At 39.7% G+C, this 72,089-nt stretch overlaps 2 protein-coding genes across 5 annotated transcripts; both read right to left on the bottom strand.

Moving 5' to 3' along the window:
• Positions 1–17,814: 17,814 nt before the first annotated feature.
• Positions 17,815–44,738, bottom strand: TOM1 (target of myb1 membrane trafficking protein). 2 transcript variants are annotated; one of them, XM_081957892.1, is made up of 16 exons: positions 44,486–44,738; positions 36,743–36,827; positions 36,103–36,181; positions 35,440–35,589; positions 34,565–34,699; positions 33,735–33,881; positions 32,767–32,883; positions 32,401–32,534; positions 32,258–32,291; positions 30,895–31,009; positions 30,439–30,559; positions 24,469–24,544; positions 23,216–23,278; positions 20,869–20,928; positions 20,368–20,407; positions 17,815–18,910 (listed from the first exon to the last, which is right to left on the bottom strand). In XM_081957892.1, exons 1-16 carry the CDS (start codon positions 44,535–44,537, stop codon positions 18,756–18,758), a joined length of 1,563 nt encoding a protein of 520 aa, XP_081814018.1. In that variant the 5' UTR covers positions 44,538–44,738; the 3' UTR covers positions 17,815–18,755. The 2 variants fall into 2 exon arrangements, with proteins under 2 accessions (XP_081814018.1, XP_081814019.1); XM_081957893.1 differs by lacking the exon at positions 23,216–23,278 and having other exon boundaries at positions 44,486–44,736.
• A 1,489-nt stretch (positions 44,739–46,227) lies between these two features.
• Positions 46,228–67,064, bottom strand: HMGXB4 (HMG-box containing 4). Of its 3 annotated transcripts, none has more exons than XM_081957895.1 (10): positions 66,910–67,064; positions 65,475–65,561; positions 64,816–64,947; positions 60,456–61,438; positions 59,982–60,063; positions 57,973–58,037; positions 57,623–57,728; positions 55,537–55,706; positions 53,246–53,368; positions 46,228–49,944 (listed from the first exon to the last, which is right to left on the bottom strand). In XM_081957895.1, the coding sequence occupies exons 4-10, from the start codon at positions 61,353–61,355 to the stop codon at positions 49,900–49,902; spliced, it is 1,491 nt and encodes a 496-aa protein (XP_081814021.1). In that variant the 5' UTR covers positions 61,356–61,438; positions 64,816–64,947; positions 65,475–65,561; positions 66,910–67,064; the 3' UTR covers positions 46,228–49,899. The 3 variants fall into 3 exon arrangements, with proteins under 3 accessions (XP_081814021.1, XP_081814022.1, XP_081814020.1); XM_081957896.1 differs by lacking the exon at positions 65,475–65,561 and having other exon boundaries at positions 60,456–60,523; positions 60,791–61,438; XM_081957894.1 differs by lacking the exon at positions 65,475–65,561.
• Between the last annotated feature and the right edge of the window lie 5,025 nt (positions 67,065–72,089).

Below are 72,089 nucleotides of genomic sequence, written 5' to 3'. Positions count from 1 at the left end.
ACAGAAAGCTAACTTGATATCATTTTAGCTTCCCCTCATGGTTCAACTCACATTTGTTTCTTTTACTCTGTTTTCCCTATATTTTTCTTGTAATGGCAGCAGAACAGGTGTTCTGACCACTTCTTTGAGAATGTCATGGTGACTTTTTTTAAAAGAAAAGTGTCACAGCTCCTTCTTATGTTGATTATAAACCCCCCTCCCCAGGAAAAACAGAATTGTAGCACATAAGACGTCCATATATCAATCTAGTTCAGGGGTGTCCAAACTTGGGAACTTTAAGACTTGTGGACTTCAACTCCCAGAATTCCCTAGCCAGCCATGCTGGCTGGGGAATTCTGGGAGTTGAAGTCCACAAGTCTTAAAAGTTCCCAAGTTTGGACACCCCTGGTCTAGTTAGTAGCAACCAGGTTGGAATAAATAAACTGTACTGTTGAGAAATCAATTACCTAATGAGTATTACCAAAACCCCACATCCCAATCCATAGCTTTCTTTAATAAATATGTACATGTTTATTAATAACAGTTCACAGTCTGCTGCAAAGAAATGGTTACTATTTTTATTGCTTTGCAATATTTGCCTTTTATACACTTAACACGGTGGCAAGATTTTTTCCAGAAAGATTATTTTCTTTCTGCAGAGAATGAATTGCAAAATGGCGAAACAATATAAGGCAAAGATCAAACCAAAGAAAAACCAAACTAAACCAAACAAAAGGATCTGTAACTGATAGTTCGGTGTAGCCTTTTAAAGTTCAGTATGTTATGGATTTCTTTCTTTTCCCTTCATTAGCTGTTAGTTGGGCCAGAAACTGTTAAATGAACTTGAACCCCATTGCTTATGAGAAAATTGCTTGCAGTTCATCCAAAGAGCTGTTTTTCCCAACCAGGATGTGAGCCAAATCAAACAGCTGCAATCTCAGAACAGCTAACAGGAAAACACATGCATCTGTGACTCAGCAAAAATAGAGATTGAAACCTTTACTCAGCAATGTCAAGACGCAAACAAGTTCTACCATGACACAGCAGAATTAGAAAAAGGCATATGGCTTGGGACCCCCACCCCCACGATTAGTCAGCACTATTCAAACAAAGGGCTTTTTTGTGCAAGTGAAAGGGCTCATTGGTGATTGGAAAGAAACCAAAACTCAGAAAAGATTGCTAAAGACAAATGAACACACACAACCTTTACATTATTCATTGTAAATTGTATATTTCATGATAGTAATAATAAGTGTGTAATTAGTGAGATAGAAAATAAATATGTTTAATTTCTAACCAGGATTAAAAATATATGATTTCTGATTTAAAATAAAAACAGTTCCCAGAAATGGATATTGTTGAATGTATTTTTAGTAATCTTTGAGAATGCAAGGTCTTACTTGTGTATATCTTAGTATAAGGTGACCAGACGTCCCGCTTTTGGTGGGACAGTTCCGATTTTTAATAATTTGTCCCGCGTCCCGCGTCATTTTAAAGAAGTCCCGATTTTTGGTAAGGAGCGCGGCTGCGCACGTGGCAAGAAAACACCACATAGCAGTTTGCAACTGCCGCGCAGTGATTTCTACTGTCACAGGCTCCGGAAGCTGGGGAAGTTCTTTGCAGGCGGCTAGAACTGGCCGCCCGCAAAGGACCTCCCCGGACTTGTTTTGATGAGCGCGAGGCGACTGACGGTAGTTTGTGCCGGCCGCGCCCTCTGAAACTATTGTCAGTCGCCCCGTGTTCAGCAAAGCAAGCCTGGTGAGGTCCTTTGTGGGCAGCCAGTCCTAGCTGCTTGCGCCTGGTGCTGTGGCTGAAGTGAACCCCCAAAGCCCCCGCCGCCACTAGAATAACTACCTCTGCCTCCTGCTCCTGCTCCTCCTCCTCCTCCAACAGCACCACCACATTTTCTGCCTGGCGCTGCAGCTGAAGTGAAGCCGCCAAAGCTCCTGCTGGTGCCCCTGCCCATGGCAGCAGCACCTCCCCCTCCGCTTGGAGCACCTGAGCTGGGCCCCACATCACCCATGCCCCCCCTCCTCCGCCGTGCTTTTGAGGAGACACGAGGCTGCGGGAGCCAGTAGGAAGGCAGCGGAGGGGGCAGGAGCAGGAAAAAACGCCTCAGGGCTTCTCAAAAGCACGGCGGAGGAGGAGGAGGAGGCAGGGGTAACGCGGGGCCCATCTCAGGTGCTCCGAGCGGAGGGGGTGGCACTGCCATCACTGCCACAGGCAGGGGCGTCAGCAGGAACGTTGGCAGCTTTACCTCAGCCGCAGCGCCGGGCAGCAAATGTGGTGGTGCTGTTGGAGGAGGAGGAGGAGGAGGCGGCAGCAGCAGTTATTCTGGTGGCGGCGGGGGCTCATCGGCATCTTCAGCGGCAGCCCTGCCCTGGGGAAAAAAACCGAAGATGGAGCAGATCCATGCAGATGATGTTGTTGCAACATGACTGGAGGAGGAATTCTGGGAGTTGAAGTCCACAAGTCTTAAAGATGTCAGGTTTGAAGATCCCTGGGGTTTTTTCCCTAAAGGGTTAGGGGTGCAAGGATATAGACCAAATTTTTAATCAAGAGCCCCCACCCACCATCAATGGTGTCACTCTTTACCAATGTTAAAATCTGGTCACCTTATCTTAGTATGGTCCTCTACCTGAAACACAAACTTGGAGCCGATTAGCTGTTGCTCAAACAACAGTACAGAAACAGTCCCATTCAATAATCTATGTTAGTGGTTCTATTGTATTTCAAATATAACCAAATATGGATGGGTATTTTTAAAACGTTTTTGATCAACCATTCTATTTAGTCTATTTTCTCTGCTACCCACAATGACAACATCAGCAAGTATTGTGGGCTCAATTGGCAAAAGAAAGCTCAGGACCATAATGGTTGGAAACATGTAGAAGAGCACTTCATCCTGCAGTGGATAGACAATGGCTGAAATGATTATACGTTTGTATGTGTATCAGTGACGTGCAGTCAGGGGAGGCAAGGGGGGGCACAGCCTCACCACTGTCATCATGAAAAGAAAAGAAAATGTAAAGGGAAAAAGGCGAGAGCTGAGGTCAGACTGAGCTAGTTGCTGCCTGAGCCTGCCTCACCGTGGATGACTGCTTAACTGTTTTAAAAAGCCTCTAAAAAACGCCCTCTACTAGGAGGCAGGAAAACTGTGCCGCTCCTATGTCAGGAATTTTTAGGCTTTTAACCCTTAAGTTAAGCAAGGGTTAAAAGCCTAAAAATTCCTGACGTAGGGGAGGCACCCAGTTTTCCTGCCTCCTAGTAGAGGGCGCTTGTTTGGGCGGGGCTTCTTCTGAGAAGCTTTGTGTGTGTGTGTGTGTGTGTGTGTGTGTGTATGTGTGTGTTTGAGAAAGAGTTGGTTTAAGTGAGAGAGGGAAGGGGGTAGGAGAGGCAGGGAGGGCAGTCCGCCTTACCCGGCCAGAGGGACATCGCCTCTGGCTCCAGTCCAGCCTGCGGTGCTTGCAGCCCCCGTCAGCTCCTCCAGGGACTCCCAGGTTCGGCGCTGGAGAGCTGCCGCAAGAGAGGCTGGCCAGGTTGCCAGGGCGGTGGCAGATGTTCCTTTGTTCTTTCCGGTGGGGGAAGTGAGGGGGAGAGGCTTCCTCCACTCTGTCTGTGCCCCACCTGCTCTGCCCTCGCCCGGCAAGCATGTCCCAGATGCCGCACAGCTCTGGTGGGCAGTGCCATGGCCGAATTCCGGGGCGGAGGGTAGCAGGGAGGCTGGGCCAGACACTTCATGGGGTGGCTGGCCTCCCCCGAGCCAGACCGGCCTTGGTTGACCCCGACCGGAGGGCTCGGGTGCCGAAAGCATGGTCGGGGGAGCCGGGCTGGCACCGCTTGGCTCTTCTCTGCGGAGCGAAAGGTGGGTGGCAGCAGGTGGACGCTCAGAGCCCTTCTGCTGAGCATGGCGCTCCCTCACAGCTCCTGTCGCCCTGTCTGTCAGGTGCCGCTGGCCCGGGAAGCAACTGGGCTGGGGAGTCCTGGCCGGCAGTTCGGCTTCCAGAGCGGGCGGTGCGGGTGCCAATGGGCTCCTCCAGGCTCCCGCCTTCCCAAAGCACGTCCCTGTTTTTGCGGAAAGCAAAAGAATGGAGAAGAAACGGGGAAGCTTCGGGTGTGAAATGGGGCCGTGGAAGAGAGTTTGCCCTTTGCTGGTGAACATGGCCTCACGTGGTGAAGCTTCCACGTTTCTTCTCCATTCTTTTGCTTTCTGCAAAAACAGGGATGCGCTTTGGGAAGGCGGGAGCCCAGAGGAGCCCACCAGCACCCGCACCGCCCGCTCTGGAAGCCGAACTTGCGCCCATCCTGGAGGGATCCTACCCCGGGCTGGCTTTCAGAGACGTTCCTCAGGCGGGCATCTTTTCCAATGAAACAGATTGAGATAGGAAGATCATTTTATTACATTTGAAGTTTCTGACTAAAACAGATTCTCTCATTCAAAGAGGGAACCCAAAGACCATCTTTCCGTCCCTTTTATCAAAGAAAATGCAAGAGAAAAGCTGATTGGAGAGGGCAAAAATAACTCCTCCTTTGAACTGTAAATCAGCTACATGGAATTAAACACTACAATCCAACTTGTGTGTGTGTGTGTGTGTGTGTTTGAGAGAGGGGAGAGGGAGGAAGGAGGGGAAGGGAGAAGAAAATGAAAGAAGGAAAACAAATGCTGTCGCTTTAAATCGGAACTGAGCATGCCTGGCTGTGGAATTCTGGGAGTTGAAGTCCACAAGTCTAAAATAATTGCTGCCTCACCAGCCATAAACCTCACCGCACGTCATTGATGTGTATGTGTGTGTAGTTTGCTTAAATATACTATATATACGTACATATACATATATACAAACAGACAGACAGACAGACAGACATATATATGATAGGTGCAACCCAGTGGTGGGTTTCAAAACATTTTAGAACCTCTTCTGTAGATGTGGCCTGCTTTGTGGGAGTGGCTTGCCAGCCATGTGACCGGGTGGGAATGGCTTGCTGGCCATGTGACCGGGTGGGAGTGGCTTGCCAGCTATGTGACTGGGTGGGCGTGGCCAACTTGTAAAATGTGGTGAAACTCACTTAACAACGCTCTTGCTTAGCAACCAAAATGTTGGCTCTGAAACTCTAGCATTTGAAGCACGCAAGTCTTAAAGCTGTCAAGTTACAAGACCCTTGCACCCCTAACCCTTTAGAAAAAAACCCCAGGGGTGTTCAAACTTGACAGCTTTAAGACTTGTGGACTTCAACTCCCAGAATTCCTCCTCCAGTCATGTTGGCTCAGGAACTCTGGCATTGAAATGTGCAAGTCTTAAAGCTGTCAAGTTACAAGACCCTTGCACCCCTAATCCTTTAGAAAAAAAACCCCAGGGGTGTTCAAACTTGACAGCTTTAAGACTTGTGGACTTCAACTCCCAGAATTCCTCCTCTTGCTCTTTATCTTGATGATGTGCGGTCGGGCGGGGGGGAGGGAGCTGGAACCGGTTCTAAACGGCACTGTAGCTTTGTGGAACCTCTTCTATAGAAGAGGTTAGCACTGGCAGGAACCCACCCCTGGTGCAACCTTCCTTTTCCTGAGCTGTGAGAAATACCACCAGATTTTAGTGGAGATATGAAACAACATATTCCTACTGATCACATCAAATCTCAAAAAAGAGGTTTATATCCCCAGATGGTATTATTTCCTTTTGTTACAGATGTACCCTCCGAACACATTTCCTTTCTGTGCTGCCTAATACAGAGGTAATAATCAGAATTCATAATCCGGCATTCAAATTTACAGAATTAACTCAGTTGCCTGAGTTTGCATCCTGTGCTGAACTGTAAACTAAGCACATTGACTGGAATTCTTACAGTTTACCAAGCCAGCAACATCTTAGCGTAGGACTCTGTTTAGAAACTACTTTCTAACACTTTGTTCCCATGGTCAAGCACTATCTGAGTGGTGCTAGCTGGTATCACTCCTTGCGTCCTTCCCCACTGGGCTTGAATTAGCAGAAAACAGAACTAGAATAATATTTGCCATAGGTCTGTTTCAGATCACTGAAATCTGCTGACTTCTGTTCAAAGTAATGGGTGATAAAGCCTAACTGATTGCCCAGACCTCAAGGATGTCCTTGAATAGTGTTGGTACTGCAAGGCAAAACATCACTTTACCATTGGTGCAATTAAGAATGGCTTAAATTTTTCTCATTTATGGGTTTGTGTGAGATGAAAATAAGGACATAGGAACATAGCAGGAAAAATATTGCCAAGTCACATTTATGCTGTGAGTTAAGCGCGGGTGGAGAATAGCCTGTTATATTAAAAACACTACCCAACAACCAACAGGTTGGGATAACCTTACTCATAACAAATTCAGAGTCACTCTTCAACAGTTCTGTGATCTAATTTATACATCACAAAAACTCAAGATAATTTGTTTGGGTTTACTTTAGCAGATTGTAATTTATGCTAGTTCATTCACATCACATGAACTCTGCCCATACTGCCTTACTAAAAGAAAAAAAGTGAAGTGAGCCTATCTTAGTTCAAGTGTGTGAAACCGCATGTGTAACCTTGGGCCACAGTACAATGATCCAATACTGCCAATGACAAGAACTATCTGATGAAAATAACTGCCCTGAAATAAGATGGAATCATTTTTGCAGTGAACAGCACTATATGAAAACGAACAGGAAAAGTCCCAATAAAAACACAAACATTTCTAATTATCAGCAATTCTTGGTCAGTTCTCATTTCACTCAGAAGTTCTCATCACTTCTCATCTGAAAGTAAAAAATAATATCCAGAATTTATGGAATAATTTACTCATGGAACAAATAAAAGGAGAGAGTGGACTGTGGGGAGTGGGAAACATGGGAGGCTGCCGTCTGAATTGAAGTTGTGTTGGACCAGCCATGTCATGACTCTACCAGGAAATGAAATGGCCGGATGCCATGATCTTAGTGTTAGTGATCTTTCTTAATGTTGAGCTTCAAGCCAACTTTTGCATTCTCCTCCTTAAGCATTCCGAAGGCTTCAGGGACCATCCGGAGGCTTCCCTGACGCCTTCGGAGTGCTTAAAACCACCCTCCCGCATTAAGAGGTTCATTAGTTCCTTTTCACTTTCTACCATTAGAGTGGTATCATCTGCATATCTGAGGTTATTGATATTTCTCCCGGAAATCTTAATTCCAATTTGTGATTCATCTAGCACAGCGATGGCAAACCTTTTTTCGCTCGCGTGCCACAAGTGGGGGGAGCGCAGGGGGGTCGGGTGCAGGCGTGCCGCACCCATAATGCAACACGCCACCCCCCAGTGTGCATGCGCGCACAACGCGCGACCCCCCCATTTTTACATGCTTTTTTCGCCCTCCCCAGGCTCAAGAGGCTTTATAGGAGCCTGGGGAGGGCGAAAAGTGACTTCCGGTTTGCTTGGAGGGTCGTTTTAAGTGCTCCGAAGGCATCAGGGAAGCCTCCGGACGGTCTCTGAAGCCTTCGGAATGCTTAAAACGACCCTGCGAGCAACCCGGAAGTCACTTCCGGTTTGCTCGGAGGGTGGTTTTAAGCACTCCGAAGGCATCAGGGAAGCCTCTGGACGGTCCCTGAAGCCTTCGGAATGCTTAAAACGACCCTCCAAGCAACCCGGAAGTCACTTCCGGTTTGCTCGGAGGGTGGTTTTAAGCATTCCGAAGGCTTCAGGGAAGCCTCCGGACGGTCCCTGAAGCCTCCGGAGGGCCTCCGCGGGGGCAGGGGAGACTCTTTTTGCCCTTCCCAGGCTCCTATAAAGCCTCTGGAGCCTGGCGAAGGCGAAAAATAGCTTTTAAAAAGGTGAACTCAGCTGGCCGGCACGCGCATGCGCGCTGGCCAGCTGACAGGACAGCGCCTTGCTTGCCCTGACAAATGGCTCCGCGTGTCACTTGTGGCACGCGTGCCATAGGTTCGCCATCACTGATCTAGCGCCACCTTTCTCATGAAGTGCTCTGCATATAAGTTAAATATTATGTAAATATAAGTTAAATTTCTTGCCTTACTACTTAGTTAAATCACTCTTTCAATAGAGACAGATTGCTTGAGAGTTAATACATCTTGGTGCCCATCAGGTTCTACATTTCACTGCCCACCCATTCCATTCTTACTCTGAGAGTCTATATTTTTGTCGCTGTCTGTCTGTGTCAACGTTTGTTATTGATCCTCTGTTTCTGAAGGAGTAACAAGGCAACATCAATATCTGCAAATTATTATTGATAATGGCTAGAATGGAAAATAGTAGCAATTACCATTGGCATACTCAGTATTTTTTCCCTGCTGAAAAGAGTGAAAGTCCATTGTAGGAAAAGAATATAATGAGATTCAAGGGCATCTCTAAGCCTCATATGGCGTTGTCATAGTTGAAATTAATTAGCTGCAACCATTTTTTCTACCTATTTTTGTCTGTCTTGTGAATAACCTCAAATATCATCCATAGTCATTTAAACAACTATTTATAGAATCATAGAATGATAGATTTGGAAGGGACCTCATAGGTCATCTAGTCCAACCCCCTTGTCAGGCAGGAAACCCTACACCCTTTCAGACAAATGGCCATCCAATCTCTTCTTAAAAACTTCCAGCGATTTAGCCCTTACAACTTCTGGTGGCAAACAGTTCCATTGGTGAATCGTCCTCCCTCTTAGGAAATTCCTCCTTAATTCCAGCTTGCTTCTCTTCTCAATTAGTTTTCATCCAACTAAATGCCCTCAAGCAAGTCATCTCTGTCTTCTGCCTAAAAGATCTCTGAAGAAGTAGCATGTTTTACAAAGGGAAAATTCTGATTTCCTAACAAAGGTGTAGAAGTCTCTTAATATCTAATGCAGAGAACAGGCAGTATAAAGACTGCCCTCTTCCTTCCTCGTCTCTGGTGTATTCTGAACACCTCCAATCAATAGTTGCACAGGCTAATAGCTTTGGCCAAATACATGCCAAAGGAAATGAAATAAGTCTTTAAAATAAGTCCTTTAGGCCACAATTCATATGGAAGATAAGTTAGAGTGAAGGCGATAGGATCAGACAGATGACACATGATCCTATAGCAAGGCAGGATAATTTGTGGCTACAATGAAAAATACATCAGCAGAGCATTCTACGTACCATGGGAAAACTTTGGGGCAAAGAAACATGTAACCAGGTTCTGGATGGGAAGCATGATAGATTAGATTAGATTAGATAGATGATAGATAGATAGATAGATAGATAGATAGATAGATAGATAGATAGATAGATAGATAGATAGATAGATAGATAGATAGATGATAGATAGATGATAGATAGATAGATAGATAGATAGATAGATAGATAGATAGATAGATAGATAGATAGAATAACTTGTCACTTAGAATGTTCACTAATCAGCATACATTAAAATGAAATTTCGTTGCATACAGCCCTCAAAGGGTCACAATCTCTAATACATACTACATAAGCAGGACAAAATAAATAAATACAAAATTATGCATCTACCCACATATATTACATGACACAGAGAAAGAACAATGGGATATTGTACTCTTTAACCTATGATGATAGTCTTGTGAAAGTTGCAGCTTTAGTCTGCCTAAACTATTTTTGAAAGATAATTTCTAGATTACTGCTTTTTTTTTTCTTTTAAAGTTAAAACAGATCATATGAATGGTTCAACCCCTATTTCAGTATACCTCTTTTTAGGAGGTAGGCATGAGAATTTCCATCAGGAAATGCTCCTATGCTTAAAAATATTAGTCTATAAAGTCACATTGGGCGCAATCTTATTAGAGTGGATTGTAGAAGGACAGTCTATTTTTAAATCCTAATCTCCCTCCACTTTCTTTACACGAATGTATATTCTTCTCCCCTGCTGTTTTATCTTTTTCTCTATGGAAAGACCTGCTATATAAGAGGAGACCGAAATAATTATTGATTGAACAAAAATAACAAACCCATCTCATCCTTTCAAATGTTGAACCATACTACGCATTGATGTTCTCCCACTGTGTAACACAAGGCAATTGCTTTTATTACCTCTCTCCCAGATCAGAGGTACTTGTGAATAACCTGATGGCATGGATCACACTCACATTTCAGCTTGCTAGAAAGACATCTTGATAAATGGCAGTTTCTAAGGAAGAGACACTATTTTTTTTTAAAAAAAAGATAGTTGACTGTTTTCTTTCTTCAATTGTTCCAAGGGTGATTATTATATGACATTTATCATATTAAATGTAAGCATAAAGATGATGACTGATATTCACATTATTTTGCAAAACATTCCTATCTTGGGATACTCCCTTGACATATTTGGGTATTAAAGCTGCAGAGATAAACTTAACCAACAAATAAGTAGCATAGAGCAGTGGTAGATTCCGAACCCTGGCACAGCTGGTACGCTGCGCACGGGAATGGGCGCCCTAGACGGGCACACGTGCTACACACGCATGCACACACACACCACTGCCCTGTGACACCCAGCTGCTTGGCGGAGGTTGCGCAGGCACTGCATGCTGTGCGCACATGCGCAATTGTCCTGGTAAGGAACGCGGGCGGGTGGGTCAAACGAACCAGGCGGTACATGTTCACATGTTCGTGCTCAGTATATGTTCATGTTGCAAATGCAAATAAGTGGAGAAGAATTTGAATAAGTACATTTGTTGTCTCGAACATTTATGGAATGATAGCTGTAGTTGTGAAATAATAAGATGTCTGCTATTTGGGAGAAAAACAATAAAAGATCTAGACAACAGATGAAAGTAGAGGCACATCACACTAAACAACAAAGATACACTTTCTCAAGGCTATTGTTTGTCCATTTGCAGCATTATGAATGGTGGATTGCCAGGAAGAGAAAGTAAAGCTGGACAAAGAAAAATGGATGACTTTTAAACTGTGGTGTTGAAGAAAATTGTTGAGAATAGTTTCGATCAGAGGCTCATAAACTTCTTGCCATCCCATCTTGCTTTAGTATTATCTTAATGTACATACCTACCTCCCCTAAAATTCCAAACATTACAATGAACACAAACAATGAAAACAATCCAATGAAAGTTTGAGAAAAGTGGATTTATTGTTACAATGTACAGCAAACATGTTCTTTGCACATCCCTTGAACTATCTGGATCTTCACAAGGGAGATACACTTCACAGTTTGGGAAAGCCTGCCTTAAACTATAAGAATTACAGTTCATATGGTATATCTAAACTGCTCAGTGGAAACTATAACAGCGAAGTTAAATTGCATATTTTAGGTACATAACATGAAGGCAGCAGTTATTGTACAAGACTGCTGCTTGGGGAAAAAAAAATAAGGCAATTGAAAAATAAGACAAGATAGCTAGGTTTTATCACTGATGGCACGCAGATAAGCATATTAGATTTAAAGAAACTGTTAAGGACAGACAACTCAAGAAAATGATGTCCATTGGATTACAAAGTCAGAGGCAATTGAATAACTGCAGAACAGCTATACACACTATTACCATTTATTCAACATTCAGTCAATTTTCTAGGCTGAACAGTTTATGAAACACTTATGCAAAGTTAAATCTTCTTTTTAGAAAATGTACGGTAGCTTATACTGAACAATTTAAGCTCCTGATCAAGTAGCTTAAGACATCCATCTTTAAAGTAAAGAAGGTGTTAAAGTAAAGCATTTTCTGTATTACAAAATGATAAATATCCTCAGAAATATGAGTCATGTCTTTCAATTGTAAAATTCCTTAATACGCTTTAAAAAAAAACCCCACACAGGCAATTTGCTTCTGCTTCCTGAAGTTCTAGCTAAGTTATATGGTTGTAAATATTAGCAATAGCAATAGCACTTAGACTTATATACCACTTCACACTGCTTTTACAGCCTTCTCTAAGCGGTTTATAGAGTCAGCATATTGCCCCCAACAATCTGGGCACTCATTTTAGCCACCTGGGAAGGATGGAAGACTGAGTCAACCTTAAGTCGGTGAGATTTGAACTGCTGAACTGCAGCTATTATTTCTTAATGCCACCTGAAAGGGAGAGGATGGTGTGTGTGTGCAGATTTCTATATGTTATGCATTTTTAAGCAAAGACATCTCCCTCACTTCTCAGCGCTATGTTGGATTAGAAACTACTTTGGATTTTGCAAAGTTTTTGTGGAGAATGATTTAAAAAAAACCAAAGATTTAAAACTGAATATGTGCAAGACTAAATTAGTCTCTGTGCATTCCCCAAATATAATGGCATTACCATTTAAACTTAGCTTGGTGGTTGCTAGGAGTCAAAAACAACATTTACCTACTTATTCAATGAACTCCTGATAATTTTATGGGTAAGTCTGTGTTGTTGTTTTCTTGAGAGCAGTGCGGAAATAGTTTATCACTGTCTTCCTCCAGGATGTGCTTTTCTCCACTCGCTAGATTAGTTTGCAGCCCTGGTGACCATGACGGGAGGACCAAGATGAAGATTAAATAACCGTTCCTGAATAAATGTTAGTCAATTTTATTTTACTCCCTTATCAGTTTCTTTTGTTTACTCTTCTGAATTTGAGAAAGTCTCATTGCTGAAACAAGGGACAAAGAACCTTCCTTGATAAAATAAGGACAAATGAAAAAAAGAAAGACAAAGGATAAGTGCTGGTACTCCAACTTTGTACAAACCATCCGATCATTCAAAAGTGGGTGACTACTTGCCCACATCTGTAAATAAAATCAAGATCTACAGCCCTGTTATTCTCTCCAGGTCTTCCTCCCAACCTGATTAGGTTCCAACTGAAAGTCAGCCTGCTGCTGACATCTACAGTCAAATAAGGTATTTACATTTATTCTTCCAAAGTGCCCAAGCTTTTTGGCTATAACAAAATAATAAAATGCAAACGTAAAAAAATGCTCTTTTCCTGAATGTTTACAAGAGAAATGCTGCTGTCTAGATGTTCAGTATTTTGACATGCTGTTGCTCTTATTTTTGAAGACTTGAATTGGCAGCCCTTGACTGAGATGCCTATAAATAGAAGATTGCGCTCTCTAAAGCAGGAGATGCCACTATCCTATTTAGACTTTCTGTAAGATAGACAGCATGGTCATCTTTGCATTGCAGCCCTTGGCTGACCTCTGCTGGTCTAGTTGTTTCTGCTCTTTTAGTGGGAGCCAGTTTGGTGTATACAGTAGTTGTAAATTTAAATTGACCAACAAAGAAATAAATGGAGACTAATATAGCTATTCTCGGTACATTTAAATTTAATGTAAAATAGTTTGTCGTGAGAGCAGCTGCCTGCGAGGATTGGGGCTGAAAGGCGAAAGCGAAGATTGGTTCGGCTGAACCAGTAGTGGTTTGGAGGCCTGGGTTGCTGGAACTGGCAGCGACCCAGGGCTGCCACTCCCCCAAACCAGTTCCCCAGGTGGCGCTGTTGGCACTGCCATCTTGTTTTTTGGTTCTGCACTTGCACAGAACAATTTCAATTGCACTGTGCATGCACGCAAAACTCGCACACAAGCAAACTGGCAGTAGTGCCTGCCGGAACCCACCCGACTTGCAGTAGTAGTAGTTTAAGGCATCAGACTAGAAACGGAGAGTTGTGAATTCTGGTCTTGCCTTAGGCAGGTAGCTAGCTGGGTAATCTTGGGCTAGTCAGTCTCTCTCAGTCCTAGGAAGCATGCAATGGTAAAATTTTTTGAGGGCTTGCATAAAACTGCAAAGACTAGTCTAAGCAGTTGTCAGAAGTCAACACTGAATACACTATTTTTTTTTAAAAAAAAACTGTCTTTTGCTAAACTTTCTTTGGTTTTACATTTGGGGTCATCTCCTTTTGGCACCAATTCACCATTTCCTACATAAAAATATACTGTATTCAATAGAGGTCCATAGTGCACGGTCAGCAACCCCAGGTATTCTAAGTCCTTTGGAAAGTCCCTAAACCCTTCTCAAGTAATGTTTAGTAGAAAAGAGAAGAAAATTATTATCTATGTGGAAGTAATAATATAAACCGCACTTCATTTAAAATGTAATTTAAAATTGATATCAAACATTGTTTTGTCCTGGTCCTGTTTCATTTTAGGAGGGAAGCCCCTGGTGCACTATCCAAAGATTGAAGGGCATTTTCCTCCTGAAGATGATTGTGCAGCCATGATGTACGGTCATTTTCAACAGAGTAAGAGCACACTGAATGCCCCCACTGTCAGGGTTCTTAATGTGGCCTGAGGGAATGGTCAAAGGCAAAGGCTGACCCAGGTCCAAGAGTTGGACTCCTGTTAGGGATGTAACCCTAGTCTTGGGTTGGCAATATATATAAGCCATGATTGAAATAATTTATCTGTCACTTTAAATGCTCAAGTAAGATGTGATTGGATGCCGTTGCTTTAATCAGCCATAAGAGGGAGTACGAACTACTACTGTTTGTTCCTGGTTGTTCCTGTATGTTCTCCGTGCTTGTTATTGGGGTTGAATGCTGTGTATTGGATGGTGGCTACTCTGTATGTTAGTTACCTGTCTACATGGTGAATCGTGGGTTGAGCATCTGTAAACCAACGTGTTGTGTCATAGACTGTGTATATAAGTCAAGACTACTTATCGCTTGTTTTGGAGAATGTTTATCCTACTTTATTTTTGTTAACGCAAGTAAAGGTATCCTTGTTTTAACTTCGGCGGATGTGATTGATAGCGTGACTATTCAGCGGCACATTCCTTGCTACCTTCTGCTACTCAACTCTAGTCTCCAAAAGGAGATATACTTAACACCCTCCTTCCCATAAAGTGAACTTTGACACAGTTCAGAAAGACCAAGAAAGGGTAGTGCTGCATTGCTTTGCATCACGGGACTCCGTGTGACCGTGTGTCTAAAAAGGGATTTGGAGCGTCAACTTGAAGACAGCTCCTGCTTCTCCAGTTTCCAAGAGGACATTTGATATCAACAAGCAGCAAGTACTAAGTAAAGCAACACCTATTTCATTTCTTGAAGGCCAAATAGTTAGGTTATAATCAGGACTGCAAGGAGGGAAGGAAAGAGGAAACAAGTACGCAAAGTCTTGCTATCTCTTTATATTGAAAGATCTGCGGTGGCGCAGTGGTTAGAATGAAGTACTGCAAGTTACTTCTGCTGACCGCCGGCTGCCTGCAATATGACAGTTCAAAATCTCACCAGGCTCAAGGTTGATTTCCAACCTTCCAAGGTCGGTAAAATGAGGACCCAGATTGTTGGGGGTCAATGTGATGACTCTGTAAACCACTTAGAAAGCACTGTGAAGCAGTATATAAGTCTAAACGCTATTGCTAGTGCTATTTACAGGGAAAGCAAATACCCATACTGTTCCACTAAGGGAAGGGAAAGGAAAACAGTTCTATGAAGTCTATTGACTCTTGTTATCTGCAGATAACATATTTTCTAGATGTAAAAGAGGATCAACACTTCAAATATTTTATAAATGTACATACATCTTTTATCTCTAGGGTGCTTATTCAGAATTAAGTCCGCTTATTTCAAGGTAGTAAACTTCTTGGATTATTTTAAGATGCAGTGTTAATTTTAGTGTAGGGATCAGGAGACTGAAGATGACTCATTTTTATAGCCCACCCCTACAAAACCCTCAGCGTGCCTTGACCACGTCATCAAAATGAAGCAGAAACCTGTCAATTTTTAGTAGCAAACCTCATCATTACCCCAACAGGCCAGGAAATAAGTCAATAAATCACAGCTTCCGGATTGGGGGAAAAAAGTGGCCTTCACATTTTCGTCAGGCTACCTAAATTAAAAAGGAACTGCACACAGATATTACTGTGTATGAGTCAGCTTCTAGACGGTATGGTTGATGGTTAAATCGAGCACCTGAAAGCCTGCAGATTGTTCTCTGTCTTAAATGTGCATTTGTCAAGCTCTCAGCGTTATGCCTCTGGTTTTAGGAACTAGTATTTTTTTCCCAAAAGATAGCAAATTATTTTGTTGTTGGGAAATGATCATTTAGCTCAGTGTTTCTCAAACTTGGCAACTTTAAGTCCTGTGGACTTCAACTCCCAGAATCCCCCAGCCAGCATAGCTGGCTGGGGAATTCTGGGAGTTGAAGTCCACAGGACTTAAAGTCGCCAAGTTTGAGAAACACTGATTTAGCTGTTTGATCTACTGTTTACATGAGAAAACACAAGTTCTTTAGGTAACCTGCTGCATAAATATCCTTCACATATTAAGAATTCTTTTTCTAATACCAAAAGTCTACACACTTCGATCAACATTTTAATAAGTTATCCTTCTCCTCCTCCTCAACAGCACGGAAAAATCTGTGTAGCACAGACATGGCCAAGGCCCCCTTTTCGGTTTCCACAGTCATCCTGCACTAGAGACCTCCTCCTCTTAAGAGTTCTGCAAAACGGAGCAGCAAAATGAAAGATGGTCCAACGTAAGATAAATGCTGGCAGAACATTCCAGATAGGTAGCAACACAATTGAAGTGCTTTTCATTAGCAGCTTGGGATGGACATAATGATGAGACTGGTTAGGATAACGGAAGCAAAAAGTTTGGCCTGGACAATGGCAGCACAGGAAATAGGCCTATACAGCCAAACCCTCATTGATACCTTTTAGTGCTGACATAAATAGCTCCCCCCCCCCCCAACACTGATTTTCTTGATTTTTCCTGAAAATCACCTATTGGGTCAGTACCGTTCCATTGAAAATAGCAGCTCTGGGCTGTAGCCCATCATCCCAATGAGGACTCCCAGGAATTGTGAAATTGACAAAAACAACTAAATCCATTTGGAAATCTATTAGCAAAATGTGCTTCTTGTGGCACATCTGGTCATAACCATCCACATCGTTTTTGAGAGTATTCTTTCGGGAATTATCTGCCTGTAACAATCTGGACATCCTTGAACAGCATGCATTTCTGTCACTTTTAGTATAAATAATTTTGTTACAGCAAGGAATTGTCTACAATGGTCCCTGTCCTTAATTAACCTGAAAATGCCAGGTTCTGCCATATTGTTTCTCTATCTGTAGCTGGTTCAGGAGTGCTATCAAAGTAGAAGTCCAGGATCTCATTCAGCAGAATGAATAGGAAGTCCAGAAATATGGCTGATACCTGACTGATCACAACTAGACGACCATTTAACATCATGAAGTTCAGAGTCTACAGCTGCCTATGTGCACTATAGCGCTTATCTGATTGGTACCTTACAAATATAGTAACTGTGATGTCCGTGGTATGCATAGGTGCAACTCTGGCATTTACCTGGGCAATTTGTGAAGCTCTTCTGAGCTGCCAAGTTTGCCTAACTCTTCTCTCACGTTTACACATCTAACTGAAATAAGTATACTTCTCTCTTTACTTGTGTTGGTCCCTCATCACCAACAACCATAGAAACATTTTTTTTTTTAAATTATCAGTTTTGGCTTCTTTATAACCTAACAGTCAAAATATACTAAATGTAGAAAATTAATCGGGGGAAAAACTTTTTAAGCTAAAAACACTACACTGAATTTCAAAAAGAAATTATGATGTGCTAAGATTTTAATATACAAGATTTCCAATTTAGGGCCATTGAAAAGAAAGACAAGTTTATCTGCATTTTCTAAAAAATTGCTGTCTTATTAATTACAGAAATTGACAGATGCTAATATTAACTGTACAGCTTATCTAGTTCAGTGCTATATACAGCTTGAGTTTTATGGGCTTGGTGTAAGAATATCCATGTTCAGTTGGATATGTACAGGTGGCATCTACTTGGCAAATGTTCACATTCTAAATTAATACAGGCAAACTTCAGTTAGGAGTTACTTCCTTGCTTTGTTTTTCTGCTAGGAACTACAAATTCTTGTTGAGAAGCCTCTTAACTGCTTCTCCTTGTACTCTTTCTCCACATTTGATTAGAAATTGTATTATACTGCAAGCCACATAGAAAACAGATATTTGTAGTGAAGTCATTTCTTTAATATGGCATATACAAAGCAAGTCTCCCAATTACATGACATAATTCAATATTGCCTTCCCCCAAAACCGTTCTTAAACCATAAACCTGGCGAATGTCATTTGCAGTTCTTTCTGAGAATGATAGTGGAATGCAACCTAAGGAAAGATTATGGTAAAAACAGAAAAGTCATGATAGTGAGTTCCATCAGATTCAACTTTTTTTTCACAAACATCTTTGCCTCCTGGACATTCTAGCTTTGCAAACTGAAAGAAGCCAGTCTTGGAAGAAATTGATACTGCTCAGAATTACGCACTATGCAGCTGGTATCTGGACTGGAGAGAGAATGTGCTTGGCTTGGGAGCAGAAATTCTTCATGCAGAAATATTGGCATGTAACCGAGTGTTTACATGTGTGTGTGTGAAAAAAGACCACAAACAGTACTCTGTTTTTTTGTCACAGCAAACTGGATGTGTAGAGGAGAAGAAAAATACAGAAAAGCCAGCTAAGGATTGAAAGAAGCTGCTCAATGTGACCATTTTGTGCAACTTCCAGTAGTATTGGGAAAAACTGACAAATCCTATTACCCATTTTTAGCACGACCTTTAAGAGTCATCATCATTGGAGAAAGATATGCACAACAAAACAATGAAGAACACACCCAAGACTGCCTAGATCTCCCTGGAGAAATCCCCATCCATCTGGCAAATACATCTGACAGCTCTGCCACCTCTTCCTACTGCTTGCTTTGCTTTAGTGTCCCCTATTGCAGCAATGATTAACCTAACCCGAAGCAGTCTGGAAAGAAGGCAGGGAGAAGGAAAAGGGAAGATTCTCTTCTCCGATCTTGTCTCCTTTGGATTCCCCTCTCTTCCCCCAAGAAGTGCAGTGCAGAACACACGGGTCCTCTTGTCACCACGGCACACCAAGCGGCAGGACGGCTCATAAAGCGAACATTGCATCTTCCTCTTTGTCCTTCTTTCGCTGAGGACCAGAGTTAGTGGATGTTGATGTGGAAGGAGCCCCTGTGGGGGTGCTGGGAAGGATAGGAAGTCGATCTGCCACCTTTGCACGTTCCTCAAGGAATCTGTCAAACTCTGGGGAAAAAAGAATTAGGGATAATTTTAAAAGAGGAAGAATTAAGCCAGGGCTGGAAGGGCACTGGGAGGAATTACAAATGAAATATCTGTGGGGGGTTCTTGGTGCTCTATGAGCTTGGTTGATTTCTTGCAGGCCTTTCATTACCCAAACAGGTAATGAAATACCACCACTGAAATCCGCTCCTTCTGACAAAAATTGAAGACACACCTGTTCCGATTGGCTGGCCTGGCATAATCATAACTGCTACCTCCTGGCAAACATATTTTTTAACTGGTTTTTTAGGGGAATTGTTTTTAAATTTAATTTTATGGGATATTTGTTGGGGTTTTAAATTATTTACTCAGCTGTACAGTTATTTAAACCTTTTTATCCTCCTTCATATCTATTTATCTATTTAATAATTTTAATTGTTTAATTTTATAGTTATCTATATGATGTATTTCTGATATGGACTGTACACCGCCCTGAGTCCCTTTCGGGAGAGGGGGCGGTCTATAAGCGCTCAGTAAATAAATAAAATAAATAAATAAACCAAGCCCAGAAAGCACCAAGGATCCCCCATTTCAAGTCTGAGTTACAAATATTCTCTTTGTTATGGCCCGCCAGTGACAAGCAGAGCTGGCAGCAGATTTGGATAGTGAGGAGATTGGAGGGGAACATGGGCCAGTCATGGAGTCTGGGGAAAGGCTCTGACGAGTACTCTGCGTAGGAGGCAGAGATGGGGCCAGGGCCATCTGACAGTTATCAGCTGCCTTTGGAATCAGACATCAGTGAGGCAGAGGAACAGCTGGAGCGTGTGCATGGGCAGAGTTGCCAGATGAAGGGAACAGCTAAGGAACAAGGGTTTAAGGTCACAGGTGGATGGTGAATGGCCCCTCCCATAGGGAACAAAAGAGGAGCGAAAGGGGAGGGGTGTTTGCAGGAGACAATTACTTCATTCCTGCATTCTTGCCAAGTATTATGGTGTCTGAAAGACTCTCCAAACCTGATAAGGTCAGTAATTGTGAACTATCTTGAAAGACTGTGGTCCAGGACTTGGCTGGAGGGGAATTCACTGTAAATTAAATAAAAGGAGTTTTATCAGGACTTGGACTCGGCTTTGTGCTGCTGGGGAAGCCTAGGTCAGAACACTCTTCCATTGGTGAAACACATATCTGGAGTTGCACAGATCATATGGCTGTGGTAATAATCAATGACAAACAGCTGTTTTCATCAGGGCATTTCTGAATGCATAGGTACAAGAGCTAACAGATCTAACAGATTCTGGTAACCCTATTAGGGGGTTACAAAAATTACAGGTATGCTAAGAAATCATGTTTGTGTGTTGTTAATATAGGATGGTTTGATTTTAGACTTTGTACACATGGGGGTCAATAGATGAAGAACATTTCAGGCCGAATAGCTGGAGAATATCAGTCATAAAGGATAGAATATATGATTGGGTATAACTTGCCTTCACTGGTGACACCCTTTGGATCCACTGTCTCGTTTTCCTGAGGAGAAAAAAAGGCAATATGGAAACCAAATAAGAGTAAATGGAAACTCGCAGGGCTCACGTGGAACAGATTTTTCCACAAATACTAAGATCTGGTATACAGTATGTTCACCACCATACCTACAGAGTAATGTGTTTCAAGGAGCAGTTGAATTTGGGACACTGATATCAAATTTCTGTTTTTAATGCTGATATGTCAGTGAAGACCGACCTGGCCACAAGAAAGGAAAAGTAGACATTTCCTTTTCATTGTCAGAAGGGACTCAAGGAGAGTAATGCAAGAGAGGAAGTCAGGCTCAGTAGTTAATACTGATCACCTCTAAGCTAGAGACAGAATGTAGGATTCCTCTCCCCCCCTCCTCCCAGGATATACCATTTAGTTATGTATGTCCCTCCCCACAAGGATGAGCAAGTAATTAACTCCTTCTTATACAGAAGCATTTCATCTTTATTACATACTCCTTCAGTGGAGATCCACTGTTCAATTTCCTCCATGAAAGCAGCCTGGGATACAGGAATCTGAGAAGGAAAGTGAGAAAAAGAAAAAGACCAAATAGTCCTTGCATATCCATGTTTGTAAAAAAATATATCCTCAACCCTCAGGGTTAAAAAGTCATGGTTTCAATCAGTCCAATTCTTGGTTCAACATTTCTTAGCGTCACTGAAAAATGGTTCAAAATCTTTCTCACACAGCTTGAGCCTTACCTTAACTGGTAGAGACTATGGATAACATCATAATGTATATGGAGAGACATCATTAATTAGAAGGCTTTGACAGATGTTTTCATTTTATTAAGCAAAGCACAGAAATCTTTTGTGTTTTTGTTTATTTTAGGTATCATTACTGTTTTTAACAAGCCTAAGGAATAACATTTTGCAAAACAAAAATCGGGTAATTTATGTCTAGCAAAAGTGCTTCTGTGGCTTCTGCTTTGCTCCCATCTTCTAATAGAAAGGCCACTTTAAGCTCTCATTACAGCCACTCTGGCACAAAAATTATACACTCCAAGTTTCACTTCTTTCCTCTACACTTTCATCTCTTTTGGCTAATTATGATGGCTTACACTAATCTTCTTCCTACTGTTGTTTTTTTGGGGTGGGTGGGTGGGAGGGACAAGTGGAGGAAAGAGTGATGTGTTAGTTGCCTGGAGTTCCTGAGTGAAAGGTGGTGAAAGGGATGTAAATCCAAGAAAAATATTTAAATAAGGTTCTCATATTTTGCCTATTTCCTGTGGTTAGCAAAATACTTTTAAAGCATACTTAAAATTGAAAGGAAATAGGGTTTCTTATATAAACAATGTATTAGGTAGCCATTTTTACTTATTGCTATTAAACATATAACCTGTGACTGTGATACAAAGGGTTTTGTTTCCATTAAACTAAAAATGAAAACTTGCCTGGGGAATTATATTGTAATTTCATCATGTAATGATGAAACTCCACTTCTTACTTCCTCACTTCTTCATTTTTAAGTTCATGTTCCTATCTTAAACCAAGTAAGCTTATCTTGATAAGCCAGAATGTGTAAAAGAAAGAATATATGTTTATTTTGGCTTTCACTATTCAAAAGCAAGCAGGTGTGATCGTAATAGAGAGATTCATATGAAAGATTAATTTAAAGTCAAAGTTAAAGCACAAATACTATTCAGGCAGAAAAAGTACTCAGCTTTTGTTTACAAAACCATTGGGAAGCAAAGAGTAAAGAACCAAATGAATAGAAGCCAACTAGCCCAAGGGAAGAAATCATACAATCAGTTCCTTTAAAGCCACTACCAGAATCTGATCTATTTTTATCTCATTCTCTTCCCTCTGCCAAGATAAAGCTCTGTTTTCTTCTTCTGTTCAAATCAAGCTGGGTTGAAAATTTGGGGAAGAGAAGCATTATTAAGAAAAATGTGGTCATAATTTATTTTATCCCCGGAAAAGCTTTCTGGAACAGATGGAAATGAGAGCTACTAAAGTAATTCAGAACAGTGTATGGGTTCAGCTTGGACAAAGCAGTACAATTCCAATCCTAGGTTGACGTTATTAATTAGTTCAATGGCATCAATGGTATATTAACCATTAAGCAGACTGAGCATGTGCTTAGGGCACCAGGTTCAAGGGGGCACCACGAAGGTGAGAAAGAAAAAAAACAACCAATGAAGATTTGTACAGTGTGTGCAAAGGAGGGGGGAATCAAGATTTGTCCGTGCTTAGGACACCAGTGAGTCTTAATCTGCCACTGAATGGCATGTATAATCTTGGAATCCCAGGATCAAAATGATAGGCAGCTGGATATTTCTAGTGCTTGTGCGTATATTTCTCCTGAAAATGGGTGCTACAGAAAAAAGTCAAAAGAAGAGGCAAAGCAGAACTTGTTACTAGATGACTGAATGTGCACTATGTGAAAAGTACAAATCCTTGCTTGATAGGGAACCTTGTAGGTGATGGTCACTTCATAATCCTTTCAGTCTTTCTCCTCACTCCCTCCTGAAATAAGGAGAACATTTCTAGTCCTTCATGAAAGAAATACTGGATTTTTCGTACATAACCTCAGGACTGCAATGCAATGCAAGTGCATTCAGAGTTATACACATCATGTTACAAAGATGGTGGGAATAAATTCAAAAGCTGTAGAAGATTCTATTTTGGCTATTGTAAAAAACTGTTCCTCTACCAGGTAGAATCTGGAATGTGGCATTTTGAAGAAGAGGTTTCTTGGCTTCAAACTGTTGTCCCCACTTAGTGTTCAATCTGTGCCACAATATGCTTAATATTCTTTAAGTGCTTTTTAAAATCTTCCCCAGCAGTGATACATTCTCACCATTCCTTGGCGCATCATCCAGTTTGAAATCGGGGCCTCATCAGTAGTACCACCTGGCTCCAGCTAGTTAAGAGAAAATTTGTTTTCAAAGAAGGTAGAAAATGTGGGTGATGAGGAAAACAGGGAGCAATGTTCTTAGTAGGGGAAGTATCCCCTCTATCTAAAAGATCATGGGGGACTTCTCTCCTGTCATTCTTTTTAATGAAATTGAAGGAACTTATGGCCCAAGTCCGTAAGAGAAGGTTGAACTATCTACAAAACAGAAAGAAACTGAATGGACAAACAGTGTCATTTGCTCTTAAGGATTGAATTAAAGGAGGATAGCTATTTAAGGGGTGTAACTCAGACTTCAAAAGCTCGATTCAGATGGACTATATTTGAAAACTATGTTACCATAAAGTGGATTCAACACAGGAAGGCGATATATTTAGAGAACTGCTCATCTTTTTGACTGTATTTACCCCAGCATGAATGCATAGGACTCATTCTCTTTTGCAGAGGGGTTTTTTTTTTTTTTAGTATTGTATTTTTGGAGCTTGATGATTGTTAATTGATTGAAGAATTTCAATGATACATATTGCATTTTTAATTAGCATTTTTTCTTATGGTTGTGGTATAATAATTCCAAGATACTGTATTGTGAGACCGAAGTATTGGGTTGATTAAAATGTTATATATTTCAGAACTTTGTGGAAATACCTTTTAAATATTTGGATTATGTTTTTCCAATTCAACTGAATTTTAATGAAGTATTAAACACAATGTAGTGAATTACTATGGATCTTTAGTTTGCATTATTGCTGAACGTATATAAGTAGTCTATTGTGATTTATTATGAACTATTGTGGAAACTATATTGTGAAAAAATTGCTTGAAAATGAATTGAAATCTGAAATCATTTTGCCTCTTCCTTACAATATTTATCGTCACTATGGATAGATGCATGTTCTCTCACTTTGGAGTAGTAGATATATTCATACACAAATTATACATGAAAACATAGAAAGCTGTATTATCAAGAGAGATAATTACTATCATTTCTCCAAATTTAGCATCCTTCAGTTATTTTGAATTTCACTTCACATTGTCTCAGCAAAATAACTGATTGTGCTGGTTGGAGGTCAGTAGTACATATGGGGAGGCCTTGAATAGGCAGGATATGATGCCTTGAATAGGCATGATATGCCTCTTCAATTATATAGTTAGGAAGTTATATATACAAGTGTCCAACAGTTTGATAGACAGCTACTCACTGCTCCTGTATTCTGTTGTCTGGCATCCAAGGCTCCAGCTAGACCTTTTGTTGCTAAAGGATCTTCATACTTCACCCTGAAAGAGGAAATCAGATTAGCCAATAGACATGGGTTTGGGCATTTTATCTAAAGCACAAATTATGTTCCATATTTCTGGGGTGAGGTTGGGAGTCCTTTATACACACACACACACACACACACACACACACACACACACCACATAGACATATCAATAATCAGGCCCAATAGAAATGTATTATATAAATTACATGTCTAATTTGTCATTTTCTTTTAAATTTTCTTATTCATTTGATGCATAACAGTTGAATGTTCTTATGTGTAAACTACGTTTTCTTTGAAGAAAAAAAAATACTGTGATTGACTTATAAGATTCTACCTATCACCCATCCATCCCATAATTTGGTAAACGCTGGCATATAGATGTACTTAGGTTGACCATAAAACAAGTTTAATAAAGAGATGTGAAAGAGAAAGAATTTGGAGAAAAATTTAATGTCAAAATTAAAAAAACTCCCCTTCAATTGTCTTTTTTATCTGGCTCATACAATATTAAAGAATTTTCAAGGAATAGATGGTGAAATCAGATATTAGATTTAATTTATTATACTGATTAGTTGTGGTCATTTGAGGATGAAATAAAACAGCAAATACAACTGCATTGTAGATTGGAAAATAGATAGTTCAGATAGTTGCATACAAAGTTGGGATTCACATTTAGAAGTAAAATAACAATCAGGAAAACCACTATTTCATTATTGGTAATCAGTAGATCTCTCAGATGAATTATTTACAATGAATGTTCAATGAAAACTGCTGAACATTCTCAGAATGGCTTCTAGCAAATGTGTGAACCTGCAGTCTCTTCTGTGTATTTATGAGGTATTGAAATATTATACCCAACCTCTATCCAAATTCCATGACAAAACTGCTTACTCCTAGAGGTTGTTATAATTCCTTAAATGTAATTATCAGTAGTTGTTGAAATACATTTGGATAGCATTAATAAGGTTGATAAGACACTGGCAGCACAGAAATTCTTGCACATTCTTTGTACTACGGGTATATCCTTTAACCACCCATCAATCCCAGGTTTGTAGAATCCTTCACACTTTAAAAAATGGCTTACTTTGTGTGTAGAGAAGGCCATGTGAAAACTGTAGAAAAGTCCTTACTCCACATTTCATCTCAGTACGATTTCCACTGTAATTGTAGTACTGCAGATATGAAATCTCCTTCTCAGCTACTTAATCTCTTTTAAGGAGGCATGTGAAAATGTTTTGCCAGACTGTAGTTATAATTGGACGGTGCTACTGGTGTGAATTATTTATTATATTTAGCGGACAATCCCTTTTAAGGAGGCATGTGAAAATGTTTTGCCAGACTGTAGTTATAATTGGACGGTGCTACTGGTGTGAATTACTTATTATATTTAGCAGACTTAGAATATTTTGTTTTTGTAGCTGATTAGAATAGCTGTGAATAATCTTAAGCACTGATGTACAAGAATAAAGTGACCAAAGAGTTAAGATGCAACAAAGATTTTAAGTCCAAGTCTTTGATAGCTAGATATTTCTCTATTGCATATTGATTTGCATGTATATATATTAGAGGAAGCAGTTGCAACTGTTTCATTCTAAAATTTAATATTCAAATATAGTTTCACTGAATATTTTCCCAATGTGATAAAGCACAGAAAGTCAGATTGCATACATGCAGAATCTGTTTTGTTTTTGACTAGAATTAAGGATTTCTGAGTTTGCACATCTGTCAAATACCAGAATTAAATGGGTTGCCTAGGCATTCTGCATAAAAATCCATTCCTAATCAGCTTGAACTTCATTTTGGTATAGTAGTTTACAGCTGATGGAGAACCAATTTGTTTGCGGAGATTTACAATAAGATTAATTATTTAAGAATAATTTTAGAAAAAGTAATTTTATTGCAAGAGTACTGAAATGAGTTGGTTGAGAACAGATGAAAGGCTGTAAGTCATCCAATGATTCTGAGTCTTCTCAGCCCGACATCTTAGGAACTAAACCTTAAAAAACCAGTTTGTTTGGGAAACCTGATCCTCTAATCAAATCTACATCTCATTTTGAGAAAAATGTAGTTTTTCAGCCTGCATACACTAAGCAAATAAAACACTCTTCTATGCTACCTTTTAGTCTGAGCTTTTACTGAAGGCATTCTGAAGTTGGTAGTTATGTAAAGGATGATAAAAGATACTAATCTGCTGTGCCCTGCCTCTAGCAATCTGTCTGTCTGCTTGCTTATTGAGATTTTTTGCAAACATTATTTTAATTATAGCTCTAAAGGGAGAGACAATAAGGTACTTTCATTTAAATATGATGTTATAGGCACTCAGTATAGAACTGCACATGCATATAGTTCTATATCTCTATTTCACCTTAATGCATGAACTTAACACACATTACATTGTCTGTTTTGCAGGTAAAATTAGACAGGCATAACTTTTCCAGATTAATGCATTCAGCTATTGCGATGCTGAATATCATCTCATAGAAACTGTTTCACACAGTTACACCCTTTTGAAAAAAATAACTCAAGTTTTGTTATTTACTCTAAAGTATATCCAAATCTGCCTTCTGTCTACACTCTTAAATTCTTTCTTACAAGGGGCCAATGCAGCCTTGGATGGTGTTGCCCAGAAATGAGCTCCCTCCGAACCATATTTCTGCCCTACCCATAATCACTGGGACGTGTTCCTTCTTGTAGCCAGGGGGTTGGGCCACCTCTGCTCGAACTTTTCAAAGAAATGCTTGTCAGTGAAGGGCCCACTGTGCACAATAGCATCGAGGATGAAGCAGAGTGCCACCACCATACCAGTGACAAGGCAGAAAGGCAGGAAAGGTTTAAGATGTTGCCAGAACTTGTTCATGATGTTTTGGAAGGACATCCAAACCCAACTCCAGTAAAGTTATCTTGATCTGACCGTCAAAGCATAGAAAAAGAAAAACACAAACATATGCAGAAGTAGAGACATGCTGCAGAATAGATAATCCTGATCTGGTTTCCGGGCAAAAAAAATTAAAATAGGAAGCAACCAGTCCAACTTGAGATAGGTGTCCCTTTATCGGAAAGATTATATTTGTCTTAATCTTAAGAGGATCAAGTAGTGCTGGAGAAAATATGCTGCCAGTTCCTATGCAATTATTCAGAGTGGGAAAAGATCAGCCAGACTGGATGTCAAGAGATTAAGTTTCAGCTGCTTCTAGTTCTCTGCTTTCTTTCCATATAGTTCCCATTTCTACTTTGTATTCCATTAAAAGCAAGCTGGCCAGGAGTAGTCTTCCTGCAGCCTGGTATATGCACGGGGCGTCCGTATTCTGCTATGATTTCCCTTCATCTTTGAACCAGGCAGAATCTCTGAAAAGGCACGCTCTGCGGCAAGCATTATAAGCTCTTCAGTGGCTACAAGAGCTGAATCAGTGGTGCCTAGAAGCGTACTGGCACGTAGCCTATTTTGCTAAGTGTTGGAGGGGGCATAAGTGCACATGGCCGTAAAAACATCTGTTTCTATTAGCACCGATGTCACTCAAAGACTTGCTTTAATTTTATGCCATCAAGTCTGAAAAATATATCAGGACACAGCTGTGTTTTTTGGGAACTACCGAATTGGACAAGACCCTCAGAATTAGCCATATATCATTGCAAGACTAAAGTCAGATAAATTCGTATCATACTTTTTTGCTATACAAAATGCCTCATGTAATTTTCATAGCCATTCTGCAGAGTGGATCAGCACTGCCATTATTCCTATTAAACAAATCTTGGGAAAAAGTGAGGGAAATTATGATTACTTTAAAGCTATTTGGTGAATGCATAGTTTTGCACCACCAGGAACGTGTCAGTAGGGTGTATCAAAATAGCCAGTCCTGTTGTAGGAAATGTCTATTGCGTTATAGAGTGAAGAGCTGTGTCAATTTTTGAGATGTTTATCTCTCAAACCACTAGGTAATTAAGAATATGTTAGAAAATTAAAATCAAAGAAGTTTCTGACAAACAGTTTCCTCAAAAAATGCTAACTTGGTCATTTGCTGTGGCAACAGCTCATGCTTTTAGTTTGCATAACAGCTTGCAGAAAGTCTGCATTACCACCTCTAGATAAATAAATAAATAAGGAGCAGCTAGTCCTCAACTGCCGACCATCTGTTAAGCAACTGTTTGAAATTACAATGGTGCTGAACCAAGGGACTTAAACATTGTACTTGACATTCTGACTGCTGTAATGACCCTGTGCCCACATGATCACAATTCAGGAACTTGACAATCTGCTCACCTCTACAACCGATCTTGGGGATGCTACAATCCTCCCCCACCCAATCCTGTCCTACCTGGGCCCTACCTTCCACTTGGCATGGTCCCTACAGACCTTGGCCTGTTCCCTGTCCCATTGAGTCCCACGCCCTTGAGGCAGCCCCGATGGGCCTTGCTCCACTTACCTCTCCCAAAGACTGCCTTTCTGAAAGAGAATCAGCCTGTGTGCTCTGCAGCTTTCCTATACAGAAACTACCTGGTGCTATGCTGGAAGCATGTACTATTTTGGAAGCAGTCACAATTCTCACAATTCAAGAATAGCAGTCATTTCCAAAATGGCGCCCACTTTCAAGATGGCACTAAGCAGCTTCTATATAGGAAGGCTGCTGCGTGGCACCCATCAGCCGACTCTCTTTTGGAAAGATCTCCAAAGATCACTTTTCCAACAGAGCGTCCAGCTGATGTGCCACACAGGCTTTTACAGAAGCCGCCTCGCGCCATTCTGGAAGTGGCTGCCATTCTTGCAATCTCTCAGAAGGACATGATTTTCCAAATGGCATGATTTGGAAAATCACTCCATTCTGAGAGATTATACAAATAATGCCCACTCCAGAACATACAAGGCTGTTTCTGCAGGAAGACTGCAACGTCGCATTGGCTGGGCACCCTTTTGGAGGTCAGAAGAAGTCAGTGGAGCAAAGGCATGACAGGGACAGAAGGCCCAGGAGTGTGGAACCCAATGCAGCAGGAAGCTGTGCAAAGAGTGTCTGGAGGTTGGGAGAGGCAATGAAAACCCATTACAGCCAGAGTGACCAGGGGAGGTGCATAACAGTAACTAAAGCATTAGTCTTAATTGACAGTTACATTGCTAGATTGCTCTAATTCATAAATCTGTTCTTCATTTTGTCCATGCTATTAACAATAAACCTTCTAATTTATTGCAGCTGCAATTCACAGAAACTACTAGAGGTTTAGGAAATGCCAAGGGGGACAGGGAGTGGAGAAGAGGAATGTGCTAATTACAGCTCAGGTTTGTCCTAGTTTTTTGGAGAACAACAAACAGTCTTTTGAAAATCTCAACAATCTAATTCCCAAATCCACACTAGCATTATTGTTGGGGCTTAATAAGACACAAAATATGTTTTGTTAGTATCACTGTATTAAAAATTTAAGGAGTCAATACCTAAAATTCAGTAGTCTATTGTCAAAAAGGAAATCTAATTCTAATGGTAATCCTCTGCTAAGGGAACCCATCATTCCCAAAGTAACACCAAAACTAAGATTTTCAATTTCACATACAACATGGCAAGACTGATGCTACGTGAGTCATGTGACATCACTTTCAAAACTTATTCTTCATAACATTGGCAGCCTTGATTTCAGTCTCTTGGTTTGCCCATTTTTTTTCTACTTACAGGACTCAAGAATTTTGGATTAACAACTTCCTTCTCTACATGAAAAATATGGAAGGGAAGATAGCTGATAGCTTTTGAAATTATGTCTAATTTAAAAAATAAATTCAACATTTTGTATAGTTTTAAATCAAAATGACACCAGTAAAATCTGAATAGAAACATACATTAATTATCAATTCATCTCTTAGTTTCAAAAGTTTGCTTTACAGTATTCGTTATTTTTGCCCATATTAGTATGGTGGGTATATTCACTTACTCTTTGCGTTGCTCAGCCAAGGAACTGCCACGGGTCAGTGCAAACATATCAAACTCTTCTTCCAGTTTGCTGGAATTATTGAGGGATTGTAAACCTGAACTGACACTGTTAGAACTGAGATCTATAAGGCAAAGGATAGAGTGTTAAAAATATATGAAGATGTAATGAATCTTTCGATTTGAAAAAGAAGAATCAAGCTCTCTTGCATGGAGGGCGCAAATTTTCCAGATGAAGAAAATATTAGAAAGTTCTATTGTGACTTCTACATGCATATGGGCAAAGGTGGCTATCAGGTTTTCAATAATTTCTCAATAAATCTGCCTATGACTGCTTGTGTTGGCCTACATTCAAACAATGTTTTGTTTTTTTTAAATAGGAGGGAAATTGTATAAAAACTAGAGAGAGCTCACAAAATGACCAGATTTCTGAGTAAGAATGGGGAAAAGAGCTACTTACCAATTCCTGCAAGTTGAGATGAAAGTGTATTGGCAGTTTCAGGAACTTTTTGTGCTGGTGTGATACTAGGTCCCATGTCAAGCATACTGTTTTCATTCTCTGTGTCATTTTGTTGCTTGGAAGGGGAAAAAAGAAAATGCATTTTGCTAATCTTGGATTACTGTGAAGGATTACAGCATTTCTTCCAAAACATGCCTTCCAATTCACTGATCAAGTGTTTTGATTTTTCGGGGAAATCCAACCAAGGATATGGAAGCCTCAGAAAAGTGTGATATGAATGAAAAGTTGCTACACAAGGCCCCTCCAACTCTGTTATTATTGCATGAAACAGTCAGTTAAAAAGGGTGTTACTGTTCTAACAAGGAAAAATAAAGAAAAGGCCACCCAATGTTCAAAGGAACTCTCACACAAGCATTTCCTGGAGCATCTTAGGACTTCAATACATGACAGACTTCATGCTTCCAATACAGGTTATACCATGGAATCAGTAAGTCTGTGGGCTCCCTAGAATTGAAGTTTATGCCATGATGTTAAAGGATGGTTATGAAAGCATGTGACAAAATGACAAGTCTAACGTACACAAATGAAGGAAAGTGTTTCTAAGATGAGATAAAAAATATTATTCATCATCTCAAACTATTCCTTACACTGACTGGCTGTTCTTGTCCATTTCTATTCTGGAAAAGCCAGAACTGAATCTAGGATCTTTGGCACAGAGTACACAAACTCTTCTCCTGAACCACAGCTATTGCCCTAGTTATGATTAGTTCAAACAACCAGGAATATTAACGAACAATCCTCATAGAATCTTTCTCTAAATCTAATCAATGCAAAACTTAGTATAGTTTTATGTATCATAAACTGACATGCTTCTTGAATCATAAACTGATATACATCTTGTATTGGAAACATTTTGGCCAACCAAGAGGAGATAAGTTCACCAGCAAAATGCCACTAGAACTTTTAACATCTTTATCACTTTTAGATGGAAAAAGCCCACCTACAAACATTTGAAGCCAGGAAGGACTATGCAAAATAAATTCAAGTATGCTGCTGCAGGCACTAGCTATTTTATATCATTCTCTAGCAATATCAATAATATGACCACATGAGATTGCTTTGAAGGAGTGACAGAGTGATTCAGTAAAATAATTGCACTAGGACTCAGGATCCCAGGATCAAGTCCAACCTCAGCCAAGGAAATTTATAAATAATTTTAGGCCACACACTCTTTAAACCCAAGCTACCTCTCTAGATGGCTTTGAGGGTACAGATTGGTTAAGGGAGTGCCATGGATCCTCCACTGAGTTTTTGGAGAAAAGGTGGGCTATAATTCAAACAATCTAAGTAAATGCTGAAATACCTTTGCAGGCTGGCCAGATCGGACCCGTTCAAACCTATGAAAATCAATGAGATAGTTTCAATGGAAAACAGCAAGGCTTTTATATTTACATATAAAAAAGAAGGGAAAGAATAAGGAAAAAGAAAAGATGATCTCAGAAATACCGTTCATGGCGCAGGAAAATATTGTTGAGGTTGTCATTGACGATGAGCAGCTCTTCAGTTAACTGTTCATTAAGGATGCGGGGAATCAGCTCCAATATACGCTGCTGCATTGCTTTACACGTCCGATTCAGTTCCTACCCACAGTAGGAAGGTACAAGTTATGAGAACAGAACCAAACAAACTAGGTTAAGAAGCAGCTGCTAATAACTAATCAGTTAAAAATCTATGTTTCCTCATCCAGGAAATGAATCCCAAAAATAGTTTTTTGGGGTTGGGTTAAGGCTCATCTCAGTGATTGCTAAGTTGAACTAAACGAAATCCTTGTATACACAGCAACAATAGATGTCACATTTCAGCACTTCCTACCTGGAGTAGTTCAAGGTCAGAAGGTTCAGTTTGTCCTGGCACTAATTCTGTTAACATCTCAGACATTACTTTTACATTTCCATTCACCACTTCCAGTTCACTGCGTAATTTTCCAATCTGAAAACAACAATAGAGGCATTTTCTAAGCATTCCATTACTGATGAACATGTTGCCTTAATTTGTCAAACCAACATTTTATCCAACGAATATAGTCTGGTTGCTCTTGCCTATAAATTTTTCTCTGTTTTGTTAGATGTGGTAATTTAAGCATAAACAAACTGCTCCCTTCCTGGATATTTTCGGGAATCTCCTCGAATTTATTTTAGATTTTGAGTTAACACCACTTACTCCTCTTCTACCTTGAATTCTTCAACTCTATGGTTAGATGGTTGCAATAGCCACAGCAGCAGAGTTTGTCCTACCAGCTAGAATAAATAACTAGAATTTTGTCCCCAGTGTTATGTCCTTATAGTCGGTATAACCTAAAGACTAACAGCTAAAAGTGGAAGCTAAGAAGCATCACTTCAAACTTTGCAGATAAGTTATGAATAGATGACAAAGGGTGTGACATATGTACTAATGGATGTGGTTTTATTTGTGAATAATACATCGGAGTCTGGCTATTCCCCTTCTCCCCTGGCTTTTGCTCAGACATAATGTTTTTATAATGAACATCTAGAATGCAAAAAAAGACAAACTATCCTTTCTGTATGACAAATGGTAATAGGCTTGCAGAGAATTTACCATCAGCCCAGGAAAGAGAGGAATCCTTATATCCTGTCTAAATCACCTGCACGATATTGTTACATGCACTGCTTGCTCTTTCAGGCAAACATGTCCTTTGACAATGGTCCATAAGTGTGTGGAGTCCTTTTTTCAGAAACTTGCCATAATGAAATAGAAAGGGGTGGCCTTCAACCAGAAAATCTCTTATATGGAGGGAAGGGAGGGGTTCGTGTTGCTCTTACCTGGTCTGGCGTAGGTGTGATAGAGGCCTCAGCTGCAATTTCTGGAACTTGTGGTAAAGATACAGGGTGCAGGATTGAATCTATCGCTTGAGGAGAATCTGCTGATGAAACAACTCCTGACTGGCACTCTGGTGGTGTGTATACAGTCTAAAGAGAAATCCATAAAGGAGATGAGTTCAGTTATTCAGTTCAGTTATTTCTATGGTATTAAAAAAAATCTGCCCAGTATATTATATGCTGTTTTTCTTACCCACAATTATGGTGTTTTCTTTTTATCTAAATAATGAGCCAGTCCTGCAGCTCAAAGTGTTTCCCATTCCCCTTAATATTTCTCTGTGGCTTCCAAAGCAGTCATTGCAGCCTGGCTTTTTCCATTTCTCTGCATGAGCAGAGAGCAGAAGATAGGATAGAAATATGTTGCTTTTCAAAGCAAAGCAAAGCAGATTTTCAATTAGATTGTGTGATTTGGGAGAAATGTGCAAAACCGCATAGGCAGTTTGTGTTCAGAAATCTCAACTATGTCTGACAGAGGTTACGAAGCCTGTTTCTTAAATTCTTTATAGTTCTTAGACTCTGATTATGATAGCAATAAATTCCCCATCGAATCCAAGGGATCGGTTTACTTTCCCTACACTTGATGTATCTTGTCATAAAGCTCTTTTATTTTTTTTCATAACATGTATCAGTTTGGGAAGGGAAAAACATGGGAACAAATCAACCTCACTGTTTCTAAATATCTCCAAGATATATTTCATATAATATTATTCATGTAATATTTTGCTCTAGTATTTGTAATGCAAATAAAGAATTATTGTGCATTAAACATTTACCCTCTGGGGTGTATGGATGGGTGATAGCATATCTAGATCTGTCATGGGAAACTCCAGGCCTTTTCTCCTCAAGTCCTCATAAACAGTCACAACTCCAGTCAGGTCCGGTGTACTACGGAAGGCATCAGCCCAGGACTATAAAGACAGAAAAATAATTACAATTTTTCATTTTTAAATTCCTGTGTGATTTTTTTTTTAAAAAAGCATGAACTTTATGATCTGTTAAGCATGCAAGAAAAACAGACTATGCATCAAAAGCAGAGAACAGTTACCAGATTTGAATATTCTGTCGTACCCTGGACATTTCAGCTATTAAAAGGTTTTTGGATGCGTGAATATAAATACTGGAATGATCTAATAAAGAGTAGATATACGATAACACTAGCAGCATGTATAGCTGTTAGAAAGCCTGATTTTAACTTTTTAAAAATGTCTAATTTATTAAACTTGTTCGCCACCCATCTTACCACATTGTTATGTTTCTAGCCTGTGACTATAGGCTTGTAAGCTATTCTAGCTGAGCTCTAAAAGAAACAGCAGGTTTCATGAGTTAAAAAGGTAGCTTCCCGTGCTGCCTGTGTTTTGCCTCTTATCATAATTATTTATACAAAATAAGTCTGATATTATTTATCATTATTTTATACAAGATAAGGCCTGATACTATGCAAATGGAATACATTTACAAGGTGCATATATGTTTCAGTTTTCACTTATCTTCAGGAAACCAAGCATGGATAGAAAGTTTACTTCTATTTAATAAGCATAGATTACATACTGGCATGAAAATAATCTGCGCTTGTGGTTTAGGCAAAGTAACTGTTCTCATACATGGAGGGCCCTCTGAAAGACAGAAAGATTGACAGGGATGCACTTACTTGGATGAGGGTCAGCACCTTATCATGTATAATAGCTGGAGGATTGTTTTTGGGAAGGATGGTTCGTACTAATACACCTTCTACAAAATCCTGGCTAGCAACCAGTATGTGAAAGCGATGGCCACAGTTTTTGACACATGTCTCAAGGACCTGCGAAGTCAAACAAGATGCATTAGAAATTACTTGCTTTTTTAGTTCCTGATCACATTACAGTTGGTGTTTTAGAAATACCTATACAGTACCAATCTCAAGTGATTCAGTTCCTTGGTTGCAAAAACTGCCCTTGGTGTTCACAGGCAAGTAGAAAGGTGTGGTCGTTTCACATTCTCCTTGTTTGGTTTCCATCCATTGTCTTGTCATTTGGTGTTTTGGAAAATAGTTTAACCTCTTCATGTTTGTAGGAACCCCTCAAATATTGGAAAATCACTTCAGAATTTTCCCCACTTTTAATTATTCTGGTTTCTTATTGCTATTTTCTCCCTAAAAAATGTCAGTTTGTTTTTCAATTGAATTGTATAGCTTATATGTTATATTAAAGGTGGGAAAAATTCTGAAATGATTTATCTTGATCTGATTTCTTTTACATTTCAAAAACTTGGCATTTTAACAGGGTGTGTAGGTTTCCTATATCCACCAAATCTAAGAAATCTGCACCATACTCACCGTCAAAGCCAGCATCACTTCATGGAAATTCTTATTTCCCACAATCCTTTTCTTTATGGCTCGAAAAGCATCTTTGGGCCTAACAATAGCAAAGGTCAGATAATAAAAGTATTAACATTACTTAAAAATAAAAGTACTAACATAAAATATATGTTTGCAATTTGTCAGACAATAAGGGTCAGAATCAGGTTTGTTCATCTTCAATTAGACCCTGGAATCTCCCAACCAAAGCACAAAAAGAGCAGCCTCTTCTTCACAATACATTAAACGACTCTCCTCCCTCCACAAGACACATTTTGTTCACATGCATTAAAAGAACCAAAACTAAACTTAACGAAGATATCTGAAAGTGAGGCACTAAAAAGCAAAAGCAGATAATTTGAATTATTTAAAAAAAGAATTAACAATTAAAATTAACAGATCTAAAGAAAAATACATTAACGAGATAGTTAAGAATATTTTTATTTTTTTCAGATTTCAGGAGAGCTGTTATGTTTTATATCAATGTTCCCTGTTATACATATCACTTTTCCTGAGCTGGGTGTGTCTTTAAGGATTTCAGAAAATGTGCAGGCTAATGCAAAATCATCAGTGAACCTATCCAGAAAATGACTATTGACTTCAGCACTTGTTTCCTTACCCTTCTTCTGTCTCATTAATGATGTCACAGATTTCCATGTTAAGAGCCCAATCTTCATTCTGTAAGGAGCCATCAGTAGCTTTCTCTGTGGAAATGGAAAAAATAGCAACCTCTAGTATTCAATTTACTAGGCTTATAATAGCCATTGCTGACTCTGAGGTTTATATATCAAATACACATAACCATGTTTGGAAAAAAAAATAGTATAACAAGTTCATTACAACTGGTAACAATATTAACAGTACACCAGGGAATAAATACAATTCAATTAAATGAATACATTCTCAAAACAAATCTACTCCTAAGGTCTGCTGATAGAGCCAGATTTTGATAGGTTTCCTGAATCTTAGCAGTCAGAGTTTAGGAAAAATGTTTCAGAGAAGGGGAGGAGCAGTTGAGAAAGTACACTTTCTCAGTCCTTTCTGATGGTATTCCCTGAGAGAGAGAAACCACATGGAGCCTACTTTTTCTGATGGTATTGTATGGACAAATACAAGTGGGAGACAGTCCTCATGACATTTATCTGTTATACAGAATCATACAGAGCTTTAAGGGTGACAACCATCATCTCAAATTGCACACAAAAGTCAACTGGTCACCAGTGCAGTTCTCAATGTACAGATACACCCATAACTATTTGAACTGCTCCATTCTGGACCAATTGCAACTTTCTAATGGTCTTCAACAACAGCACCGTGCACATGCAACAGAGCAAATGAACCAAAGTGTGAATGGCTATAGTAAGACCTTCTGTTCCAGGAAAGTTTGCAGTTGGTGCATTAATTGGAGCTGCCTACCTAGACCAGAATGGGCCAACACACCCCAGCCAATTCAAAAATTCAATTTAATTATTTAAAATAATTAAACAGTATTTTAATTTTTGTCATTCACATTACATTTTGTTCCCCCTGTTGCATTTTTTCTTTAATGATTCTATTCCACCATTTCTTTGATATTAGTGTAACTCTTGTCCTGCGGGAGTTGGCTGTGGCGAGTTGGCTATGGCAAGTTTTCCTAGACGTCATCGACACAGCTTCACTTGCTCCTCAAATTGGAGCTTCGAGTCATAAAGGAGCTGTTCAGAATAATCATGATGTTGTCCAAAATTAAAGATGGAATATCTCTTGAAAAAAAATCTCTAAATATAGGGCCCATTCTCCTTAAGACATACACCAGGGACCAAGCCAGTCAGTTACGGTGCCTAGTAATCCCTTTGTTTACTCCAGCGGTTCTCAACCTGTGGGTCGGGATCCCTTTGGGGGTCGAATGACCCTTTCAGAGGGGTCACCTAAGACCATCAGAAAACACATATTTTTGATGGTCTTAGGAACCGAGACACTGCTCCTCTATGGTTGGGGGTCACCACAACAAGAGGAACTGTATTAAAGGGTCACGGCATTGGGAAGGTTGAGAACCACTGGTTTACTCCCATGATACAGACACTATGTATTTTGCTACTAGTCTTTAGTCAAGTGGTATCTCTTTAAAAATGCTTTTAAACATAACAAAAGAAAAATCCCAAATACTATAATAAAGTGATACTACAAAAAGAAAAAGAAAAAAAGAAAATGAACAGAAAAGGTTTATGTATTAGAACAATTATATAAACAACAGAACATAAACACTTAAACAATAATTAAACCTTGACCACACACTAATAAGGCAACTGTGTTCCTCCACCCCAGTCATTAGTCATGTGGCCTGTTGCTGAAAGCCCTTTGGTAGATTTCTCCTTGTTCGCTTATCCAGCTTTTGGTTGTAATAGTCTATTCAATAGCTGCCATCTCCAGAGATGTGCAGGCTCAGGAAAAAACTTGATTTCAGAGGTGTTGTAGAGGCAGTAAGGTAAAGGAGTCAAACTCAAGGCCCAGAGCGTGACAGCTCTGGAAACAGTGAAGGATTGACCTGCAGTGCGTCTGCCAGTGAAAATGGAGCATGTGGCCCTCCTGAGTTCTATTTTCGCTGGCGGAGGTTTGCAGGAACCTGTCCCAGCAGAAAATGGAGCTTGGGAGCCTGTTTTTGCTGGCAGAGTGCTCGGGCCAACACAGGCACCCGCGGCACGAGTGACATCAAGCTGGCCACGCCCATCCTGGCCACATCCATCCCAGACCCCCAAGATCAAACACAACCCTGATATGGCCCTCAATGCAATAGAGTTTGACACCCCTGCAGTAAGGAGTTGCCAACATGTAGCTGCACTCTGCCACTACTTCTGTAGTATGTCCTGAACTCAATATTTCCTGAGCCTAAATGACTAGATTCACACTGTAGAAAAAGACATGGTGCCTACTGAATCTAAACCATCTTTGCCTATTTTAATAAAATACTGCACAATTCCAATCTATCAATGATTCTTCAGAGAAATAATGTATACAATAGTGTCTTGTACTGTAGGGAGTTCTTGTTCTCTCCACAATGTTGCTAATGCCAGGATGATGACCAACAAAGCTGTTAGTGCTAATGTTGAACCCCGCAATCAGTGCAGTCTCAATTGTTTTTGGCAAACAGATAAATTTAAGTTCAGGAAAGAGTACTGCCGGTATTAAAAAAACAAAAACACTACCACCATCACCGTCAAAAAGCAGATGTCCAGTACTAGCTGGTAATTATACGTAATTAGCTAATGGAAAAGAAGAAAAGTTATCCACAGTAATACAAGAAAGCAACAAACAGGACAAATGAAAGAAAAAGAAATTTCACTCAGAAGAGCAGATTAAAAATACCACCTATTTTTCCTGGGTGAATTTCTGTAATAAGGTGATAATAACAATCTAGCACCAGTTATTTAACAAACTGAAACACTTAGAAAGTGCCAGAGCTTCTTGGGAATTCCAAGGTATGGTTCAGTTTTTAAAACAATGAATACTATTAACTGAAAGCTGTGAAAGCAATATGTTTAAAATATGTTAGCTATATAAGAGTGATACATTGAAGATCTTTCTCCTGCCTGCTTCTGGGCAAATTACTAACATTCTGGTCCCAGGTCTTTTGAAGTCTAGAGGCCCTGAAGTCTACTTTTTAACTGATTGGCTAAGGTAATAAAACAATACTTGTAAGAAGCCACTGGTAGAAATTATTAGGGTGTTGAAACTGAGTGTCACAGATATGCTGTTACCAAGCAGCTCTGTCCCTCCATCATCACTCAGGAGGTTTAATTTATCAGGTTTAGGGTACCACTTGATTTCACAATACACATAATAGTGGGGTTAGTACCTGGATACATAGTGCTGTATAAAGATTATAAATTGAAACTGAATTCCAACACTCTGAAAATTCATGGTTAAGGAAATGAGTAGATCTCTGATTCTAGATCATCTTTTCTCACTGGGATTCTTCCATGAAACCCCAGGGTTCCGGGACAGGTTGTTTGAAAAAACAAAGAGGTTTTTTTTTTACTTCATGTTTCAAACAATACTAACTGTAGGTATAATTTTTGCGTAGGAGTTCCCTGAGATCTGCAAATCCTGCAGGATAAATAAGCTGAGGAAGACTGTTCTAGATGGACTTTCTTTGAAAAAATAAGAATACAACATACTTGTGCTCCTGTTGCTCCCTGTCAGCAGTATAAGGTAGTCCAGACTAAGAAACAGATAACATGTGTATCTAAAGCTATTTTTTTTAAAAAAAATTAAAACTGGTATCTTAAGATGGGTATCGAGACAGAATATTACAAATCTGAATGTGCTTCTCCATTTTTTCTATTAATGTGAATTAGGGGGACATCTGTCTGAGAAGTTCTCTTAACACTTCTACATCATCTGGGCTTCAGTAATGTCTCTGGACTGGAATGGCCTGTCTCTAATGGTCTCTTCATTGCTAAACTCCAATCTAGATTACAGCATAGTGTTGTGAATCTGCCCTTGAAACAAAACAAGTAAATTGCAGTTAGTGCAAGAAGAGACACTAAAGCTATTATTAAACAATTTTCAGAGATTACATAACTCTCTATTGTTACCGGTTAGATTATATGGCTTTTACAATGATGTTCAAGATCCTTGTTTAAAATATTTCAGCCATGATGTCATTATGCAACTATTTTATTTATTTATAGGTGAGCTGTAAAATTCTCAAACAATGTATGTATGTATGTATGTATGTATGTATGTACGTACGTACGTATGTATGTATGTCCTTGCCAAGCCAATATATCTTATTCTGTGTTCCTACATGCTTTATTGGAACAATATTGGCCAATTTTTATAAGACTTCTGTAAGCATAATACTGAAAATTGGTAATCACTGTATATTAAATCGTGAACCATTTTGTGGTGTTATGCTTATCAATAATACACAAAACTGGAAATAAATTAATATGATAGGACAAATTGAGCTATTTCTATAGATACAAAAATCCAGGCTGAACATCTTAAAGATATTCCAGAAGATATTTATTTCCAGGAAATGCAAAAATGGGCCAGAAATAATTAAACAAAATGGAAATACAATGTCCACCCACATAAACTCTGGGAATAAACTAACACAAAATCCACTAGGTGAATGTAAATGGTAGTGGATATAAAATAATTGAGTAAAGCCTAATATATTTTCAGTTTATAAATAAAAATTAAAGTTTCCTACAACTCAGGCTCAACTTGGAGTGACTAAGATACCAGTCTTAATTTTTAAAAAAACTTTAAAAATGACTATGAGACACACTCCCTCCCCCCTTGATTTTTCTGTCTGGCTTATGGTTTTGGAATTTCCTGCTGATCTCCTATCAAATTACTAATTGTATCTGACCACATGAGAATATAGTCAACTAGGTATTGCCATCTGCTGAAAGTTCTTTTTAATATAGTTTTGATTAAAAATATAAAAAAAACAGATAACATACTTCACTTCCAGGATTTAGCAGAACACATCTCATCTTTAAAAATTGTCATTTCCACTGTTAACACATTAGTGTCCTTTCTGAAGAGAGAACTGCCACTATAGCTTCTAGAAACAACCTCTTCCATACAAGTCAAAATGGGGTTTTCTCAATGGGGTTTTCTCAATTATCAACCAAAATGGGTTTTTCTCAATTATCCCTAAAGACATGAGGGCCAATAGCTGCTAAGTTTGTATTTGGATATATTTTGAAAGCAGCAATTTATAGGATTGGAGGAAGACAATGGAGTCCAACTCCATGCTCAAAGCAGGACTCCTCATACCATCTTGGATAAATGGTTCTACAATATTTTCTTGAAAACGTCTACCCCTATGTGGGTCCATGGAGCTCCCTTAACTGAGGAACCAAGCTTGTTTGCTCTCCAAAACTGAGAATTACAGAACATGAGATAGCAAGGCAGATTGCCCATGGCAAACTGATATCTTAGCAACTTCTTCCGTTTCCTTATGACTGTGCATTATGCTGCAAATGAAAACCACTGGCCTGATTCTATCTCATTCTATGGTTCTCATGTATGGCTGTGTTGAACATTCTGTTGAATACCTCTTTAGATTGAGACCTCATAAAAGAGCCTCATCCTACCAAATAAACACTTCCCCCTTCTCATATATCAATGAAATCGATTTTGAGTTATAATATTTCATACGTTTTTGCATTTGAAGTGGGGAAAAAACAAGGACAACTGAATGTTACTCCTTTTATGAAGCTATTCTAAGACGCAAGGCACTCAATAGTGATGTGAATAATGTAGATGCTAAATTCAGCTTCAGAAGCTGTAATTAGAAGCATCAACAACTCAAAAGTCTAACCCAGGCCACACAATTTTTATATGGAATGAACAAAGCAGTTTAAATCTCACCTGACAACAACAATTCTAGCTGGAAGACAGCAAAACTAACTGTGCCAGCAAATTTGATATTCCAAACTAGCAATAAGTGTGAGTATTGTTTGAGTTCTTACAGGCAAACTCAGCAACATATATGTTAGCCTGCTGCCAGGGTATGGAGATTCGGCATATCATTAACGTGTTAAGAATTATCGGTTATGAAGGTTTCAGATTCCAAGGACTCCGATGTCATCAAAAACTATTATCTATTTTTTATCCACTAAAGACAGAAGGGGATTTATCAGTTAATGCTATTAACATTTACAGTCTAAGCACACTTCAACATATGGAGTTTAAATTATATTTCAAACATACAATTATATTGGGTGAAAACCGAGTTGAATAAAATGAAGCAAAGCACGGAAATCAGTGGAACAGATTTATATCTTATTTGGTTTCAGTCGATTTTAATGTCACTGATCCACTCTTAAGTATAGATTTTACCCAGCATTATTAACAGCATATACGTGCATGTGAATTTAGGCAAAGAGCTTATTTGGAGAGTTTAGATTTAAATCAGAAATATGTTTTAGTTAAGTCACATGGGTTTTTTGTGAATGAAACAGATTATGATGCCAGAAGGAAAATATATACCTGTAGAATAGTGAGATGACTCTTCTGTGGTATGCTTTTTACTTACAAAACTATACGCTTACATGGTTATATAATACATATAATACACATCCACCAACCCTGGCAATGTCTCCTCTTTCCACACAATCTGACATAAGAACCCCGAGATCAAGAAGTGAATCTTGTCATGCCTTAATTTTTAAAGAGTACCTACAGCACTTTTCCTCCAGATAAAGGAAGGGAGGATTTAGGAAACAATGTCACTATTTTCTCACTCAATAGACATTCTTGACCATTGTATAGCATTCACTGCTGAAACCTGTCCTAAGATCCTTAAACTTAATTTAGAACATGTTCATAAAAATAAGGAGAAAAAAAGAGGAAAAAACACCATTAAGTGTTCGGAGTTAAACATTAACAAAGATTAAACCCAGCTACCCAGGCCCAACTAAGGACAAAGGATGCACAATAGTTTCATAAATGTTAATTTTGTGAACTCTTAAGTCAGCAACAGAAAATGTTAACTCGGCAAACATTTGAAAACTACAGTTCCCAGGAGCCCCCAGCTTGTATGACGAAAGATGAGCAAGGGTTCAAGATGCGATTCAGCAACAGCAGCAAGGCCTCGGGTTCCTTATTAGTGACTTAAATGCTGTGTCTGCTAAGAGATAGATTTTCCCTCTCCTTAGGACTGGACTTTAATTTGTTTAGTGCTCCGAACAGCCAGTTAGTGTCTCCCACTCAACGCCATCCCCATGGGACAGACTAAAAAATTCCATGCACCCAGGAGAGATGGAAGTTGTAGTCTACTTCATATGGACGGTCTCTGGTCACTGGGAAGAAAGCATTTAGGCCTCCGCCCATTCACTGTTTGCCAATTCGTGCTTTTGCGACATTGAGCTATTTCCTCAAACTCGGAAGCAACTGAAGGGCAGGCTTCCAAGATCTTTTCAAAATTATCTCAACCGTTCGCAGGCAGCCCACTCTAAGAGAGCGACCAGCCTTCCAGGGGCGTGACGTTCGCACCAGAGGCGCGTCCCCTTTAAATAAGCAAACTTTATCCCTTCTTCGAGACCCCCCTCCCGTACTCTTACCGCGACAGGATTGGCTTACAAGGCCTACCCCCAAGAACCCGCCTCCTCGATCATACCTCATTGATCAGCACGAACTGTCCATCAAAAGCATATCCTATCCCCATCGGCCCGAAAAAAAAACAATCTAAACCCCGCCTCCGTTGTTTATAAACTCCGCCCCTCCCGCGGTTAGACACTGAACTTGAGGTAAAATCCAGAGTTTAAAGCTACAGTCACGCGAGCGGTCGAAGTCGGGAAACGCGCGGGTGTGCGTGTGTGTGTTAGAGGAAGCGTAACGCAAGAATCAGGCGGCCACTTACCAATGCGCTGTCCGACCTGAGAGCTAAAAGGATTGCCGAGAAGAAACTCCATCACCGTCTAGAGTAGACGACCGCCACGGCTTAGCAGAGATCAGCTGACAGGGCCATGGGTGGGTCACGTGGCCGCTGAGCCGCAGGGGGCGTGCTTGGTTCTTCGCTCTTGCGACACACCCCGTAGCGTAAGCGCCTCCTTTGCGAGCGGAGTTGAACGCGGAAATGTGATGGAGGAAGCGGGTTGGCGGGATGTGGGCACAGCCCGCTCTTAAGCATCTTCGCCAGCAATGAGGTTTTCTAATTCCGGGGGAGGCATTTCCTTGCAAGCATGCTTGGGAGTTGTAGTCTTTTCCCCATGGGGAGTCTTTTCCTTGCTGTAGGGAAAGGTTTGTTACCTGGTGACAGCGAGCGGCGACGATTGGGTGATGCCATAATTATAGGTCGTAAATGGGACCCAAGCCGCTCGCAGTCATCGCAGTATTGGTGGCTTCCGTGGAGGGCCTGCTCGGGAGAAAGCAGCTTGAATGGACTCCATTTCGCTCTGCCGCAATCAAAGCCGTATGAAACCTATCAGTAAAAAGGCGCTTTGCTGCCACTAGGGCCGAGCTGAGGTATCTTCCGTTCCCCGATGTCTTTCGGTTCTTTTTTTAATAGCAGCGTTAGATAATTATAGATGCCAAAGTGGTCGGACTGTTTCTCCATCCAAACCCATATGTTCAGGGAGTTATTTGTAGCTTTCTACATACAATTAAATACTTGTATCAACTCAGGGCAGGAAAGAAACACTGTTGACTCAGTAAAGCATCCAGAAAGTTTTTGGATTCTCATCCTGATTCAAGTGAATTTAAGATTATAAATGTTAAAAGTACATTTGCAACCTCCAACCATATGCAAAGCTATTACTCATACTCCAAATCTACTGGAATACTGGAGTAACATGTTTGAATTTATATCAGAAAAGTTATATGTACAGTATACATACTCAAAATGCACTCAACTGAAAAAGTAATTTTAAATTTGCAATATTGGATTGCTGGTGATTTCAAAGTATTTTGCATCATGAGCAGAGTACTAATATTTCTGTATTATCTAGATGTCATTTAATGTGGAATAAAAATAATGTCTCAAAAACGAAGTATCTTTCTTGCTAATTTTAATAGCAACAATTTGCTTCATATGCTAATGCATATGGGGACAAATGTCTCCATTTTAAAACAATCAAGCTTGTATCAAAAACTATGTAAGAATATATCTACATGTTGATCTGTTACAGGCTTGGGTTGTCATATTTTAAGTAAATATAGTACAAGTAGGCCTCAACTTACAACCACAATTGAGCCCAACAAGTCTGTTAAGTGAGATTTGCTCCATTTTATGTTTCTGGCCATAGTTAAGCGAATCACTCCAGTCGTTAAGTTAGTAATATGGTTGTTAAGTGAATCTGACTTCCCCATTGATTTTACTTAGCAAAAGGTTGCAAAAGATGACCACATGATCTTGGGACATGGCAATAATCATAAGTATGAACCAGCTGCCAACCATCTGAATTTTGTTCACATGATCACAGGAATGCTTCAAAGGTCGTAAGTGAGAAACGATCAAATAATTTTTTCAGTGCCTTTGTAACTTTGAACAGTCACTAAATGAACTGTTGTAAGTTGTACTATGCTTTTCCACTTCATGACCCACTTCATGACCCAGACTGTTACAAATGCCACAAATCTCACATGAAAATTATGACAAACTCATTTACAACTAAAAAGTTTATAACAAGTTTCTGGTAGATACACTGATTGAATTTCAAACTCTAATAACCTTGAGGCAAAATTAAAAAATGGTATAGAATACAGAGTCCTACAGGACATATATAGGTGATTATCATACAAGGATAGTGTCATACGGATGGCAGAGAGAAAAAACATGTACATGAATTAATAGGAGGAAATCAAAATGAATCAAAATGAAATTTCCAGGTATAAAAACATTTATGTACAATAGCAAGGAGGTTAAATGCAGGAACTAACAAATATATATATATATATAAAACGAAAGCATAGGTTCAAAACTTTTCACTATCAAATATGACAAGTTATGTATTATACAAATGTGTACAGATATTAAATAAAGGTACATCAAGTACATTTGTATGTTTAAAAACATCAAGTCTACCACATTGCAAATGGTAAATGTGAAGCAGATCTCCTATTTAATCCAAGATGCTGGAAACTTAAGCTACATATTATGTTTGTTTATGAATTAAAGCCTTTAATTGATAAGATTATTTCAGCCACTGGAAGAAGGCAATTATTTCTGACTCCCCTGTGCTTATCTTCCGTGTTCTGTTTTTTTCTAGCTTTTGTGATATATCTGTGGGTGGGGTAACACAGGACAGAGGGACATAAATACAAATTGCCTCTTCATTTGTAGGAGAACTGTGTTAGTCTAGGCTGGCAAAAAAACAACAACAGGTGTCTGATAGCACCAACTAACAAATTGTATTAAATGGAATAAGCTTTTGTAAGATGTAGCTCATTTGATTATGCCTTTTAATTACATTTCTTAGTTGGAAAAGGGGCTAACAAACCCCCATTTAAAGACTTTCCACTCAATGCTGAAAACTCTTTGCAAAAGCAGTGATATAGTGTAAATGCAATTAAATGATTCTGCTAAATGTCCAGTTCTAAAGATTGATATTCTTTATAGTTCATATGCTGCTTATATATCTGCACAACCTTGAGTCAGTGATTCACAGCAAGTTTTTTAGAACTAGCTTGCCATTGCCAGTTTTCTAGGGCTGAGAGAAAAATGACTGGCCTAAAGGCACCAGCTGGCTTCCATGTTTTCCTGGTTTCTAGGCTGATGCCTTAATCACTATCGCAATTGGTACTTACATTGCTTGTAGCACTTTTATATTATCAAATAATATCAAATCTGAATAGGTTTTTAAAATCTCAAATCATTAGTTCTTAGCACATAGTACTTTAATCATCAGGTTTAACTAGGGGATAGGAATGGGGACAGGCGCTTCATTATTTAGAGGAAGTTTAAAATGAAATGATGGAAAACCAGTCAATTGAATAGTCTACCAATTAGAAAAAATATCCACTCTTAAGAGCCTAGGTAAGTGATGTATATTTTTGGATTCAAAATGATTTCATTTCCTGTTGTTTTAAGATTTTTAAATCCTATGTGATAAGGTTATATGACAGAATTTTAACATTTGCTTTATCCGTTTTTTTAATCACACTATAAGGACACATCGATTCACAATCACAGTTGGAACCAGAACCTCTATCACTAAGCAATGTGGTAGTTACATGAGTCACCATGTGACCACATCTAATTTTATTATCTTTTTGTTGTGATCATTAAGTGATTCTGGCTTCCCCCATTGACTTTGCTTGTCAGAAGCCAGCTGGACATATCACAAATGGTGATACATTACCCTGGGATGCTGCAATCCTCATAAATATATGAAGGTCAAAAAGCATCCAATTATGACAACTCTGTAATGGTCTTAAGAGTGAGGACTGGACATATGGCACTTTTTCACCTTGTAACTTTGAACATTTTCTAAATGAATGGTTGTAAGTCGTGGACTAACTGTATTGCTATTTTCATATGAATACTTTTTTAAAAATTCAAAATGTCCTTTTAATGAATACTTGTTATAACTTGAAGTTCAATTATGACAAGTGTGTTAGATTATAAAACCAATACAGGTTAGTCCTTGACTTACAACCATTTGTTTAATGACATTTGAAATTATAACCGCACTTAAAAAAAGTGACTTATGACCATTTTTCATGCTTATATCACCATTGCAGTAACCCTGTGGTCATGTGATCAAAATTTGGATGCTTGGCAATTGGCTCATATTTATGATCGTTGCAGCATCCCAAATTATGCGATTGCCTTTTGTGACCTTCTGACAAGGAAAGTCAATGGGGAAGCCAGATTCACTTAACGACTGCATTACTAACTTAAGAGTTAAAGTGATTCACTTAACTATGGTAGGAAAAGTCATAAAATGGGGCAAAAGTAACAACTGTCTCATTTAGCAACATAAATTTTGGTCTCAATTGTGGCCATAGGTTGAGGACTACCTATATAAGTTTTCTGAACAATAGTAGTAGATGGAAATGTTTGTGTTCTAATTAAAACTACATACAAAAATATATACCCAAAAATATAAATTCCTATATTAAAAATGCCATACTTAATCCTATGGAAGTGCTTTCCCAGAGAAGAACAGATTTAGAGTGCTAAATCCTATGCTGAGACATTAGATTTCTCTTCCTCTTATTATTAAGCCCTTCAATATCACCTTTCTAACTGCCTGTACATGAGCATTAGCACCAAAAGAGAAGAAAGATGATTTGCTGGTAATGAATGTAAATTAGAAGTTGTGTACTTGGGGGAACACTCTTGCCTTCTATGACAATATGTTTCAGAAGTCACTATCTAAATGTGAAGAATTTGGAGCTTGGAATTGTAGGCTAAAGATCTTCCTTTTGTCTCATAATCTGAACATTGTGTGAAATATTACATTTCTATACTGTAATTACTAGTGCTATATATGTTTTGAAAATGATTTGGAAGAATTGCTTCAAAACTTGAATGAACATGAATTAGCACCTCACTGCTACTTATAAAAACTTTGTCGAGAAAAATATAGCTGTTTTAAGCAGTTGCATTGAAGAAATAACCATTTTAATGATTTGATTTGATTCACTCCCAAATTTGTATGTAGCGCTGACAATGCAACATTTAACAAGAATTCCTAACATCAGAACAGTTCTTTATGGATAGGACAATCTCCCCCCCCCCCATTAATTTGCACATATCCATTATTTTTTCTCCATTCCATTGTCTCCACTTAGAGAAGTACTATTTTATAGCAATAGCAATAATATTTAGACTTATATACCACCCCATAGCTCTTTACTGCACTGTCTGGATGGCTTACAATGTTGAAGCATTATTTGCATATTGCCCCAATAGTCTAGGCCCTCATTTTACCATCCTTCGAAGGGATGGAAGGATGAGTCAACCTTGAGCCCTGTCAGGATCAAACTCCATGCTGTGGACAGAGTTTGCCTGCAACACTGCACTTTAACCACTGCACCATCAGGGCTCTGTTTTACATTTCTAATTAAAATAATTCAGTGTATCTTTTTCCTTTTATATTAAGGCTGATATATAAAAAAATACTAAACACTAGTTATATAGAAACAGACTTAAGAAAACATCTTCCAATTCTTGCAAATTTAAGTTCTGGACTTTTTTCATAAAATCAAGTTAAACAGGTATTGACGAAAATCTTTAAAATTCTGTAGGTTGAGACTTGAAGAACACAATATATATGTATACACACCAGTAGCATGGCAGTAGATTACTTTCCACACTCGCTTTTTTTGTCAAAGACCGGGCATTATGTAGGCAATATTATCTAATGTGTTTGACTGAAAAGACAGAAACATTAAATTAATTCAATATGTATGTTATAGAGTATTTATTTATTTATTTATTGAATTTATAGACCGCCCCCTCTCCCCGAAGGGACTCGGGGCGGTGTACAGACAACAACTAAAAAACCAAATACATAGTAGGAAATAGTAAATACCCCTTAAAAATAGATTAAATAAAAAGCCTGTACAATAAAATTAAAAATTAAAAAACAGCCTAAAAAGTCTACCCCGAAAATTTAAAATACCGGCCAGAAGGATTGAGGATTAAAACTACCGTTAGGCCAGGCCAGCTAAGTGGAACAGGAGGGTCTTAAGTTTCTTGCGGAAGGAGCGGAGATCGGTGGTTGTTCTGATGTCAGGGGGGAGGTCATTCCAGAGGGTCGGGCCCATCACAGAGAAGGCCCTACTCCTGGGCGTCGCCCGCTGGCATTGCCTAGTGGACGGCACCCGGAGGAGTCCCCCTCTGTGAGAGCGAATTGGTCGCAGGGATGTGTGGGGTAGGATGCGATCACGCAGATAGCTAGGTCCTGTGCCATGGAGCGCTTTGAAGATGATAGTCAGCACCTTGGAATGCACCCGAAAAGCCACAGGCAGCCAGTGCAGCCCGCGCAGGAGAGGTGTTATATGGGAGTACCTAGTACTTCCCATGATTGCCCACGCGGCTGCATTCTGGACCAGCTGCAGCCTTCGGGTGCATCTCAAGGGAAGCCCCATGTAGAGAGCATTACAATAGTCCAGACGGGACGTCACCAGCGCGTGTGTGACTGTGTGAAGGGCGTCCCGGTCCAATAGGGGACGCAATTGGCGCACCAGGCGAACCTGGTGGAACGCCCCCCTTGCCACGGCTGTCACATGGTCATCCATCGACAGCCGGGCATCCAGGAGGACGCCCAAATTGTGTGCCCGCTCCACGGGGGCCAGTTGTTCGCCCCCAATGGCCAGAGATGGAAGCAACTGGTTGAACCGGGGTGCCGGTAACCACAGCCACTCTGTCTTGGCGGGGTTGAGCCTGAGTCTGTTGCTTCCCATCCAGACCCGTACGGCCTCCAGGCACTGGGACATCACTTCGACGGCATCGTTGGGGTGGTTCGGGGTGGAGATGTACAGCTGAGTATCATCAGCGTACAGATGGTACTCAACCCCAAAACCACGAATGATCTCACCCAGCGGCTTCATATACGTGTTGAACAGGAGGGGCAAGAGGACCGACCCCTGTGGCACCCCACAAGTGAGTGGCCTCGGGGTCGACCTCTGCTCCCCTGCCAACACGCATTGCGTCCGGCCGGAGAGGTAGGAGGAGAACCACCACAAGACGGTGCCCCTCACCCCTAGCCCCTCCAGACGACGCAATAGGATACCATGGTCGATGGTATCGAAAGCCGCTGAGAGGTCTAATAGGACCAGGATGGAGGAACAACCCCCATCCCTGGCCCTCCAGAGATCATCCACCAACGTGACCAAGGCCGTCTCCGTGCTGTGACCGGGCCGGAAACCGGACTGGCGCGGGTCTAGATAATCAATTTCTTCCAAGTGGCGTGGGAACTGTTGTGCCACCACACTCTCTACAACCTTTGCCAAAAAGCAAAGGTTGGAGACAGGACGATAGTTGGTTAACATAGCTGGATCCAGGGAAGGCTTCTTGAGTAGGGGCCTCACCACCGCCTCTTTCAAGGCGGCCGGCAAGGACCTCTCTCTCAAGGAAGCGTTGACTAGCTCCTGGAGCCAGCCTCGTGTAACCTCCCAGGATGCCAGTATAAGCCAGGAGGGACACGGGTCCAGTAAACATGTAGTGGCTCGCAGTCGCCCACGTAACCTGTCCATATCATCGGCAGCAACAGAGTCAAACTCCTCCCAGAATGGTCTCTCAAGACTCACCTCCGACGTCCCTTCTGGACTACTGGGGGGGACCCACTCGCTTCGGATTTGAGTGATTTTGTCCTGCAGATATTCCCCAAATTCCTCTGCTCTACCCTGCAAGGGGGCTTCCCGCGGCCTCTGCGAAAGGAGGGAGCGGGTCACCCGAAACAGGGCGGCAGGGCGGTTGGGCGGTTATCTGCGGATGCAATAAGAGCGGCACAGTATTGGCGCTTGGCCACTCTTAATGCCACAAGGTAGATCCGTAAATAGGCTCTTACCTGTGTTCGGTCAGATTCAGAGCGTGAAGATCTCCATCTGCTCTCTAGGCGTCTCTTGTGGCGCTTCATCACCCTTAGCTCCTCGGTAAACCAAGGGGCCAGGGTGGCTCGCTGCCGCAGGAGAGGCCGCAAAGGCGCAACCCGGTCCAAGGCCCCGGTAGCCGCACTATTCCATGCAGCCACCAGGTCCTCCATCCGGGAGCGGGTCAGGGCTACAGGAAGTGGCCCAAGCTCCATCTGGAACTATCAGGATCCATCAGGCGCCTGGGGCGGAACCATCTAGGACATTCTGGTTTCGCCTCCCCGCAATGGGGGGTAGCGCCTGGGAAGTCGAGCCGGAGAAGTGAGTGATCTGACCATGACAGGGGTGCAATAACTAAATCCCCTATTCCCAGATCACTCTTCCACTGGCCAGAGACAAAAACAAGGTCCAGCGTGTGGCCTCCCTCGTGTGTGGGGCCCTGAATTATTTGGGTCAGGTCCATGGCTGTCATGGAAGCCATGAACTCCCGAGCCACCTCGGATGATTCCCCTATCGACGGCAGGTTGAAATCCCCCATAACCAGTAGCTTGGGGGTATCAACCGCCATCTCTGCGATCATCTCGAGGAGCTCTGGCAGGGCCGCTGATTCATAGCGAGGAGCCAAGTATACAATCAGCAAGCCCAACTGTCCCCCTGGGCCCCACTTCACGCACAGAGACTCACACCCGGATATCTGTGGCACAGTGAGCTCCCTCGGCTCCAGACCAAAAGTGAAACACTTTTTGCTTGAATAGAATATTTAAGGAAAGCCCCATCAAAGCCAACTTGTGGTTTCCCAGCCCCACTTCTGCACTGCCCAAATTGACAACAAATCTTCAATTTTTGGTTCAGTATAATCTTTCCCATTTGTTTACTGTATTTTAAAGCAACAATGGCTAAAATAGATGTGACAATTTCCCACTTCATATAATACTCACCTGCCTATCTCTCCCACTGTCTCTACCCTTTTGGCTGCCTGCCTACCTCCTGCCACCTGCTATCCCCATCACCCAGCCCCGTCCATTGCCACTGCATCTGCAGCACTGAATGCAACTATTGCATTGAATGGGGTCTCTGCACCCTGCACAACTGAATTTTAAGACATAATAAGACAGCTTGGTAACCAAGTGTAACTTACCAAAACATGTTTGGGGCAGCCATTTAGCTCAGGTAACTGAGATGTTAGACAAGTCAAAGGGCCCAGAGCACAAATAATTGAATCCAGGAGTACTGATAAACTTCCTGATACGGCTACCATTCCCTGGGAGGCCAAAAAGGAATGAGAAAAGTTGTTAATCTAATATTATCAGTATTAATGTATCCTTCCTATTTTAAGTCCACAATGATTTTCTCAAATTCAATAGCCCTATTCTGCTCCGTGAAAGAGTTTTATAGAGGAATCACACACAGAGAAATGAATGAACAAGAATTCTGCTGAAAGCAAGAAAGGCTACATTCTGTACCACACATATATAAGATAGCATACACAAAATGTAGCACTTCATAAAATACACAAGCAAAGTAGATTCTCAAGTATGCACTGGGTGTGCAGTTAGCAAATTGAGTGCACTGTATTTAGCAGGCTAACATTTTATTTTTAAATGGAGACCTTCGTACTTCCTTCCTCTTTAGGCAGCTTCTTAGTATTCTACAGGGTAGTTCATAAAATAGGTTAGAATATCACAGTGGGTCAGAAGTTCCTTCCTCCAGCATTTTGTTTCTTAGACAACCAGGTGCTTCTGGGATGTTCTCAATAGGAAGTGGAGAAATAGCCTACTTCCAATATTTCCCCTACCAATTCAATATTTGGAGGTTGGAGATTACCTTACATCTCCAAGGTTAACAGCTTTTGCTATATTCCAGTGATGGCGAACCTATGGCACACATGCCACAAGTGGCATGCGGAGCCATTCGTCAGGGCACGTGAGGCGCTGCCCTGTCAGCTGGCCAGCGCGCGCAACTGAGTTCACCTTTTTAAAAGCTATTTTTCGTGACTTCCGGGTTGCTCGGAGGGTCGTTTTAAGCATTCCGAAGGCTTCAGGGACCGTCCGCAGGCTTCCGTGACACCTTCGGAGCGCTTAAAACGACCCTCCGAGCAAACCGGAAGTCACTTCCGGTTTGCTCGGAGGATCCTTTTGAGCGCTCCAAAGGCTTCAGGGACCATCCGGACGGTCCCTGAAGCCTTCGGAACGCTTAAAACGACCCTCCGAGCAACCCGGAAGTCACTTCCGGTTTGCTCGGAGGGTGGTTTTAAGCGTTCCGAAGGCTTCAGGGAAGCCTCCGGATGGTCCCTGAAGCCTCTGGAGGGCCTCCGGGGGGGCGGGGGAGGCTCTTTTCGCCCTCCCCAGGCTCCTATAAAGGCTCTGGAGCCTGGGGAGGGTGAAAAAAGCATGTAAAAATGGGGGGGGTTTCCACACGTGCGCGCATGCGCAATGGGGGGTCGCGCGTTGCATTATGGGTGTGGCACACCCGCACACGACCCCCCTGCGCTCCCCCCACTTGTGGCACGCAAACGAAAAAAGGTTCGCCATCGCTGCTATATTCTGTCCTTCATTAATTTTTGTTGGTATCCATTGGTATCCAGTGTCATATCCTGTTAATGCCAGAGTTTAATTAGATGCTGTATGACAAATATTTTCTTCGGTCTGTTCTAATCCACCCTTCGCCTTTATCAGATAAGTTCAGATCTTTGGATGAGGTAATTTTTCATTCTATATGATGACAATTATTCCTTCTTTGTTTTCTTTTTAAAGTAATTTCAGTTTTAAACAATCAATGGCAACTCTGAAATATGTACTGTAGGTTAGAAACTTCATGATTTATAAGAAGCAGAAGTAGTGGATATCAACCCTAATTCAATAATGCTGAATTTTGTAGATTACAGTACAATCTTCTACAATATAGCATAATCCAGATTTTTTTCAGGATTGCAATTACCATTAACCTTAACTATTCACTACAAGAGGTGGGGCTGGAATTTTCAACTCCAATTTTTGTAGGTGAGTTAGATTTATTTCAATGGTTTATTTTTTAAAATGAAAACTCATTACAAAAAGTAGACATCTGCAATACAATCTTAGGATGCTGAAAACTAGAGCTGGGGGCCACATGTGACCTAGGGACTATCCATCCATGATCTGACTGAAGAACAATATTATCATCTCTACTAGGTAGACTATACCAAGAAATCAACTACAGAGGAAAGGTAATACTACTTTTATTAAGATTGGCTATAATAATAGAATCATGCAAGTCTGATTGTGCTTCTTCGTTAAGTCTGAATTAGGAAATACCTATCTGAACTGCTTCCAAATGTCTGTGGTGGACTTAAAATGTGTTTCAACTCACTATTGCCTGGCAAAAGATCTTTTCTTTATTTTCTACAAATATTAAAGAGGAATGAAACTGCATAATAGCTCTTGTACTTACTTCAGTCTCCTGCAGCCTGTGGCCAATAAGACTCAGAGACTCTCCCAGTAATTGCAGATGTGCAGCTACATCAATGGGATCTATCTCAGGAACCTTCACTGGTGAAGAGGATAATACCATCGTGCTAGTTGGGGACTTTTTATGGGGTGAAGGCACGCTTGTTAGAGAAGCTGAAAACAGACAATAAAAGAGTTTTAAAATTGTATACCTTATACCCATAATGGTGAACCTATGGCACGTGTGCCAGAGGTGGCACACGGAGCCCTCTTTGTGGGCCAGCACGTCGTTACCAGCTGCTCTTCTGGTTTCTGATGCACATATGCGTGCTGGCCAGCTGGTCTTCGTGGGCACCAGAGTGTGGGAAAATGGCCTCCAAAAAGCTGAAAAACGGCCAGGCTGTTTTTCAGGCCATTTTTCGCTTGTTTTCAGGCCAAAAATGGTCCAAAATACAGCTTGAAAACGGGCAGAAAAATGGCCACAACAGGCCAAAAAAATAGGCATGTGTGCGCCGGCCAGCTGGTCTTTGGGTTTCTGGCGCACTGGCACGTGCACCTGCACGCACACTCGTTCCAGTTTGGGCACTCGGTGCCGAAAAGGATCGCCTATCCAGAGAGCATAGAAGTTTAATAATAATTATCAGATTCCCTCACAACTCAGATAACTCATGCTTGCATTGGCTCTGTCCAAATAAGCTTTCTGTAAACTGTTAACTTTCCGTTATGTTGTATTTGAATTTTTACAATCTCCAGGTACTTGTGGGGCATGCAGGCTAACATACATCAGAAGGGGATAGCTCTCAAATCACTCCTCCACCAAAGTTCCCTCTCTTCATATTTGTACCTATTTCACATTGTGAATATTTTGTATTGATTGTTCAATTCATGGAGTTAAAGGTTTTGACTGAATAAGAATCTTTTGTCCTTAGGTCAAACCCTACTTAGGTGATAAAAGCAAGAATAACACAGAGTTCAAGAAAGTATAGTTAAGTCTGGATTAAAAAAAAACTTGACAACAGCAAAAGTAAATTCTCAACTTTGGTTACAATGAATTAATTTAAGTGGAGTCTCTTTGAAATATACTGTTTGGACTGTGTTGCCTCTTCTCAAATAACTCAACTCCTCAACCACTGCTTTCCTAGATCTCTCATACCTTTCCATCTATTAATTTATTTTAAAAAGGCAACTGATAATTAACTAAAAGTCAAATCAGTTTAATACACAATTATTAAAAACTCAAACAAATGTACATTTTGGTGCCTACGGTGTTTTGGTATTTAATTCATTGTTCTAATCTATGCAGACTTATTCTAGATAGTCTAATAGTAAACTATCATATTTTTCAGAGTATAAGACGCACCCCCCCCAAAAATAGAGGGTGAAAATCTGGGTGCATCTTATACACTGAATACACCATTTTTGGCCTACCGAAATCCCCCCCCCCTTGCAAAAAATGGATGTGCAGAGGGTTTGAAAGGCTTGCAAAGTGCTCCTGGGGGCCGTGGAGGGCAAAAACGAGCAAAAAACAGGCAGTTTTTGCTTATTTTTGCCCCCCAGTCGCCAGGAGCACTCTACAAGCATCTCAAGGCCTCTGCTCGCCCCCCCCTTTTTTTGCAAAAGTGCCAGTTTTTGTGAAAAATAGGCCATTTTTTGCTCATTTTTGCCCTCCCCGCTCCTAGGAGCACTCTACAAGCCTCCCAATGCTCTGCATGCCCTTCCCCTCTCCCCCCAAAAAACAACGAGGCATGCAGAGGGTTTGGGAGGCCTGCAGAGTGCAAAAGCTTTTTTTTTTTTTTAAATTTACCTCTTCAAAATCATGGTGCGTCTTATACTCCGGTGCGTAAAATATGGTAATAGCAATCCTGGCCTAAAGCAGCTTTTATGATACTTCTCAGACCTTCATATTTGAATTCTGAGCTCTGGGAGTAAACCAAAGCTCTAATATCTGTCAATTTCTCATCAGCTGTTAATGATAAAATTCATTTCTGGAATCTTGGAACAGTTTGATGAAACAGACAAATATCCCAACGTATTTAGTTACAATAATAAGAATTATCTTGGGAGAAAAACATATGAAATGTGGAAGCTACCTTTCAATTTTGGGGAACCTTCTGATGACATTGCTTTCCTCTTCACTGTTGTCGCTTCTGCTTTATTCTGCTTATGTTGCAAATACTGAGCCTTCTGCTTCCAAACCTACAAAGAATAGAGAAAGCAAAACTGGTATGAAAACTGCATTGTTTAGGCAATTGATTAGCAAAATATGCGACCACCTAGTTAAGAACACTTAGATCCCAAGCATTTCATAATTATTAAATGTGAAGAGGACTGCTATACAAAAGCTACTCTGGGGAGTAAACTAATGCAAGCACCATGGTAGCATCATCCCGGGCACAAGACAACTCAAGATATTTTTAAAAATGTCTTCTCAAATATTTACCAGCTTATCTTTCTCTGGAAGCTGTTTCCAAACCTCTGCTAGCTTTTTGCTCAGCTCACCAAAATCTAGCAGGAAATCAGAGAAGGTGAACAGTTCAGAATAAAAGCAGGTAGTTTTTAATTTTAATGAGGAATGTGATTCATGAACATTTAGTTAACCACTGAATCCATAATAAGAAACATTAACAAGACATGTAACAAAAATAGTTTTTCAATAACTATGAAATATAAAGCTATCCATGTCAGATTTTATATTACATGTAGAAAGCAAAGGCATCCCATAATGAATGACTTTATATATTTCGGCTATACAAATTACTACCATAAGACTGCAAGCAGTTCTAAAAAAATTCTGTGTGAAAGGAACTGGTGCAATCTGGCTGCTAAAAGAACAAAATTAGAGATAGATATTTAATTATCCTGAGTTTTATTAGGCAATACCAGTCCACATTTAGGAAGGGGATCAGTAAAACAAATTCTTATTGATAGGTGTGAATGCACTATTATCTATATACTCAGCAAAATTTAGTATGTTTGTTTGTCTTGATACTGAAAATTTAATTACTAACATTTGATTATAGCTATGATGGCAACCATTTTTTAAATTTATGATATAATAGTCATCAACCCTTAACTGAGTTGAGAGGAAATCAATTTAAACTTGAACCAATCTATTTAGTTTTACTAAGAATTAAAAAAGCATCTGCTGAGGTAATTATCTTACAATGATAAGTAGTAATCCTACAGTATATATCCGTGATGGAGAATCTATGGCATGCATGCTGGAAGTGGTATGCAGAGCCATCTCTGGGCACGCAAGTTGTTGCTCATTGCTCTTCTGGGTTCTGGCGTGCCGGCCAGCTTGTTGTCATGTGCATGGGAGCGCTGGAAACCAGAAGAGCAGCCGCCCGGTGCGCGTGCCAGGTGGCTGCTCTTCCGGTTTCCTGCATGTGCACCGGCCACCTGGTCTTCCAGTTTCTGGCACATATGTGTATGAAAAGACCAGCTGGCTGGTGCGCATTTACACACTAGAAAACGGAAGATAATTTTCTTGGCATGCACATGAGCACCGGGTGGCTGCTCTTCTGGTTTCCAGCACACGGGCTGTCCCGTTTTGGCACTCAGTGCCAAAAAAGTTCGCCAACACTGGTATATGCACTTACCTGAACTACGTGGTAGTGAGTACTGAATTGTCTTGTATAAAAACTTAATCATTACTGTTATTTTTTTTTCCTTATGCAAACAGTTCCCTACACTGTAAAAATATTAAAGACGGTTTCAACATTTGCACCTAGCTACACTGTCTGATTACTTGCTGAATTCAAAAACTGTGTAACAAGACAAAGGGAAATTCAGAACCTGAATTACAATTGGCCATGTTGTCTTGAGAATTAAAACACTGTTTGCCCTGTTTTATGGTTTTGTTTTAAAATATGCCAAAATATAAATTGTTGTAGTATGTTTTATGTGGCCCTACCCTGATGAGAAACTGCAATTGTTTTAAACCACAAGCACTAGGATAGAACTTGGAAATACCTTTCTATTCTTTAAGCTTAGTTCTTTATAGTTCTAACTTAAATATGTCCAGACAAGTTATTACAGTAAGTGTCAAATATTCTTCTCTGGGTTCTAATGTTATTAATAGTGAGGAAGAGACTAATTGGAAATTTAGAGATGACATCTCGAATCTGGAATCTTCCTATCAGGATGATTCATGTAATGGTAAGTTTGTATTTTTCGGCAACCAGCTAAAATGTCTTTTTAAGTTTGAATATGAAATGCAGATAGTATCACTAATAAATGTACTTTCTCACCGTGACATTTATGAGAAAGTATCTCTTCCTGAAAGTGCAGATTTTAAAAATGTATGTTTCTATAAGCGTGTGCGTAATCTCACTTGCTGCTCAAATGAGTATTTTAAACTTTATTCAAATAATTTAAAGAAAATATAATAAAGTTGGATTTTAAGCAAACAACAAAACTTCAACTCTTACAGGACTGTTATTTTACCTATTCCTGGATGTTCAGCCACAATGTTCACACGATATTCCTTACAGAATACTTGGTAGGCAGACATATTTTTCTTCTTTGGCTAATTAGAAAAAAGGGGGAAGGAGATAATATTTTACAGTATGTAAAAGTATCAATTTCTTTCTAATACCTACAGAAATATCTGAAAAACCATCTCATGGTCCACTTCTTTATACATTAGTACCTGAGCTAAAGTTTTTGTTATGGAGTATGTATATATTTTTTAACAAACCAGTTTTATAGTTGGAGGGGAAAATGCAGTATTTCTTAATGCCGTAAGTTCATGATGATAATGAAAGACAGAATCTAAAAAAATTTGCAACACAAGAACCTCTGGATTAAATACCGGTAGCAGATTATGACTTAAACTCTGAAGTTACAAAGAACATTTTGAATTTGCTATTTACAAGAATCAACCATAACTTATAGTACTCACTTGCTATGCGGTTTTACCTTTTCTTTTTCTATTTTCTCAATCTTCTCTTTTTCTTCTTTCTTCTTCTTTTTCTCATTCAGGCTATCTGTACAGAAAACAGGTGGTAGTGGTGAGGGAGAAGGAGGAGGGGCAGGTAGAGCAAACTGGATGCTAGTTGGAGAAACAGGCAGTTGTGGTGTTATTTCCACTGCTGCTGGTGATGAAGAGAGTCCAGAACTCTTCTTCAATTTAGAGTGTTTTTTCTCCTTGTGTTTCTCCTTGTCTTTCTTCTTTTTACTCTTCTTTGATTTCTTTTTCTTTTTTATCTCCCGATATGAATCATCAATGATTAGTTCTCCAGCTTCCAACTCACCTCCAGATGAAGATCCAGATTCCATTTGTGGCTCCAAGTTTGAAAGCTCAAAATCACTGCTTTGGCCTTCAGGGAAGAGGGATGTGTCTGGGCTGAAGCCCTCAGCAGGAGAAAGAGGATGGGGATCTGTAGGTGGCTTGTGCTTCTTGCGGGATTTCAAGAAGCTGTGCGTATCATGGCTTGAGTGTTGTTGCAAGCTTTGTTCATCCCGAATAGACTTCTTAGAGGTCTTTTTTGTAGCTCCAGAATGTGAAATGGGATCTTCTGTTATGGTACCCCCTTTCTCTTTTGGTGAGAGGATTAGCTTCATTTTTAAACCATCAGGCTCACGCAAGGTCAACATTTCAGAGTTTACATATGGTGGTTTTATTTTTTTGGACTTGTGGAAAGTACCATCATCCAAGGGTGGATCGCTGCTTCCACTCAGCTTCTTCCTGTGATGTTCCTTCTTACCCTCTGAATAACTGGGAGCACTGAATGAAGAATGAGATGATTTTTCCAAAGTCCTTTTAGACGATTTGGAGCCGGTAGTTAAAGGAGTGTTGATGGCTTTAAGTAAATCCATGGCAGTGTTCGCAGAGAGTGATTTTTTTTCCCTATTCTTTGTTGATGATTCCAAAGGCAGGGAAAATTCAAAAGGATAAAAATCTAAAATAGAGTACAGAGAAAACAGGTAGAAATAAGTACATGCACAGGACGTCAAAATCAACTGTATCTCCAAAGCACCTGAGAGCAGAACAAGAAGCAATGGGTGGAAACTAATTAAGGAGAGAAGCAACTTAGAACTGAGGAGAAATTTCCTGACAGTTACACCAATTAATCAGTGGAACAACTTGCCTCCAGAAGCTGAGAATGCCCCAACACTGGAAGTCTTTAAGAAGATGTTGGATAGCCATTTGTCTGAAACGGTATAGGATTTCATGCCTAGGCAGGGGGTTGGACTAGAAGACCTTCAAGGTCCCTTCCAACTCTGCTATTGTATTGTATTGCATTGTATTGTATTATCTTCATTTACAAACTTTCCTAACATCAGATTATTAAACTACCCAGCTGGAAAACTTCAGTTGTTCTTACAAAGGATTTCGCCTTAAGGCTTCTGGATTATTAATCTTATGTTCACAATATTATATTCTATTTTAGTGAATTCTATAAATAATGCAACAATTTGTTGAACATCTTATACCTCACTTCCTGGATTTGCAAGAAAGGAAAATTGCAAAATGCAATATATTATCAATATTCAAAATCATATTATGTAGGGAACAGAAAACAGTATTTAGAATAAGAAATCCAGAGGAATAAAATCAGTGTTGGAGTAGCAAGAAACTAAAATATAAAATGCCTAAACCAATTAAGAAATTTTTGTCTAGGGCCAAAAATATATTAAACAGGTACCAGGCAGATTTTTCTGGTACAGGGATTTCCACAACTAACTAAATACTCTCAAGATGGGTAATATGAAGCCCTCCCCTGTTTTAGATACACATTACACCAGGGTAAATTTCATTTAAATCATGATTTAAATCACTGGTAAAAAGGCTTGATTTAAATCTACTCAATTTACATCATAATTTTTAAAGAGCAACTGTTGACTCTGTCCTGCTGTTGATTCATAGACAGTCCCAATATTGCAGAATATACACCCTTATGCTACATAACTAAGTTCAATTTCATGCTGAATAAACTAAATTATTAATGTATCTTAAATATAAACTATCTTTAGATAGATTTTTACTCCAAAAGCATTTTATTAAAATAAATTTGTTAAAAATAAAAAAAAATCAAATTTAAATTTTAAAAAATCTGATTTTTAAAATTATTTTTTAAAAAATCATCCATTTCTATCCACCCTGCATTACACCCATTAAAAAAGAGCAGGGCTTCACACCTGCCATCTTTACTTTTTTTAACACTCCCTCCTCAGTGGAAATCCCTAAAGAATGTTCAGCTGTGCTTTTGCCTTTCTCAGATAAATATCTTTGGATGATAATGATTAAGATATGGGGGGGGAGGGGGGAGAAGCTATTTAAATACCAAGAATCAGAAAGTTTTGAGATCAAAAGCAATACTTTGGTGTAGACTAAAAATGTAATGGCACCTGGTGAACATGATGGAATACTGCTTAATATACTCATGATGTCCAATACAAAATATTACACTAGTAGCAATATTTTGATCCCCCTGGTTACTTTTAAAGGCAGACATCATAAATTGTGATTTAATTAATGTAACATTAATCAGTAAGACTAGAAACTAATTTAGGTATTTTTAGAAGCCATTTGAGAGAAGAGATGAGAGGCAAGAAAGTTGAGAAGGCTGCTCAATGATTACGTTGCTTCCTAACATCTACTGATTGTCCGCTGAATTGTTGATTGCACTGCTGATTGAAGTTAATTACTGAATGTGACACTGGAGCATGGTTTTCACACACCTGGAAATGTGAGAAGTTCCTGGACAAGATAGATGAAACTCCTCAGGAGAGACACAGAAAGGTGAACACCAGAGAAGGGGGAAGCAGAAAAATATGACAACCCTCCCCCCCCAAAGGAAGAGAATCAGGAAATATTCAGTGCTAGTGGAGTTTGGCAGCTGGTGCTACCGTTTTGTTCTATAACATAATTCATGGCTACCTTAATAAAGCATGCTGGTTTCTCAGACTAGGTGGAAGAAGTTCAGAACCTAATGGGTCAAAGAAATCAAATAAGGATTGTGGCGATTGGTGATTCTTTGCAGAACCAACATAGCAGTGAGAGATCTGATATAACGTGGAAGGTGATTCAGGTAGGGATGAATTATATTACCTGAAATTATGATGGACACATAACTCTGGTTGTATCTTATTCAAAAATAAGAGACTCAACAAAAATAGAGGGGGAATTGTACTGTACATAAAGGAATCATATACCTGTAAAGAAATTCATAACAAAATATCATTATAGATTGCCTGATGGGCAATATGGATATGGATGAGATTGTTGTGGTCAGATATCAAAGCTTACAAGAGCCATGTGATAGCAACAATAGATGCTTTTATCTATCCTGACATGACCTGGAAACTCAAACTCTGCCCAGCATTAGAGATCTCACAACCTTCTTTCTTTTAACAGCTTTCCTGTTAACAACTTTATTTGTCAGAACATGGAAGAGGGAATAAAAGAGCCTGCTATCATACAAGCAATCTTTACCAATAGCAAGGAATTGGCTGAAGGGAGGGAAACCTGACTCAGGATTGGGGTTTACCTTATTCTGGATAGTAAAACACTACTTCAAAGAATAGGTCTGCAGCAGTTGGGAGTGGTTTTGAGCTGTTTTTAATATTCAAACCGGTGAAAGGTACATCTAGTTGGATCCAACATCATTTAATAATAAATAAATTTATACAGGTCTGGGCTACATCCCAAACCGGTCACAGCAATGTATTCTACATGAAGCTTCTGTATTCTAGAATTCTGGAATATCCTGGAACTTTCAATTAGTAAAAAATGCAGCAGTGCATGATGCTGGATATATATTACACTTGTGTTAAAAAGTTCAACACTTATTGCCAATTATTCTGTAAAACAGGTTAACACCTTTGTTTTATCATCCAAAGTCCTGGACCGATCCTATCTCATAGGACTTTTGCTACAAAATGCAAAAGAAATTCTATTGAAATTGCCTTTACTTTTCAAGGTCTGTTTGCTGGGTCACAGCAGAGGGCTTTCTTTTCTCTTGCTCTCAAGCTATGGATACTTCCTCCAGAGCTTACACTTGGGCTCACATTCTTGCCACTTTTCAGAATGGAATTCCCCATGGACAGAAAAATTGAATATAAAATGAAATAGACAGTAATATTAGTAATAACGGTAATAACAAGAATAAAAATTCATAATTAAACTTCTTTTAGATACTGGAACTTGTATTTCAGTTAATGAAATAATAAAACTGAACAATAAACTCATTGTCAATTCACTCCTAATTCAATTATTACCATTTTAACAAAATCAGAGTAAAAAAATTTTCTCCTTCTCTCTCTGTTTTCTCACCTTCCGTCTATTTTCTGTATTCCTCCTGAGCAGTTGTCTCCTCCTTTTCTGGAAGCAGATCCTTATAGGAACGTTTCTTTTCTTATTGGGTTCTGCCAGCTGCTAGTCCCATATCATCTATTTGGTTATTACCTAACAAAGGAGTATAATTAAGATGAAGGGAAACTTTAATTATAAGATACTACATTATTGCCCCAAATAATTGATGATGCAGAAAAGGAAGCATACAAGACAGGCAGAGACCCAGTCAAACTTAAACATCAGTGATTCTAAGTTGTAAGTGTGGTTTTAAAAAAAAAGTTTTATTTTTACTCAATTCCTTCCCTATGATAAGAATTGAAAAGGCTGCTCATACAATCAAAGACATAGATACTAGTATTCTGCCATGCAGAAGTTATGCATTCAGTCTCTAAATTGAATTATTATTCCTTGAAGCTGATAGAATTAAGAATTAAGACAGAATTCTACCCTGTCAACATTCTACACTATTCTTTGTGACACTCTTGTTCCAGTCCTGATTCCCATAAATCTGAGAATAAGGAGAGATAATATGAAAAACATCAGACACCCAATCCATGCAAGGCACTGGATCCACCCCCTCCCAAATGGCTGGGCTAGTATACTCTTTGTAACATCTCTTAGATTATGAAACTGTCTACCTTTTTTCCCTTGGAGTCATCATAAGCCACAACTCTCCTGCAGGCATCTGGGAATGTGTTACCACGTCTAGCTTCCTCTGTTTCCAACTACAGAATAAGGTATAAGAAACAGAATAAGAATAACCCTCCCATAAAGTGGGAATCATAATGCAGAAAGGGACTAAATATTTCAAAGAATGAAAAGAAGGATGAAGAGATGTTACTATCTACAACTTATTATCTTTACCCTTCAAAGAGATCAAAGCATAGAGAAAGGACCTACTTTTAACAAGGAATTCATTCATCCAATACCCTTACCAATAGGCAGGGAAAATGATAGCTAATATTCTATTTCAAGTAGCTGGATGCTATGTTCCAGATTTTTTTGAAATGGCTTTTACAATGCCACAAGCCCTTCCAAACAGAAAGCTGTATTGAATTTCATGTATTTTAAGTAAAGACTATACAGAATGAGAGTATCAGATAGAATTGCCATCAAGAGTAGTTTTTGATGTCAGGACATACATGGAATAATCCACTTGGAAACCGCTTTTGGACTTTGTTACTGAGAGGGGAAAAAATGAAACATTGACTTTGGGTTTTGCTGATTAGGTAAGTTTGTTGCTATAGAAATGATTCATATATACTACTATGTAAAAATAAAAAGTTGAGACTCTATGTTATTCTACTGTGCTAAAAAGTCAGGTCAATGTTTTTCTTCATTTCCCCCTGCAGTTTCCTCTCCGCTCTTTCCCTTCCTCATTTCTTTCCCACTATTTTCATTTTCCTTTATATTTTATATTCTAACAAATAAAAAAAAAGAAGATAGGAAAAAGGAAAGCGGTCCTTTCTTTGGGCCTCTGCAGCATTTCTAGCTTCTTGTGACCTCAGTTGTTCAAAGGTTCCTCATCCTGGCTCAAGAATGACAGTTCAGGTGAGAAGGAAGCCTTCCTTCTGTCCTCTCAGAATGACAACTGTCTACATGACAGTTTCTTCCAGAGCACACCTGAAGGGTTTTTAAAAAAAATGTTTTTGAGTGTTACAAGAAGATTAAAAAGAAAATAGCTCCAGGATTTTTTTTTAAATTGTGATTTCTATATGAACGTTTCAATCTCCATTTCTAAAGAACAGCCAAAACAAGCCAAATTACAACTGATGCGCTCTGGGCGACAGAAAACACTTTCCCTCGTTTCCAAGTAACCCGGTATAGCTGGGAAATACAAAGCTCAACTGTCAAAAGAGCCTTCATTCCTGACAAACGCTATATAATGCTTTGGAAGACAAATCCCGAAGAAGGACACAATCATCCTCCATCAAGCGAATGCCATAGCAGCAGCCCGTTGCTCATTCGGCGCCACCGGCCTTCAGCCACAGGCTTGTTTAACGGAGCGAAGGTGGAAACAGCATCCGAGCCAACACAACGCGCGCTTCTTTTTCTCCAGGTTGTTGTGCTTACAGTCGGGGGAGATCGGGCCTCACACAGCCAGGCACGATCCTGCAGGAAGCCTCTTCTCGATCCAACCGCGGCAAGAGGGCGCCGAGAACAAGGAGGTCGGCGCCAGCCCGCCCGCCCGCAAAAAGCAGTCCCGCAATCCCGCAGCCTCCCGGAGGCCGCTCTGACAGTGGCCAGAGCCCGCCCTTCGCGAGAAGGCGGGGAGACGCGAGATCCCGCGGGGGCGGGGCATCCTAGTAATCGCGCGAGATTTCAACGGGAGACGATGCGGCCTTTGGAAGTTGTCTCTCGTAGCGGCAGAAATCGGGCGAGAGGGGTGGTGGCGGTTCTCCGTAATGGGGGCTGCTGGAATTCAGGCTAAGCGTGTGGAAGCAGTCTGGTTTCCCCTGCTGGGGATGGAAGTGGGCACTATTCAAGTCGAGGGACGGCCTTCCTACCATTCTTCCACGTTCTTGAAGTCTGCTTCGGACAGCGCGGAGTCCGGCGCCTCGGGCTCTCCAAGCGTGAGGAGGCGGCCACCAGAAACGCTGCTACTTATTTAGTGCGAGCATCGAGCTGCTTGGCGCGCTTTTCGGGAGCTCTTCGTCCCGCTGAACGACAGACACGTCAAACCATAGTCCTATGTTTCACAAATCAAATTTACACTTGCAATAATTTTTGCATTAACTTTATTGTCACTTTAAATGTACACTACGTTAAAATGAAAAGCTCTCAAAGGGGCACCATATCTAAAATATACACTACATAACTATGACAAAATAAATAAAGAAGTTATGCATATACCCACATTTATTATATGACAAAAAGAAACAACACAGTCTAGTTCGGATTTATACATGTACATGGTGAGAAAAACGAATCTTTTGAGTTTACCAGATGGCATAGGGAACAAAGCTGTTACAGAATCCAATAGTCCTGCAAGAAATACTTCGAAACCTCCTTCCAGAGGAGCAACAGAAACAGACTATGAAGTGGGTGTGGGGTCTCTAACAATCCTTTGAGCTCTAAGCACATAGCACTTAGAAGCAGTATCCTGAATAAAAGGAAGCGAGTTTCCTATATTCTCCGCTGCCCTTACCACACTCTATGGACTTTCTATCTGAGGCACTGCTACCACCAAACCAAACCGATGCAGTTTGTTAAAACGCTTTCAATTGTGCCTCTCTTAAAAAGTAGCCAGGATAGGAGACAGATGCGCTCGGTTCAAAGGCATGATTTTAGGATGAATTTGCTTAGGAGCTTCTCTTAGCCTGTTCATTGACCGACTGTGTAAACTGGTTCTTTTCAAGCTGTTTGGTAAAATGGCAGGGTGAAATAATTGCATTAAAAAGAGGCACGAGTGCACCTAATATCTAATGAGAGTTCTTTAAATGACTCAGGAGGTCTATATTTTGTGGTGAGAGGAGGAATAGACTGTTAGGTGTAGAGACAAGTGAGACATGTTTTATTTCAAATTTGAAATGTCTTCATTGCTTTTGACTCCAGAGTTGCCAGAGTAGGTAGAGTGGCAGTCCATGCTAGCTCAGAAAGTGGCTAAGGGAATTTTACAATCATTTATTTATTTATTACAACAGGCTATTATGGTAAACCAATACTCCAAACAAAAGCAATATAATAATAATAATAATAATGATGATGATGATGATGATGATGATGATGATGATGATGATAATGCTTGAATGCTTGAAAAATGTGCTATATTATCCATGTGGTGAGGAAAAATGGAAGAAACAGAAGGAATAGAACTGGGAAATGAAAATATAGTGAAAGCATTAGCAAAGGATGATGGTTACAAGTACCTAGGCATATTGGAAGCAGATAACATCTTGAATGGAAAAGTCAAAGAATCAACCCAAAAGGAATACATCAAGAGGGTCCGCAATATATTAAAATCAAAGCTGAATGCTGGAAACTTAATTAAAGCCATTAATACATGGGCAGTTCCAGTGATACGCTACTCAGCTGGACTCATCAACTGGACTCTGGCTGAACTGGAAAACTTGGACCGAAAAACACGCAAACTTTTGAATATGTACCACTCTTTACATCCACGAAGTGACATTGACAGGTTTTACCTGCCAAGAAAAATAGGAGGCAGGGGGCTATTGCAAATCCATCAAACTGTAGAAGAAGAAAAATGAAGTTTTAATGATTATGTAAACCAAAGTACAGAAAAATTGCTGCAGGCTGTGAAAATGGAGAACAGCATAGAAACAACAGAAACAAAGGCAGAATATAAGGAAAAACAGCTGGATGACAGATTAAATAGATGGAAAACCAAAGCTTTGCATGGACAGCACTTGAAAAACATTGAAGGAAAATGTGATGACAACTTGACATGGACATGCCTTAAGATGGGAACTGTCAAAAAAGAAACGGAGGGAAATACAGGAGCTGACTTCACAATGGTATGATGTGCGATCTCGGAGCTCCGAGATCGCAGTCAATTTTTTTTTTGCCGCTGGACGGTCCTTTTGGACCTAAACTATCTCGAAGAAACGGTGACAGGGAAGAGTACGTCTTGTTGAGCTCAGGGACATTGCAGAGTCCCTGATTGATCCAAGAGAATCTCCTCTTGCCGGCAACAAAAGAGCAGGCAAAAGCTGCTGAAGTTGGGACAGCTCCGCAATGGGAGGAAAGCGGAAAGAGAAAGTGTGTCCATCTGGTGAGGAAATTTTATTGTTATGAAAGAGACTGCCCCCCCAAAAAATCAAAGCTAAATTAAACTTGCAAAGAAAAGAAAATAAGCGGTGAAATTAAGCTATATTGGACAGTGTGTTATCCTTTTTTTTTCTTTTATGGATGGAAGTTTTCCAAATATTTCCTACTTTTTAAAGTGAAAGTATTGGTTTTTCTTCTTCTATTTCTTTTTTTTTTTTTACCCATGGATTAAATATTTTTCTTTATTATTATAATATTGGTTTGGATGGATTTTTTTCTCATTATTTTGCTCCATTTAAGAATTTTGTTTCTTTTAAGCCTGGAATAAAAGAAGATATAAAAGGAATATAAAGAGGGTAGTAATATCAGAGGGAAAAGAAGTTGCATTGCCACTTGGAGGTTGGAGGTTGAGTCCTGGAAATATTGCTTTCTCTTTTTTTCTTTTTGATCATTTTGACTTTGCACTTCAAAGGCTTCAGCTTGTTTACAGAAGAGATAAGGAGAAGAGCATGGGTTGTTTATGCAGGTGCTCTTTGGATGTTTCTGTGGCAGCTGGAGAGAAGTGAAAACAAAACCTTGTTTTGAAATTAGAGTGGCAGTGTTTACTAGTCGGAAGAATGGCACAGCTCCAAAAAGAAACCATAATATTACAACAGATTATGTTTGAAATTCAAAAGTTATTAGAAACAACAGAGAGAATTGAGAAGAGATTGGAAAATATAGATTGTAATGCAGTGAAATTCAATGGAAAAGTTGAAGATATCCAGCAAATGGAAAAAGTAGAGATTAGAGTCCTAAAAACCCAGGGGAGAAATGAACAAAGAGACAAGATGATTGTGGATATTGACGGTGAACTGTGTGTGGTTGGAGATGGAAAGAGTGGAACATGGAAAGGGAAGATAGATGAAAAGGAGCTCTACCCCAGATTTCAAGGTATAGAAGAAGAAAAAAGAGAAGAATTGGTGGATTCAAGAAGAGAAACTTTGACAAAAGCACTACTGATAACCAAAGATAAACTAATTAAAGAAGCTGATGGAGGGTCTCGAGATTTTACAAGATATGTAAAAAGCAACAAGTTGTGAAGAGAAGTCCACACAAATTTGATTAAGGAAATAACCAGAAGACAAATTCCACAAATGGCAAAAGACATAAGACTGCACTATTACTGGAAAGACACAGATTGAGATATGAAAACTAATAAAATATTAGTCAAATTTAGTTAAAATTAGAGCATTATCTTAAAAATTAAGTGATAATGGTTATAGTTAGATAAATAATTGATAATGATAACAAGGTACACATATGCATTGGTTTGATAAGAGGAAATTTGGTATAAATTCTAAATGGTGATCATGAAAGGAAGTTTGGAAACTTGGTTATGTATGAAAGCTTATAATATTTTTTTAAAAAGAGTAAGTTACATTTAGTTAAATTAAGACCCTCCCCCAAATGAAATGATGATGGATATTGTTAAATAAATGATTGATAATGATAATAATGTAATATTTGTATTGACATGATAAAAGGGAAATTGGATATAAATTATAAATAGTGATTAAGAAAGGAGGTTTAGAAACTTTGTTATTAAACATAATTAATTTTTATTTAGAAAGTGTTATAAAGATGTAATGTTGCTGGATGATATTGAAAATAGATAATGAATGCCATCATGTGGTTTGCTTTAAATTTTGGAATATTTTATATAAAGGGACGTAAAAATAGTCATATGAAGATTGAGGTATGATGATAGTAATATATATAAATGTATTTGATTTAAAATATATAACTTGATATGAATTGTAGGTGATGACTGTGGAAGGGAGGCACAAAAGCTCTTTGTAATCAATTGACACACTTTTTACAATTTGTAATGGAAGATATTTTTGTGGTGTTGTGTTTTGTCTGTGTGTTTAATCAAAAATAAAAAATATATTAAAAAAAAAGAAACAGAAGGTTTAATACTGGCTGCTCAAGAACAAGCACTGTAAACTAATGCCATGAAAGCGAAGATACAAAAATCCACTGACAACCCAAAATGCCAACTTTGCAATAACAAAGTTGAAACTGTTTCACATTTAATATGTGAATGCAGCAAAATTGCACAAACTGATTACAAAGCTAGACACGACCGAATTGCTAAATTAATCCACTGGTCATTATGTAAAAAATATGATTTACCTGTATCCAGAAAGTCATGGGAACATAAAGTGGAAAAAGTTATTGAAAATGAGAAGGTGAAGATCTTGTGGGACTTTCGAATACAAACAGATCATCATTTGGAGCACAACACGCCAGATATCACGGTTGTAGAGGGCTGAAGTGTACAGTTTATTGGTATCGCTGTTCCTGGAGATGCCAGAGTCAAAGAAAAAGAACTAGAAAAAAATCATGAAATATCGCAACCGGGTCATCGAAACTACATGGCTATGGATGAAGCATGTAACAGTGATACCCATTGTCATCGGGGCACTTGGCACCATGTCCAAGAATTTTACCAAATACATCAACAAATTGCAGCTTCC

The sequence above is a fragment of the Natrix helvetica genome (genome assembly GCF_964273705.1).
Source record: "Natrix helvetica genome assembly, chromosome: 6".
NCBI classification, from domain to species: domain Eukaryota; kingdom Metazoa; phylum Chordata; class Lepidosauria; order Squamata; family Natricidae; genus Natrix; species Natrix helvetica.
Note: the sequence above shows the minus strand (reverse complement) of the source record. Positions and strands in the feature narration are given on the sequence as shown.

Excerpts from the sequence above, each read along its gene's own strand:
- HMGXB4 (XM_081957895.1), bottom strand. The coding sequence starts at position 61,355 with ATGGATTTACTTAAAGCCATCAACACTCCTTTAACTACCGGCTCCAAA. Across the intron at positions 60,064-60,455 it reads AGAAAATAGAAAAAGAAAAG|CCAAAGAAGAAAAATATGTC; the intron begins GTAAAACCGCAT and ends TTTTCTAATTAG. Across the intron at positions 57,729-57,972 it reads TTCCAGAGAAAGATAAGCTG|GTTTGGAAGCAGAAGGCTCA; the intron begins GTAAATATTTGA and ends TATTCTTTGTAG.
- TOM1 (XM_081957892.1), bottom strand. The coding sequence starts at position 44,537 with ATGGAGTTTCTTCTCGGCAATCCTTTTAGCTCTCAGGTCGGACAGCGC. Across the intron at positions 33,882-34,564 it reads CCATCCATACACCCCAGAGG|ACTGTATACACACCACCAGA; the intron begins GTAAATGTTTAA and ends ATTTCTCTTTAG. Across the intron at positions 30,560-30,894 it reads ATCTCAACTTGCAGGAATTG|ATCTCAGTTCTAACAGTGTC; the intron begins GTAAGTAGCTCT and ends TTTGCCTTATAG.